Below are 67,279 nucleotides of genomic sequence, written 5' to 3' on the forward strand. Positions count from 1 at the left end.
TCCAGCCCTGGCCCCTGTCCGGCGGCGGCCGGAGGACGAGGAGGAATGACTCCATCCGCCAGGAGCCCGGCTTTGATCTTGGTTTTGGAAGAAACAGGGGAGGAGCGTGCACAGCAGCCTCAGGCTCTGCGAGTGACCTTGTGAATGACCTTGCACCAGACAACCCCGCCCCAGCCTCAGTTTCTGAATCTTCCCCGCTCTCTGGCGCTCCTGGGGTCTGGGCGCCTGGGGACATGGGCACCCACCTAAGTGGAAGGATGGTGCCAGAGCCCGGGGCAATGGGCTCGCCGGGGTTGAGGAGTGGGGACCCGCCCACCCCAGGGAGCAAATTCCCTAGCAAGGAGCAGCGGGCTGGCTGGGCTGCCGGGGTCTCTGGGCGGAAGAAGGGGTGCCTCCCCCCCCCCACCTCACAAGCCCCGAGTCTGGAAGTCCTGGGGGCCTCGAAGGAGGAGCTGAGCAGGATGGGGACTGGGGAGACCGCACGGCCACCCCAGAAAATGGTGTGGAGTTCCCCGAGTGCGGCAGATGCCGGCAGCCAGGGGGGCCTCGAGGCGCCGGCGCTGCGGGTTCTTTAGGGTCCTCCGTGAGGCTGGCACCCCCCGGGGCGGTGGGGGCTCCGGGACCATGACCCCAGCCCACCCGCTCGGAGCTGAAAGAGTGCCCAGCCGTCCTCACCGCTGCCGCCTGTGGGGGACCCCCTCCCCGCAAACAGGGTGGGCTGCAGCGAGGGTCCCCCCAGCAACCGCGTGGAAGCCAGCGGGGTCCCGGCTGACCCTCCCGGGCTGAGCGAGTGGCGTCGCCGCGCGCGGGGCCCCCTTGGGGGGAGGGGCGGGCGAGGGCGCGGGGCCCCAGGCCGCGCTGCCCGGTGGGTGCAGGGGCCCCCGGGGCCGGCCGGCTTTGTCTGCCGAGCCCCGCGTTGGGAAGGCGCCAGGCGGGTACAAGATGGCGGAGAAAGGGGGGGATCGCGGCGCCCGCCACGCGGAGCTGCGCGCAGCGCCGGCACTGCGGCGGGGGAGGGGCGCGCGCGGGACACTGCGCCCCCCGCTCCGCTCCGCCGCCGCCCGGTCCCCCCGCCGGCGCCCCGCGCCCCTGCGTCCCCGCCGCCGCGGTCGGGCCGCCGCAGCCTCCGTCTCAGTCGGCGGAGCCCGGGCCGCGGCGGCTGCAGAAAATGGCTGCCATCGGCGCCGTCGCCACGCTGCCACGGCGGGGGGTGCGCGGCCCCGCAGCCCCGCAGCCCGCGCCCTTCCCCGCTCGGCTCCCGGCTCCCCGCGGGGCGCTCAGACCCTCGCGGGCGCCGGGGAGCGGGGGCCGCGGCGGGGCGCGCGGGGCGGGGGAGGGGCGGCTACCTGCGGGGGCGGGGGGGCTGGGGACAGTGCCGGGAGGGTGCGCGAGGTGGACCCCAACCGCAGACCCGACCCTTGCCCTCGCGAGGTCGCGGCGCCCGGGTGGGAAATGCTATGGGCTGTGGACCTCGGCGACCGGGTGCCCCCCTGTAGAGACCCCGGTCCCCACCCCCACCCCACCCCACCCCACCTCGGCGTGGGAGCGGGGCCGGCCAGTCCTGACGGCCCCACCGCACGAGGAAAACTAAGCAATAGATGAAAAGCTGTGTGCGTGCCGACTACCAATGACCCGAGCCCGGAACTGGCCGAGAAGATCCGGGTGGATCCCCGGCGCCAGGAAGCGCGGCGGCGGCCGAGGCAGCTCAGCAGGTGCCGCGCGCCCACCCTCCTCCAGGCGGGGAGCCGCTCCCGACCCCGACCCGGCCCGGCCCGCCGCCGCCCGCCCGCCCCGAGGAGGCACCCGCGGCCACCCTGCTGTTCCCGGGCACCCCGGCCCAAGACGCCTGTCTGGGCGCCAAGGGGAGCCCGGGGTTCTGGAGAGGGGCGCCCAGCGCGAGCTGGAGACCCCGCCCGGGGGCGCGAGCTCAGGACAGGGCCCGGGGCGCACCGGGATGGGGATAAAATTGCTCCCGAAGCCCCAGGCCAGGGTTGCGGAGGAATAAACGAAAAATGCGAATCGAGGGCTCCTGGGTGGGGTGGGGCTCTGGCGTCGGGTCCCCTGGGCGAAGTGGAGCGGGTCTGTAGCCCCCTCTTCCCCGGACCCCAGGAACCCAGGCCCAGGGCGCCCGCTGACCGGGGAGGGGTGCGTCTATGAGTTGGGGGCTTTATTTTTCCTCGCCGACAAGTGTCTCGCCCCTCCCGCCAACTGCGTTCCCGGCTCTGTGAACTCCACCAGGGGCTGGAAAGTTCACATTTAACAAGTCAGAGGGCAGGGACGAGGGGCCAATGGGCCGGAGGAGGGGCTTCCAGGCGCGCTCTGTGGGTTCCAGAGGAGAGGAGGCACCTAAGGCACAGTCCCTGTGCGGGGGGAAGGCGGAGGGCGTCGGCCGCATCTCCTCAGCCCCGGCCAGGCGAAGGCACCCGCGCACCTAAGCACACGGACGGGGATTTCACGTAAACGACCGGAGTCCCTGGGCGTGGGCATCCACGGGGGCAGGGAGGGCTGTGCGGGGGCACCGGGCATCCACGGGTTTTCCAGGGCGCGGGGGAGACTCCGTGCCAGAAGTCGGGCTCTGGGCGCAGACCCAGGGGAACTCTGTCCCGAGCGCATTCCCAGTCCCCGCGCAGGAGAAACACTGCGTTCTGCGAGGCGGACCCCGCCGCAGCACATCTCCGCCAAGGTCAGCGCGGGATCCGTGCTGGCACCCGGGCTGCGGCGGCCGCAGAGCTTCCTTCCGCGGAAACAGCCGGGAGGCGGCGGCGGCGGCGGCGGCGGCCGAAGCCAACTCGATCCGGCAGGCAGCGCCCTCCCAGACCTCGCACCCGCGGTCCCTGGCACTGCCCGCCTCCGCTACCTGCCGCCAGGAGGGGCCGGGGTGGGGAACTGGAGATTTGGAAGGGAAGAAAGGCCGGGGCGGGGGTAGGATACCGGAGTCCTCGCGCCCGGTTCCCCCTCCCTTCCCCTCCGGCCTCCGGGGCGACCCCCGCTCGCGCCGCGCTCCAGCGGCAGGCTTCCCGGTAGGGGGCATTGCTCCGCGCCTCCGCGAGGCGGCGGCCCTAGAGGCGAGCTCGGTCACAGGCTACGTCCCCAGGCGCTGGGGTACCCATTGTCTTAGCTGTCCCCTGTGGGGCCCCTGGGGACTGGAGCAGGTTCCTGAGGGGGTGGCTCGGGCCGCCGTGGCGTCGCCAGGAGAACTGGAGGTTCGGTTCGGAACTGGCGACAGCCTGGGAGGGGTCAGACGGACACCTGTGCGTACGTGCGCGTGCGCGCGCGCCCCCGAGCCTCTGCGTGTAAGAGAGGGGGCGAGGGGAGCCCCCCGAACCGCGGTGCCTTTGCGGCCTGGGTTTGAGGCTAACAGGAGCCCAATCCCCGGAGGAATCGCGCTGTCTCCTCCCTCCGCGGGTTCCCGTCGCGCGGGTGGGCCCAGCGCGGGGCACCTGACCTGCGCCCCGCGCCGCGCTCTGCTGCATTCCGCCTGCGAAACCGCGGTGGCTCTCCCAGGGCACTTTCCTCCCCGCACTCAGGGTTCCCCCCTCAACAATTGGCTGTTTTTTTTAAGTAACCTTTAAATGAGACATCGATTTATCATTATGATGATTGCATTCAGATTCCCAGCCCGAAGGGACACCTTGGGAAATGGTGATGTGCTGGTACCTAAGGCCGCCTGTGGTTCAGCACATCTCGGGCTCCGAAGGCCCGTTTCTCTGGCGGCTAATTGCTCTGATTACCTTGAGGGCGGGGAGGTGACGGAGGGGGCTCGGAGGGGGCACCCTCGGACTGTTCCCCCAGCCCGGTGCGTACACGCCTGGGACCTGGCGCTGCGGCGGCTACTGCGGCAGCGATGCACCACCCCCACCCACCCCACCCCGCCTCCCTCTCCCCTCCCGCATCCGGGCCTTCCCGCTCCTCCGCCGCGGTTCGCAGGGTTTGGGGAGGGGGTGCGTGGGGTGGAAGTGGGAGCGTGCGCGAAGGGATGGAAGACAGGCCGACCGGGAGGAATGACAGCGCGGGGGACGACCGCGGAGGGGGGGGGAGGGGGAGAAAACTTGGGGAGACGGTGCAAGCAAAAATGGGGGTAGGCAAGGAGGGGGGTGCCGCGGCTAGAGACTGGGACACCGCGGGAGAGAGAAAGGGAGGGGGCGGGGAGCGGGCGGGGGCGGCTGGCTGGTTTCCACTCGTGAGAGCCGGTTGCCGAGAGACGCGCGGACCAATGAGCGCGCACCAGCTCAGCCTGGCGCCCTCCGCGTGCCCTTATATGGTGCGGCCGCTCCGCGGGCGCCCGCGCTCCTCGCCATATAAGGGCAGGAACCTAAATACAGGCTATACCTTGTTCTCGGCGCGCGGCCGCGGCCCGCGATCGATGGGCGCGCCGCCGAGTGGGCTGCGGCGCGCGGGCCCGGGCGCGGCTGGGAGGGGGCGCGGCGGCCGCGCGGCCGGCCCAGATGTGGCCGCGCCACCGCAGCCCGCGCCAGCTGTGGCGCTCTGAGGTGTCACCCGCTGCTGCCAGGCTCCCCCCCCCCTTTTCCGTCCTGCTCCCCGCTACTGTTTCCGAGGTGACAATGCAAATGAGCCGGGATCGAAATCTAATTGCTTTTGTTTAAAAAAAATAATGTGTGCGAGGCTCGGCTGTGTCTGAGCCAAGGCCCAGGATGTGGAGAGACCGAGCCCAACGCCTGGGGCTGGGGAGGAGAGACCTGGCCTGGGACTTGGGGGTTCAGGGTCCCTCCAGGGCCTGACCATCCTGCCGCTCTGAGAGCCGGTGCCCCATTCCTCCGACCACCTCGGCGCCAGGCCTGGCCCTGGTCCCAGGCTGGGCTCACGGGGCAGCGAGGACCCGCGGGCACCGTGCCCGGTCGGGCGTCGGCAGCCTGGAGCCAGCCGGGCGGCAGAGGGAGAGGTGAGAAGCGTCGCCGCTGCCTCTCTCTGCCATCGCTGTCTTGTCAGGCGCCCCCGGATGTCAGGCAGTGACAGACAGGCCTGGCAGGCTTCAGCGCAGCTGCGGGATTCTGCCCGCAGGATCGGGCGCAGGAGGAGGGCCGCAGGGGTCTCTTGGAGAGGGCAGTTGGCACAGGGTGCAGCCCCAGGGCATCCCGGCAGTCAGCGCCCACCTGGGCTCCTGCTGGGCCTCACCTCCAAGTCCTGGATCCGCGGCTGCTGGGCTGCTGCTTGCTCCTCCCTCCCCACTTCTGGCCGACCCCTCACCCAGCAGGAGAGAGGTTTGGGCTCCTGCCATGGGGCTCTGGGCACGGAGTGGCCCCTGGCCAGGACCTGGGGTGGGGAGGAGCCTCGGGCTCTGTGCTGGCGCCGTGCCCAGCCCACTGGGTGGCACAGAATCGCTGTGCGGGGAACGTTGCTGCTGCTGCTGCCTGGCAGAGCCCACCCAGCACTCCCCACTGCCCTGCGCAGAGGCCATTTCCTCCACCGTGTGCGGGGGGGGGGGGGGAGGGGGGTGACTCCCAGAGACCCCGGCGCAGGCCCTGGAGAAGCCGGAGCCCCTGGCCCCGTGCCCCCTCCAATCTGGAGAACTGCTCCCCACTCCCCACGGGCACCCCCAGCGCCTTCTCTGGCCGGGGCTGTGCAGGCCCTGCCTGGGCTCCCCCGCGTCTGAAGATGCCGCCGCCGAGAGCGCCCCTCAGCAGCGCCATTTCCAGGAGCGCGATGCCACCTATGGAAAGTGCCGGGAAGTCCCGCTGCTCCGCCTCCAGCCTCCGCGGGAGCAGGACCCCTCACCCTCACCGTCCCGGCTGAGGGTGGGCCTGGGGAGGTCTGGGCACCCAGCGCTCCTCTGGGAGTCGCCCCTTGCCTTCCTGGGCGTCCTACGTGGGTGTTTGGTAGCTCCGTGCCTGCCTGGCTGGGACCGGAGTTCACTGTGCTCGCCAGGCGTCCCCATGCCACCCACCTGGGCTCTGTGTGCCGGCGGCGCTGCCCAGTGGTGACAAGTACTTCCTAACCCTGCCTGGATGCACCCAAGTGCACGGGTGTGGAGGCCAGGCAGGCTGCTCTGAGGCTGCCGCTCCAGATGATGGTTTTACAGGGAGAAGCTGGGGAGCGGGGAGGAGGAGATGACTTGTCCAAGGTAACTCAGCCAGCCAGGGCAGTCCCCACCCATCTCTCATTCCCAATCCACTGCTCCACATCTCCCCGCAGCCCGCCCGCTGTGGCCCCGCCCCTGGAGCTGGCTCAGGGCAGTGACCGCCACCCAGCCGGTCACTCTGCCCAGGCGGCCGGGAGGAGGCGGGAAGACTGTCCTCCGGCACTCTGGCCCCAGCTGCTGGGTTTCTGGTCTCACCAGAGTCGGGGAGTCCAAGAACCAGTGACCCCCCCCCCCCCCCGCCCGTGTCTCTCTCTCTCTCTCTCTCTCTCTCTCTCTCTCTCTCTCTCACACACACACACACACACACACACACACGCACATACACGCGGTGGCTCTCTCACACCAGAACCACCGTGGCGGGGCTGACTGGCTCCTGCTGACCCCGCTGCACACCTGCCAGAGCTGCCCGGCACCTCCCAGGCCCCTCAGCTCCTGGACGCAGACCTCGGGCGGGCACTCCCTGTCCTGCAGCTGGACTTGGTCTGGGGCGGGCGCGTTGCTTGGGCGCCTGAGTGCGTCCCCGCCTGTAAGGCGGTTAGTCAAGCCTCCTCCTCAGGCCGTGATGAGGATGGGGGAGAGCTCAGCAAGCAGCCAGCAGAGCGCAGTGGGACGACAGCGACATGTGTCCGCGCCCACCGCCGGCCCAGTGTCCTGCCAGGCGGGCACCTCACCCACACCTGAGCCAGGGCAGAAACCGCGCCCCCCAGCTCCCCAGCAGGCACCCTGGCCCCATCCTCCCCGCTGCCCCAGGAGGACCCAGGACCCAGCGGTCTATGGGGGAGGGGCCTCCAGGGTAGAAGCCCAGGGTCTCCCCCTCCTGAACCCACAGCGCCTAGAAGCACTGTCCCTCCCCAACACGGAGCCTGGACCCCGTTCTCGGATTTGGGGAAAAACGCGGGTAGCGGGGTGTGTGTGTGTGTGCCTGTGTGTGCCTGTGTGTGCCTGTGTGTGCCTGTGTGTGCCTGTGTGTGCCTGTGGGTGCCTGTGTGTGCCTGTGTGTGCCTGTGGGTGCCTGTGTGTGCCTGTGTGTGCCTGTGTGTGCCTGTGGGTGCCTGCGGGTGCCTGTGTGTGCCTGTGTGTGCCTGTGTGTGCCTGCGTGTGCCTGTGGGTGCCTGCGGGTGCCTGTGTGTGCCTGTGTGTGCCTGTGTGTGCCTGTGGGTGCCTGTGTGTGCCTGTGTGTGCCTGTGTGTGCCTGTGTGTGCCTGTGTGTGCCTGTGTGTGCCTGTCGGCCACAAAGTGGGACAGAAGCTGCCTGTGGCTTTCTGGGGGAGCCCGGCCCTGCAGTGCGGTGCTGAGGGTGCGTCCCCCGACTCCCCACGCAGCAACAGGGCTGAGCACAGCCCAGGGATGCGGGTGGGCTGGGTGCCCAACCCGGCGAAGGTGAGGGGGGGCGGAGGCTCTGCCCCAGGCCCAGGTCAGCCCGAGCCGCCTCTCCCCACCTGTCTGTCAGCCCTTCTCTTCCCTGCACTTACCCCACTGTACCCTCCCTCCCTCTCCCCTCCACACCCTCCACCCCTCCCCCTCCACGCCCTCCCCTCCCTGGATCTCTCACCTCAGGTCGCTGCCAGTTCCTCCGGCAGCAGAGAGGCGGTCCAGGTGCCTTTAAAGCCCAGCTGGACCCTGCGGCGCCCCCACCCCCTGCGCCCACCTTCTCCGTCTCCAATGGACACCACCCTCCCTCAGACCCCGAGCGGGATGGGTGCGGGGGAGGGGGGGACGGGTGCGGGGGGGGGGGGCTGTCCTCCGGCTGACTGGGCTTTCCCCGCTGAAGCTCACCCCCTACCACCACCCTGCACCAGGGCTGCGACTGAGCCTGGAGGCCAAAGCCCAGCACCTGAGCCCAGGGACACCCCCCCCCGCCCACAGGCGCCCCCCAAGGGGCCGCAGCTCCTCCTCCTCCCCCCGCTCTCCCCCCCCCCCCCCCGTGGGCTGCTCTGGGTTCCACTGGCGCCGGCCGGTTGCCTGGGCTCTGGGGCAAAGGCTGCCATTGCCGGCCCCTGCAAACTGGATGGCGCCCCCTCAGGGGGAGACGCGGTTGGGCCCCAGCGGTCTCACCCCTCTTCCCTGAGGGTGGGGAGGCAGCCCCTGGGCCCACGGCACGGGGGGGGGGGCAGGCTGAGGCTGGCAGGACCTTCCCTGCAGCCGGTGAGGTTTGGGACCGGCAGGGCTCGGGCGGGCCCCTCCTCCATTTATTCCTCACCCTCCCCGCTCCGATCGCTCAGGGGGAAACTGAGGCTGGAGCCTGGAGCTGGACTGTGAGGCCAAGAACCCCAACTCCCCCGCATGCGTTTCTAGCTGGGGTGTTCCAGGGGAGCCCTTCCGAGGAGCCCCCCAAAAGCTGTAATATCACAGCCGCCCCTAGAAATAAGGTGATGCCCCTGGGATGGGCTGCACCCCAGGGAGGGTGAGGGGGTGTGCAAGGAGACGGCCCCACAGGCGGGGGGCCCAGAGGGCAGAGGGAGGTGCAGCCAGGCCTCCCTGCCCCACCCAGCAGCCCCCACTCTCCAGACACCCTCTCCGCACCCCAGTCCCCAACCTCCTCCTCCCTGGAAACAGCCCTCCCCCGTCCCCCCCCCCCCGTCCCCTCTCCTGCCAACTGCAGGTGGCTCCGGGGGCAGCAATTTCCACAGGAACTGAAGATTATTTTACTGGACGGTGGCTTCCGATGCCCAGCCCAGCGCCCCGCTCCTTTCAGAAGAGATGGGGGTCTTGTCCGCCGCCCACCCTTTGCTCCCTGTCTGCACGGTTTCCTGGGGGGCAGTGGCTTTGAGGGGACCCGTTCGGCTGTGAAAACCCTCTGGAGCCCAGCGTCACCCCGCACGTGGCCCTCGATACAATCCTGGGCCACATTCACCCCCACATTTATCTGTGGGCGTCTCCCTCCCACTCCTCCCCATGTGAGAAAAGACCCAAAAGGTCCTTTAATGTGTGATGTTCGCTGCACAGCAGTGCCCTCACCGCCGCCCAGGCACCCAGCTTCCGGCTTCACACCCCAAAACTCCTGCTGCCCCGTCGGGCGAGGCGAGGGCCAGGGAAGGGCTCCCCGCCATCTGCCGGAGGATGGGGCTCGGAGCCCTGGAGGGGCCAAGCGGGGACCCAGCGCGGCGGGCGGGCGCCCCCTAATCCACAGTGGGTCCCAGCTGGACCCTCCCCGCCCCGTGCCACCTGCAGAGTTTGCCTCCCAAACCCCCAGACCCAGTCCGCGCTGTCCCTGCTTTTGGGGTCACCAACCCTCCCCCGACGGAAGGGGTGACAAATGGGGTGTCCGTGGGGCGCCCTCAGGGCGGCTCCGCCCTTCACCCGTTTGGCCCAAAAGTAGCTCAACTCCAAGGCTGAGACTGGAAAACAGAAACTCCGCGTGAACGTCCCATTCCCGCGGCTCTAAGCGTCTCTCCCTGGCCCCGGGCAGGAGCCCCCCTGCGGCTCCCGCGTTTGCTGCGGGCGCCCCGCGTCAGGGCTCCGGGGCCGGGAGACCTGAACCCCCCCCCCCCCCGGCGGTCAGGCCGGATGCCAGCACCACGCAAACGAGAGCACTGAGCGGTGCGGGGGAGCGGAGCTGGACACCCCGTGTTTGCTCGGTGCCTTGGGCCGCGCCCCGCGTGCAGGCGGCGGGAGGAGGCCGAGCGGGTACATACGGCGCCGCGCGCCCCGGATTTGGGTTCCCGGCGAAGGGCCGGGAGGCCGGTGCGAGGCTGCCCTCCGCTGGAGACGAGGCTCCCGGCCCTCCGGAGAGGGCGTCCCGGCCCGCGTGGCCCGCCTGCTCCGCCCCCCCGGGTCTGAGCCTCCCCGCGCGCGAGGGGCCGGGCGGCCCCCGGATCGGCGGGGGCAGCGAGGCGCTTGCGCGCGGACGGAGCCTCCGCCGGCCACGCGCTTCCCGGCAGCCCCGGTCCCGGCGACGCGGCTTCTGGGCGTGCGCGGAGCTGGCGCGCTTTGGCCGCGCAGCCTCGACGCCGACCGGGCCTGGTCGGACCCCAGACAGCGCCCCGACCTGGGACCAAGGCTGGGGCGCGCCGTGGACGCACCGCGTGTGTGTGTGTGTGGGGGGGGGGGCGGGGTGGACGGAAAGGCACTGAGCCGCCGCGGTTCCCGAAGTCCACCGGCCGCCAGGAGGCCGGACCCTGCCGGGCGCCGTCGCCGTTTCTCCGTGGACTCCCGCACGTCTGCCCCAGGGTCGGCCGCCCGCCCAGCGGCCCCGCTTTGCCCTCTCCCGCGCGGGGGGGGGGGGGGAGCGCACGGGCCGGCGGACACCTCTGCTCCCCGACTCCTCCCGGCGCCCCCAGGCTCGCCTTCCCCAAGGACCAGGCAGGCGCTCGGCTCTGGCCTCTCCCAGGAGACACGGGGCTCGGCTCTCCCCAGCGGAGCACCGGGCGAGGAGCGGCACCGGCCGGCCGGGGCCTGCGGCTCAGAACCTGCTGGGGTCCCTGCGGTCCCAGCAGAGCCACTGCCATTCCTTCCGCTTGGGGGCGGCGGCCAGGGAGACGGAGCCGAGGCTTCCCGGCAGCTTCCCGGCGGGAGAGCCTGTGGGAGGTGCACGGGGAGGCGGCCAGCGGACCGGCCAGGCTGGCGGAGCTGGGGCTCGAGGGAGCCAGGCGCCCCCGCTGAGCAGGGGCTCTGGGTCCACCCTTCCACGCCGCACTTGCTCAGCCTCCCTCGGCGTCTTCCCCTGGGAGGGTGCCCGCTCCCCGCCTCCCCCGAGGGTAAGGCGAGAGGAGGGGAGGGAGGGGAGGGCGCAGCGGGCTGTGCGGAATGACCGCGAGGAGGCCAAGGGTCTGTCGGTGCAGACAGGATGGGGGCCAAGTTCTCCCCCCGGGCCTCTTGAAGCGCAGGCTGCCGTCATGGGCTGATGACAGCCGAGAGCATCCCCGGCCCCCGGGTTTCTGATAGCGCCCTGTCTCTGATGGAGGCCAAGACTTTGACCCCTAGGCCACCCACGTGTCCCTGCCACACACCCACCTCCCTGGTCTCTGCAGTCCCTCCCCCCTATGTCTAGGCGGTGGGGTCTGAGTCCATCTCCAGGGGCGACAGAAATGGAGCGCCCACCCACGCCGGGACCCCATTCACTCGGCGGAAGTCACGGGGTGCAGTCCTGCACTGGTTCTCCTGTCTGGTTCTTCCATGGCCAAGGGTGCCTCCCCGCATTCCATAAGCAACTCCAGGCGGCCTCCTGGGAGAGCTGTGGATGGGCGCAGGCACACAGCTGCAGGCCCCCGCAGTGCGCCCCCGGGGCTGCGAGGTCCGCGGGTGCCTGTCTGTGGGACCTTCCGGGGGGGGGGACGCCCTAAGGGGCCAGTCTAGACTGTGTCCGAGGAGCACACGGTCCTTCCCCCCCCCCCCTGCAGGGCGGTCGGCACCGGCTCCCTCTTCGTGGGCGCCCCCCATGGGCAGTAGGGACAGGCTGACACTGGGTTCCCCGGGACTCCCCCCAAACCAGACCCCCTAACCTGGTCCCAGATCACGGCTGCTGGCGACACGGTGAGGAATAATGTGTGCCTGCGGTGTGGCTGCGCTTACACACCTCAGAGCCCTCCATCGAGGACCGCGGGCAAGCACAGTCACCCTTCCTTTTGAAAAGCATCATCAGGGGACGGGGCAGCGAGTGGTTCAGTGACTCGCACAAGGGCACGCGGCTATGGAGTGGATTGGAGCCCCGCCGGTCCTAGAGCCCACACTTAGCCACTGAGCGCTCTGAGGGAGGGAAACAAAGACGTTCTCCCGCCTCCCGCAGGGGGTGAATGGCTCCTGGAATCCCGCCCCCACCGTTGTTCCAGCCTCGTCCTTGTTGCCAACAGCACCCCTGCTGAGCAGGACCCGGCTGCTGGTTCTGGCAATGACCTCGGCCTGCTTCAGGGCCGCCCGGGATTCTTCCCTGGAAGTCCTCCTGTAAGCCTGGCGGGACCGGGAGTGCCTGCTGGGTGCAGAGCCGCGGTGGGGGTAGAGGCCAGGCTCCGGCTCCCGGCAGAAGCCCTGCTCTGTGCCCTTGGCTGGGCCACTTCGTCTCACTGAAAAGTTTGCTCACCAACGCAATGGGGAGGACGGACCGGATCGCACCTGGTTGGTGCGGCTCTTGCGTGGGGAAATGCAGGGAAAGGCGGGCGCCACACAGCTGCTCGGGAAAGGCTGTCTGCCTGGGAGGGGCCGCCATGCCTCCTGCGGACGCCCAGAGGGGCTTGGTCTGGGTCCCGGGATTTCAGGGGCTGGCGTGGAAGGTTCCGCGCCCTGTGCAGTGAGTGCGGGCTTGTGGGAAGTTCCTGCCACCCGCCAGCCCTTCTTCTACCCGCGGAGTCCCAGCGTCTCTAACCAGGATGGCCGAATGCCTGCTGGGGAGGAGGAAGTGGCCGGGAGAGGTGGCACATCTTGCTCGGGGACCAAGTAGAAGCTGGAGCCCAGACCAGAGCTCGGCAGCCTCCGGGGCAGTCGCTGGCCAGCCTGCCCAGGCCGGGTCTCTGCAGGGTGCTGGGTCACCCCTGTGCCCCCCCAGCTGTGGGCGATCAGCCCCCGTGGGTGTCCGGCTGGGGTGGGAGAATGCCAGGCCGGCTCCAGAGCTGCTCCGAGTCAGCCACGGGCCCAGCAGCTGCGCCGAGGCCACCGCCCCACGGCCACGCCTTGGAGCCACGGGTGCTCACTTCACAGCCGCCTGCCCACACGCCTGAGGCACGTGGTTGGGTTCCAGATCTGCCCGCGTCTGTGGCCAAGACCAAGCAGGTCCGACGCCCGCCAAGCCGCGGAGTTGAAACGCTCCCAAAGAACGAGCCGAGGCCTGACCTCCCCCTGGGGCAACAGGATGCGCTGGGGCTTGCTGGTCTGGCGGGCGACCCAGGAGCCCCGCGCCTCACCGGGGCCGCCCCGTCCCGCCTGCCCCTCTGATGAGGCCAACCTTCGGCCTTGCTCCCCCCGGGCTGGGTGCCCTGGCAGCGGGTACCCCGAGGCCTAAGATGGCCCCTGGTGCGAATGAGGCCGGAGCACGGAGCACAGAGTCTGGGCACCTTCCAGGGTCTGGCGATGGCTCGGGCAGGCTCCCCGGCGTCGGGAGCAGGTTGGAGGTCCTTGGTCGGGAAAGGAAGTCGAAGGTGTGTGCCCAAGTCACCAACATGAGTGCAGGATCAGAGAGGAGACCCCGGGGTTCAGGAGACAGATGCCCCAGGTGGGCCAGCGCCTGCATTTCCGTGTACAGAGGAACCGGGCTCCTTCCCAGAACCAGGGGGTGGAGGGAGGCTGCTGAGAGAATCGCCGACAATTTCCTTCCTAAAAATGCGATCTGAGAGCTTTTGATTTCCACTTTCACTTCCCCCGGCCCCTGCCCCAACACACGCACTGTCTCCCCCAAAGACGCTCAAATTGCAGCCATCTGGGGCCCAGCCTGGAGCAGTTACCTTATTTCCCGCAGAGGCGGCGCAGGGGAACCTGGCTAGGAGCGGGGCTTCTGTTCGCGGAAACTTTGTTTTTACTCCAGAAGGTGCCCCTGGAGGTCGCGGGTCTAGCTCTGAGGGAGGAAAGCGGGTGCGCGGGAAAGAGAAGGGAGGTGTGGAGAACTGCTGACGGAGGAAGAGAGGTTCAGTGAGAAAAGTGGGGAGTCCCACGCTGGCGCCCTCTCCTGGCACGGACAGGCACCCTTCCGCACCCCCGGGGCGGCCGGGCTCCGGTGCTCGGTTCCAAATCCATTTCTCAGATTGCTACCTCTCAGTCGCTGAACGGGGAGGGAGCCCAGGCCACCTCGGGCCTGTGTGCTCCGTCTCTGCGGCCCCGCTCTCCCAGGACGGCTGGGGGCGAGGGAGGGGGGGCGTGGGGCGGGGGCGGGGAGAGGGAGGGACGTCCCGCCACCGGCCAGCGGTCGCTTCCCGGAAGGACAGGGTTGGCTGCGACAAGGACCGGCCCGGTCTGTCGCTCTCTCTCGGGTTCTGCTCTGCCCCTGGGTCCTTCTGGATCCAGTTCCGCCCGGGCGACGGGCTCCGCAGGAATCCCCGACGTCTGCAAACGGAAACGCCTCCGAGCGATGATCTGGTTCAGAACCAGCGCGTTCGCCCCCCGGCGGCAAGGGCGGCGGGGAAGCGGGGAAAAGGGACTGCAGACCCCCCGGAGGACGGAGCCCGGCGAGGAGCGCCAGCGCCGGGGTTTTCATGTCCCCACGGGAAGCTTCCAAGGCCTTTAGGTGGAGAGAGAGAGAGAGAGAGAGAGAGAGAGAGAGAGAGAGAGAGAGAGAGAGAGAGAGAGAAGGGAGGGAGGAGAGAGGTAGGGAGGAAGGAAGGGAGAGAAAAACGGAAAGAAGAGAAACGCGGGGAGGGAGCAGGGGAGCGAACTTTCTCTGCGTGAAACTGAAACCGGCGACCTCTGCGCGCCCGGGGCGCGCCCGGGGCGGTACCGGCACCGCACGCACTCCGGGGACCGGGCTCCAGAAACCCTGTCCGCAGGGAAGCCCAGGGGCTGGGGGAGGGCGGGAGGCGCAGCGGGTCTGGTCCTCAGCCGGTTCGGGTGGCGCCCAACCTCCGGCCTCCGAGGGGCCCGGGAGGAGCCCGAGGAGCTGGGGCGGCCCGCGCGGCGCTGGCGGGCGGAGGACTCCGGGAGGGGGCGCGCGGCGCGCGCAGACGGCTCGGCCCGGGCGGAGGGTGGGCTTTCTCGGGGCGGGGAAACCAGACACTTCGAGGCGGCGGAGACCGACTTTATTTTTACTGCCCAAACTGTTGGAAAGTATTTAAGCTTAAACAGAAACAGCTGTATCGCTGGCACCGGCCAACGAAACTATTTGTTACCGGGAATGACTTTTTAGGATGAAGGACACGGCCGTCGGCGGCCTCTCGCGGGCGCCCCGCGCGGGTCGCCGGGGCGGTCTGGGCGTCGCCAGCTCGCCGTCGCTTAGACGGAGTGGCCCGGGGGAGGAGGCTGCGGACCCGGCTCCCGCCTGGGGAAGTCTGGGAACAAGACCAAAACCTGGAACCCCGCGTCTGCAGGGCGGGGGCGGGGAGGGAGCGGGAAGGTGGGCTCAGAGCCGGTTGTCCCCGGGGCCAGGGCCGCGCTGCGCCCGCCGCCCGCGCGCACCTCACTCGGGACGGGGCGCCGGTGTCCCGCTCCTCGGAGCCCGGCTTTGGCTTGCTTTTGCGCTCTCTGTCTCTCTCCCCCGCCTCATCGCTCTCCAAAGGAAACCGCTCTCACTCCAGTTGACCGTCGATGTTCTAACTAAGTCGTGGGTTCCCGGGAGCGAGAGCTGTGCCTGGCCGTTGGGGCGGTGAGAGAAAAGGGTCGGGGAGAGCTGAGCCCAGACTTGGGCCGCTGTCCCCGCCGCCGCCCCAGCCACGGTCACCGCAGGCTGAGCAAGAGCTCGTGTGCACACGCGAGCCACCCGCGGCCCGGCCCCGGCCCCCCAGCCGAGACCCCGCCATCTCCGCCCCAGAGCCCCTCTCCTTTCACTCGCACTGGACCCGCCACTCCCCGCTTCGCCTTTTCTCGCCAAGTGAATTCGCGCGCGTCGGGAAGAGCCGTGGACAGGAAGTGCGTGACTCAGCCCTCGCAGGTCGCCCGGGTCCAGGGGGACCGGGACGCACCCCCGGCCCCACGCTCCAATCCTCGCCAAGCTCTGGGCTCTGCCCTGGTGGTCGAGGCCCTCCCCCAGCACATCCAGGCTCGGGGCCGGGGGCGGCTGAGCTGAGGCTGGCGACACTAGGACCGGAGGCTGGCGGCAGGGGCAGGTGGCTGCGGGCGTGGGGACGGGTCGGGACGCAGGGAGAAGGCGCGCGACGTCCCTCCGCGGGGTCCCGGGGCGCGGGAAGGCTCGGGCTGCAACAGCGGGTCCCTCCTGGGTCTGCATTCGGCCTCCGAGCTGGGGGCGAGCTCTGGAGCCCAGCCCGGCTCGCAGGGCCCGGAGGGTGGCCGCGGGCAGGGCTGCGCGACCGGAGACGGAGACACAGGCACATTGATTTGTTAGCAGGACGGGGCCGGCGGCGGCGGGGGAGGCCGTTGCTATGGAGACCGAAGGTCGGGTGGGCGCTCACGGGGAGGGGGCGGAGAGGAGAAGCGGGCGAGGGGCGCGTCGCCGGCTCCCGGGGTTCGGGCGCGGCCCGGGGCGCCCCGGCACCTGTGCATTGTGCATTGTGCGGCGCGAGCGACGGGGGGAGGGGAGGGCGCGAGCCTGGGCCGTGGGGGTGGGGCGGGGCGGGGGTCTGCCGAGAGGGCGGGGCCTCGCTGACACGGCCGCGGGGGTCCCAGCGAGAGCTGTGGGGAACCCGGAGCACCGGAGGGACCTCCTGGCGGAGGGGGAAGGGGCCCAGGCGGAGACACAGGGCGGACGGCCCCTCTAGCCAGCCCGGCAGACTGACAGCAGCCGGGCCGCTCTCCCCGCGACGTCACTTCCGGCGGCGGCCCCCACCCCCGTGCGCTCAGTCCCTGGAGTTGCCTCGGACTCCGCCCCCTGGCGATTGGAACGCGGGTCACGTAGCAACGCGGGCAGAAAGGGAGAGGGGCGTGGTCCGGCGCTCGCCCAATCAGCGCGCGGGGGAGCAGGCCCCGGTCCGCTCGGCTTTAGCAACGTCGTTAGCAACACGTGGGGCGGGAGGAAGCGCTGGGCGGCCCGGGAGGGGGGAGCGGCGAGCCGGCGGGAGGCGGGGAGGGAGCGAGCGCGCAGGAGGGGGAGGAGAACTGACGTCAGCGGGAGAGTATTATGGTCTGTCGTGCGCTGGCTGCTGCTTTTCTGCTCCTGGAAGCAGCCAAGGGGGGAAGCGGCGAGTCAACATGGAGCTTTCAGCGGTTGGGGAGCGGGTGTTCGCGGCCGAAGCCCTACTGAAACGGCGCATACGGAAAGTAGGTGCCCCTGGGCCTGGAGCCGAGGCCGGCGAGCCCTCCCCTCCCGGCCCAGGTTCCCTCCCCCTGCTGCAGCCCAGCTTCCCTTCCCCCAGGTCCCAGCAGCGGCCGCGGCCGTGGCGGCGGCGGCGGCGGCGGCTCTGAGCCCAAGCGCTTTCCTTAGACTTGCAGCGATGCACAGATTGCATGAGTGGGGGGCGGGGTGGGGGTGAATGCCGGTGCATGCACTTTGTGCAGCGTTTCGTGCAGGGGGCGATGCAGTGGACGCGTGTCTTTTGCGACAGGATTTCACGCATTCATTCGGTGCATGCATTTTTTGCATGTATTCCTTGTGTCCTCGTCATGCATCGCTCCCGTGCACACACACATTCCCCCCTTTGCATCCACAGGGACGCATGGAATACCTCGTGAAATGGAAGGGCTGGTCGCAGAAGTAAGTAGGTTATATGCAATGCTCAACCCCAGGCTGTTATTCAGGAGGTTTCTTTCTTCCTCTTTTTTCCCTTTATGTTGAAATACAACACAATGCAAGGAGAAAAGTTACAGACAGACACACACCCCCGCTGCTCTCTCCCTGTCCGGGGACTCACGCCCCTTCCCCCTGCCTCCCTCCAGGTACAGCACATGGGAGCCCGAAGAAAACATCCTGGATGCCCGCCTGCTCGCCGCCTTTGAGGAGAGGTACAGGCCCTTCCAAGCCTCCGCTTCTCCCTCAGAAACAAGGAGGCGGCTTCTCTCCAGCCTGGACCAGCGGAGCCTCATCCTGTCTCATCACTTACACTCACCTTTCCCCCTCCTTTCTCCAGGGAACGAGAGATGGAGCTCTACGGCCCCAAAAAGCGAGGACCCAAACCCAAAACCTTCCTCCTCAAGGTAGGATGGCCTGGTCCAGTGGTGGACAGCAGTGTTGACCCTGAGGGCTGGTGAACCAACGGGGTGTCCACACACTTTGTCTATTTGTAATCTAGGAGGGAACCCCCAGACAGGCCGTGGACCAGGTCAGTGGCTGTGCCAAGGGGTGCCTTGCGGGAGGGCCTTAGCCATTCTAGAGTTCCTACCCCCCAGCCATCCCCAATAGAGACATAGTCAACTACAGGAGGTGTGCTTGCTGCGAATGGCTGGTCCCAGATGACTCCCTACCCCTTCCCCCAGACTGCCACCCCTAAGCCCCACCCCCACCCTCACCCCACCCCCACCCATACAGAAATTCTGAGGGGGAAACCCAGAGGCTGTCTGGAGGAGGGGTCCTGGGGAGGTGTGTGGGCAGGGCCCTGCTCCACTCTGACACAGCCTTTCTCGGTAGGCCCAGGCCAAGGCCAAGGCCAAGACTTACGAGTTCCGAAGCGACTCTGCCCGGGGCCTCCGGATCCCTTACCCTGGCCGCTCGCCCCAGGACCTGGCTTCTACTTCCCGAGCCCGAGAGGGCCTTCGGAACATGGGTCTGTCCCCGCCCGGGAGCAGCAGCAGCACCAGCAGTACCTGCCGCGTGGAGCCCCCTCGGGACCGTGACAGGGACCGGGATCGAGAGAGGGAGAGGGAACGTGAGAGGGATCGTGAGCGTGACCGGGGCGCCAGCCGCGTGGATGACAAGCCCAGCTCGCCAGGGGACAGTTCCAAGAAGAGAGGCCCCAAGCCCCGGAAGGAGCTCCTGGACCCCTCGCAGAGGCCCTTGGGGGAAGCGGGCGACGGCCTGGGAGATTACCTCAAGAACAGGAAGCTGGAGGACGCCTCCTCGGGGGCCGGAAAGTTCCCGGCGGGCCACAGTGTGATCCAGCTGGCCCGGAGGCAGGACTCCGACCTGGCCCAGTGCGGGGTGGCCAGCCCCGGCCCTGCCGAGGCCACGGGCAAACTGGCCGCGGACACCTTTCCCGCCAGGGTCATCAAGCACAGGGCCGCCTTCCTGGAGGCCAAAGGCCAGAGTGCCCTGGACCCTGGGGGCCCCCGGGTCCGGCATGGCTCAGGCACCCCCGGCGCTGTGGGAGGCTTGTACCGGGACATGGGGGCTCAGGGGGGACGGCCCTCTCTCATCGCCAGGATCCCCGTGGCCAGAATCCTGGGGGACCCCGAGGAAGAGTCCTGGAGTCCTTCTCTGACCAACCTGGAGAAGGTGGTTGTCACCGACGTGACCTCAAACTTTTTGACCGTCACCATCAAGGAAAGTAACACGGACCAAGGCTTTTTTAAAGAGAAAAGATGAATTGCTGGGTGGGTGATCCCCGGATCGGAGAGCAGGAGAGAGAGTGAGAGCGCAAGCTTGGCGTAAATGCTTTTTATTTCTGGGTGGGAGGCAGCCTGTGGGCTCCCCCCCCCCCCCGCCCCAACTTCACACAGCCCACCCCTTCATTCCTCCTTCCTCCCTATCAGTTTTGGTTGGAAGATTATTTCTAGAGTTATATTTTCTATTAGATGTAAATATGTTATTTAAGAAAAAATATCTAAATATATATATTTCAACTCTCGAAGTTGTTTTATTTAACAAGGAGAGAGAGACAGACTCCGTGTGGGTAGCTGGGGCGGGCAGGCTGCCTTGGGGCAGGAGGGGCTCCTCAGCTGCCCAAGGGACTAGGGAGGCTGGGGACCTGGGGGCTGGGCCTCCGGTGGTGTCTGAGGGACTCAGCTGGCCCGCCTCGCCCCTCCTCCCTTTTCCCACAGCCCCACGGCAGACCCCCGGAACCCAGGCAGGACCCAGGTTTTCTCTCTCTCCCCATTGGCCGGGCCAGGCCAGCAAAAGATTGGCTCCCCAATCAGAAAATAGGGGGTGGGGTCAGTCTGTGTTTCCAATTTTTTTTTTTTTTTTTAGATTAAGAAGTGGGGGGTGGGGGGAGTATTAACGTGGATCACTTTGTTCATGTGTGATTTTGAAGGTGAAAAGTCGCGGGTGGGTGGGGAGCCGCCGACGTGCCCCCAGGGCCACACCAGGAAATGCACTTTACGGGGGATGTGTGTGTTCTTCACGCAGATCGGATCGTGTGTATGTGTGTGTCAGCGGATAAAACCGCCCCGTTCCCTCCCTCCCTCTCCTTACTCCGCAGAGAGAACAAACCCAGCGAATCTGTTTACATTCCCGAAATGCCAGGACGGACGGGGAGGATGCGTGTCCGTGCCCAGAGATGGAGACAGTTTCACCAGCACGGGGTTTGGGGTTGGACTTTCCCTTTCGCGTCCGCTAGCTTCTCGGGAGCAGAGCCGGGCCCCCCAGTTCCCGGGAGGAGTTGGACGCGCCTCCCTCGCGGAGGGCGGGCCGCCAGCCCTGGGACGGACAGACGCTCGGCCAGACGGGCCCACCCTGCGGACCCACGGAGGGAGGCGCGGCTGGAGCGGGGCTTCGCGCCCCGGCCCCGGCCCCGGCCTGGCTGCGGGCGCGGTGGCGGGTCCGGGCCCTGGCTGGGCGCCGGGCAGGACTCCCAACCGGCGGCTCCGGCGGCGGGGCCCCGGGAAGGAGGGGCGCGGCGAGGTTTCCATCCAAGAATGCGCATCGGAACTTTACTTTTACCTCCCCGCCTCCTTAAAAGCAAAAGCTATAATTTATAGTCCTTTTCGATTCGCGGCGTTCTCTGTTTGAACTCAACATTCAGACTCCGCCGAAGGGGAGGGAGGAGCGGGAGCTGGGGGAGAGGCGGCCCCGGCGGGGGAGGCCGTGCGCGGCGGCGGGTCCCGGACGCCCCCGCCCCGCCGGCTCGTGAGCACGCTGCGCTCCACGGACGCAGAACGCGAGCCCCAACCCTGCAGAACTCGACTCAAAAGCACAAATCTGCCCCCTCTCCCCCTCCACAGACTGACCCTGCGGCCTCCCCGCCTCCCCCGCCCTTAAAGGGCCAGCGGGGACCCAACTTCTCAGCGCTCCTCGAGGGAGGGGCGCGCTGGAGGAAGCACAGACTCGGGGCGAGCGAGGCGGGGAGCCGGGGCTGAGGGGGGGCTTCTCACTGGGGGGACAGGGCGGGAACCCCAGCCTCGCGGCCCTCCGCACTGGGTAGTCCCACCTCCTGCGCCGCAGCCTCTCTCCGCTCCGGACTTCCTCGCCGTCAGAGAGGAGGTGGAAAGAGTGGAACAGCGTCTGACATGATTTTGTTTGTTTCTGGATATTACGTTGCGCCTATAAAGAAGCCCCGAGGATGGGGTTTTATCTGCTCACGTTTGTAAACGGGCATTTCAGACTTTGTATACGCAGCGCCCTGCGTGGACTGAGTGTATCTGTTCTCAGACGGGACTTCGCTGGAGGGACTGTCTGTACCCGAGTGGACAGGAGCTGGGGACACGGGTCTTACCTGGCTGCCGCCGTCCGCCCTCCCTCTCCCTCCTCCCTCCCGGCTGCCTGCGCTCCGTCCTGCCCCCTCCCCAGGCTACCCTGGCTCTGCCCCCGCGCCTTTGTCCCTCCGTCTGTCCGTGGCCGTGTGTCTCCCTCGCTTGCTCTGGCGACGCTGACGTGGGGACGGGGCAGGGCCGGGCCGGGCACGTGGCTGGTGGCCTGCAACCGCCCGGGACTGGTGCGGGTCGGGTTTATGGAATTCTGAGGTTCGTGCAAATCTTGGACGGACCTCGGCCTCCGCTCCAGAGTGAAGCTTCCGTACCTACCTTCTGCCCCTCTGCGGTCGCGAGTGTCTGTCTGTATCCAATGCCGCTTTTTACGTGATTAAATATATACTTTGTAAATAGAGATGTCTCCGCTTTATTCCTCTCCCCCTCCCCCCACCCGCTGGAGCAGACGCACCCGGACCCGCCCCTCCTCTCAGTCCTCCCCCCACTCTCGCCCCCAGCAGCTCAGGGGGACCCCACCTCCACCTGGGGGACTCCAACTACGGGGAGAGAGGTGGGCTTGGGAGGGAGCGGGAGGAGGAGGCTCGGCTTCCCTCGCCTACTTGGTGCACTTCTCTGGGACCCAGCAGAACTCGGGGACCCCGGGAGGGTCCCCCTTTCCTGTGTCGGGTCTCCCCCACCGAGTTCCACCCCCAGGCCCCATGTGGCCGGTCCCCCCGCCCCCAGGCCTGAGTTCCCTGCCGCCGTGGTCGGGGCGCACTCCGGCCTGCTCCCAGGCCTGTGGTGGGACCTGCCCCCCCATCCTCCCAGCCTCGACTGCTCTCCCCGAAATGCAGGCCTCTCGCCTATTGATTGAGGAATTGAATTCGCGGGTATTGCTAGGCAACTGGCTGCTCGGAGCGGCGCAGAGCGAACTGATGTGATTAGTGAACCCGGAGCTGCCGCGCGCTCCCCGCCCCGGCCTTCTTGGGGGGCGGAACCGGGAGGGACCGGACCGCGGGGTGGGGGTGGGGGTTCCGGGCCTTCCTGGCCGCAGTGGGGGCGGGGTCGTGAAACCCGCACAGGACAGCCGCTCTCGGGATCCCCAAAGCGGCCGTCGCATGGAACCCAATCCACCCCGAGCCCCGCAGACGGCGCCCCGAGAACGAGCGCGGATCCAGGAGCCCTGGCCGAGCGCGAAGGGAGGGGCGTGTCTCCTCCGATCTCCTCTCGGCCAGCAAGTCGGGGAGCTCTCCTCCCCTCCTGCCCCAGTTCTGTGACCTGCGTGGGAGGCCCGGGAGGCGGGGAGCGGCGGGCTGGGGGCTGCGGGGCGCGGAGCGGCGAGTGCCCTTGGGCTGTGCCGGCCGCGCCCGCGGGGTAGTCAGCGGGCGGCTCCGGGAAGGTCGCCCCCAAGCCACGGCCCCGCTGCTGCGCCAAAACTCCCTCCCGCGTGGCTGCCGGGTGTTGGGGCGGCGCGGTGGGCGCCCCTCTGCCCCCTTCCCCGGCTGGTTGGCCACCACCGACCTTCGCTGGGACCGGGAGCGCCTCCCTCGGGTTTCGTTCCCCGGGCGGAATCTCCGGGAAGGCGCCCGGGTGTGGAGGCCCCGCCGCGGGGCCGCCTCCCACCCGACGCTCCCCTGCGCCCCGAGGGCAGGGCCGGCCCGGGCCACACCGGCTGAACTGGACTGCGGGCGGCTTTTCCGTTTTTCTGCTCCTTGGATGCTCGGATCCCCATCGAGGCCCTGTGCTGTGCAAAGGAAGACCCCACGGCCCGCAGTCCTGCCCAGCACTTTGGGGGCCCGCACCCCGATTTCTCCTTCTCACCGAGAAGTTCCCCCGCCCAGGGGGGGCCCTGGACGGGGCTGGAGTGCGAGACGGAGGCGCAGGCTCCTCGGTGCTCCACAGCGGCGCCCAGCCTCGGGGCCTGGACCCCGGGGAGGGGGCCGAGACTTGGAAAACAGGGGCAGCTGGGGGCGCGCTCGGGCGGTCGGGGCGCGGGCCGTGCCATTCGGCTCCCGCGGGCAGCTCGGAGCCGGGAGCTGGGAACTTGCCCCGCGCGCCCGGAGCGCCGGCGGCCTCCTCTTGGCGGGACGCGCGCGCCCTCTAGAGGCGATGGCCTTCGCCCCCTCTCCGGGGCGGCCCCTGCCTCTCGGGGTCGCGAAGGGAGCTGGGACCGCCGCCTCCCCCCCCCCCCCCCCACCCCAGGGGACAGCGCGCGCCCCCTCTGCAGCCAGGTCTCCGAGCGCGAGGATGGAGGGAACGCGGCGTCCAGCCGCCGGTCCCCGTCCAGGAGCCTGGATGTGCGGATGTGCGCCTTCGGACCTGGGGGCTCCGGGCCCAGCCCTCAGGCCAGGGGGGCCCCTTGGCGACCCAGCCCATTCCCCTGGGAAGGCGGCGGATTAGGCCGTAAACTCGGCAGCGCATACAAGTAACGAAGGCGGGGGTGGACCTTGGCCCGCACGGAGGGTCCGTCCGAGGCTCCGTATAAATTACTCCCAGGAAAGCCCGGCTCGGCACCGGGGTGTGTGTGTGTGTGTGACACCGGCTCACCCCCCCCCCCCCCCCGCCCCCCGTCCCCCTCTGCAGCTCGCCCCGCCCCAGGACAGGACGCTAGGGTGGCCCAGCCCACCGCCCCCAACACAAACCTGCTCCAGCCTCAGGAGGCGGAACAAAAGCCAGCCAGCCGCCTCCTGGGCAGAATCTGGTTTCAAATTCGCGGGCTGGGGTGCCCTTCTAGCTGCAGGGGGGACCCCCTGAACGAAAGCATCCAGGCCTCTGCCCCAAACCAGGGCGCCCACAGGCAGGCTCCCCGGAGGCAGAGAGGCGTGCATGAACTCAGGCCGCGGTGCCCCGGCAGGTTCCGTAGGAAGCAAACCCTCTGCCGGGAGCCTGGGTCAGGCCTCCACAGCCCGGCTCCCCCGGCATCGGATCGCTGTCCCTTTAAAGTGGTACCACGTGTGGCGGTTCCCCACGGCAGCATCTCTGGATGCTGGGGGGCGGGGCGGCGTGGGGCTGTTTCTGGGAGGTCTGAGTGAGTTTATGGAGCGATCACAGCGCCAGGCCTCCAGCACCCCGGGTTGTGCTCCGCATCCCCGTCCCCTGGGCTGCCAAACGGCGCTCTGTGAAACGCTGGCACAGGGACTCACTGGTGTAATCGAGCCCACACCTTTGCTTAGAAAAAACCTTTTTCTGCACCCCAGAAAGGTGGCCACGCCTTCCCGAGCCCCGGATCCCCCTCCTTCTATTCCGTCCTGTTGGAGGATTTTGCCTCAAGAAGGGGCAAGTGAAGACACTGGTGTTCCCAGGCACCGCTCAGGACACACAACAGGGTAATAAGTAAAAAAAAAAAAAATTGTTTATTGATATACCAAGTGAAAAGGCAAAGGTCGGACACATTGGCGAATGTCTTCCCCCCTGCAAAATAAATTAACATCCGTCTAAAAAAACAAAACCATGCAACCTATTGCTAGTGTTGTTTTCCAAAATTACTAGAAAATGCACAGAATTTTTAGATGCATGTGAGCAAAAACCTGGCCATCGAGGCACTACCTTTCCCTGGCGCTCACCCCGCCCTCCAAACCCTGGTGGGCTTCCTGGGGGAGGCATTCCCTTCAGCTGGTCGGTCCTGTTTGCATTTGGGGACTGGGCTGCTGTCCTGTTTCAATAAAGACCTAGGTTTCCCAGGGAAGTAACATACCCACTTTTGTTCTCTTTTAAGAAAGCAAACGGCCATGTGTAAAGCAATTAGAAGTGGTATACACAAATAATTTGGCTTTTTCTTTTAATTAATTAAAAAACACAAATCAAGCCAGTGATTGGCACTGGCCCATAGCGCTGGTCTTTCCCCCCAATGGAAACTCTAGTGAGGCCCAAGCCCTCTGAAGTCAGGTCTGAGTTTCGAGTGTAACCAAAACAGGAGCCTTCTTTTTGGTACCAAAAATATACATATAAAAATATGCCAGCCCCCCTGGAGGAGGGCCGGCCGGCTCCTTCTTCCCATCCCCTCACAGAAGCCAAGACAGGACAGGACGGAAACACCCATTGAATGCACAGTGTGGCAGGAGCCGCTGCGGAACAAGGAAATCTCACGTTGGACGTGTGGCCGATGCCTAGACGCGCGCACACACACAGCAGCAAATAAAACAGGACGGCCTTTATTAATTGGTAAACATGGCGACCAGCTCAGAGCACCTGGGCCCACTCACACACACACTGCTTGGGGTCACAGCACCCAGACACACACACACCACACAGCAAGGCAAAGTGGCCGGGGGCAAGGCGTTTACAGGTTCAAACTTTGGGATTGAAATAGCTGGTAAACAGAAAGGCACCACGTCGGGTCTGGAGAGCTGGCTGCTGGGGCTGCAGGCGCCCCCGGGCTCAGAGGGGCTGCGGCCGGCCTGGCTCTGCAGCCTCTGAGGCAGCGGCTCCTCTGTGGGGGGGAACCCTGTGACCACACCCGGGGACAGCAGGGGAGGCTGGAGCCAGAGGCCCAGTCTGCTGGGACGGCTTCCTCCCCGGCCCGGGCAGGTCTCCCTTCACTGCCCAATCCCTGGTGGTCGGGGACTCAATGGGGTCCTGGACACAGGTTGTCCCCAAAGGCACTCAGTTCAAACAGATTTGGCTACAAAGAAGCCCCATTTCCTATTTGGCATGGAGGGCGGGGTCTGGGAGTGGGGAAGGGGGTGGAGGTGTGGCGCCCCCCCCCTGCAGTCAGGGCCCGCTGGCTGACTTAACCAATCACGGAAATAAAAACCGGAGCCCCCCAAAGCCCACTTTTTTTGGCATTACAGACCCGGTGACGCCCCAGCTGGCCCACCTCTCCCCCGCGCCCAGGACAGCAATTGCATGGCGGGTGGGAACCCACACAGGGCAGCCCCCCCGGGCCGCCTGGCGGGCCACTCTGATTTTGTCCCGCTTCCCAAACGCACCGGTGGGCAGCCAGCGTCTCCGCTGGGAAGGACACAGGGCCCCCAGAGGTGGGGGGATTGTCAGGGATGGTGGGCCTCTCCGTGGGCGGGACCGCGGCGAGGCTCCCGCACAACCAGCAGGCCCGGGCAGTCCGTGGGGCTGAGAGGAGGACTGGGTGGTCCTGGCACAGATGGCAGGAAGGCAGGCAGCCGGAGCGACACCCTCTCCTCCTGCCCCTGGAACCCGGAGAACCCGGAGGCTGGCTCTTCAGGGGCAGCAGCTCAGGGACTGGCCCAGCGCGGCCGGCCCCCAGGTTAGATGGCACCAAACCAGCCTCCCTAGGGCCCCTGCCTCCCCCACCTCACACCCCCTCCAAGACCTGCCCCTCAGCTATCGGGGGAGGGGACAGTGACAGGGAGATGAAGTCCCCTCACCTCTAACAGCTCAGGCACAGTTCTGGGGGCGGGGGGGGGGGTTCTGGCAGCAAGGCCCCTGCCCCCCCCATCTTGGTCTGCCTGTCCTGGTGTGGTCCTCCAGGCCCTGCCTCCCCCGCCCCCCCCAACAGCCACGCTGGCCCAGAAGTTCCCTCCTGGAACAACCGTGCCCCTGGGAACCGGGAGCCGTCACCACAGCCAGGAGGGCGGTTCCGAGATTTGGCTCGAGCTGCAGGTATGCCCAGACTTCCTGAGGCCAAAGGGAAGCGAAGGCCGAGGTAGGAACGGGGCGGCCGGGCCCCAGCAAGGCATCGAGGTACGACCCGGCCCGTTTGCCTGCTCCGGAGTGGCCTGGCGTGTGGGTCACGTCCTGGAGCCAAGCCAGAGGCCGGGCCGGGGCGGGCGGCGGGCGGCGCCCCGGGTCAGTAGTGCCGCAGGCTGAAGAAGCCCACGCTGGTGGGGGACTCCTTCACGGTGACCGTGACGAGGTTGGCGGTGACGTCCGTGACGAAGACGTGCTCGATGAGGCTGCGGGTGGGCTTCCAGTCCTGGCTGGTCTGCACCGACACGGACAGGTTTTGCTTGGCGCCGGGCAGCGAGGCCGAGTCCGGGTCCGAGTCGGAGCTGCTGTTCTCCTCGCCGGTGCTCACCTCGGACAGCGCGGCCGCTTTGCCCAGGGCCCCCGGCCCCTCCTGCCCCCCGGGGGCCGCGCTGCCCTTGCCGCAGTCCCTCTTCGCCGCAGGGGCGGGCAGAGCGGCAGCCCGCGGGGCCAGCTTCTCACTCTTGCTGGTGTCGGCCAGCATGCCGGCCCCGTTGCCCCCGGTGGGGCCGGCCCCGGCGCCCTTCCCGGTGCCGGACACCGTGGCAGGGACACCCTTGGCGGCCGTGGCGTGGCGGGCGACCATGCCCACCCCCGGCATGCCGTTCTTGACGCTCTGTAAGTCCAAGACCTGGAGGCTCAGCTCCTGGGTGGGCGCAGGCTGAGGGCCCAGGCAACCGGCAGGGACCTTGCTGCCACTGTGGGCGTGGGGGGCCCCCCCGGCCCCCCCTTTCGGCTCCATCACCCCACTGCCGGGGGCCTTTGGGAGTTTGCTGCCTGGGGGACTGAACCCCAGCTCGCCCTTCTGCGTCCTCACCTTGAGGTCCAGCCCGAGGCCGCACTTGCCGGCGGCCTGGGCCTTGAGCGCCAGCCGGCTGGCGGCCTGGGCCTGGCTCTGGCTCACGCGGTTCATGTAGTGCACGATGGAGCTCTGCCAGCTGATGCCGCCGCGGCTGGGGCTGCCGGCCATGCCCTTCATCAGGCTGGCCAGGCTCTCGGGGGTGGCCAGGCTGCTGGGGCCGCTGCAGGCCTCCTTGGCGTGGGCCTTCAGGGCCGCCAGGCCGGCCACGGGGGCACTGAGCGGAGGGGGCAGTTTGCCGGCCGGCGCCCCCAGGTCCTTCCTGGCGGTCTTCAGCACCCGGGCCAGGTTCACGGGCCTCCGGGCTGCCTTCTGCTCCGGGGGCAGCGGCTTGCGGCCGCGCTTCTTCCGGATGGGGTCCTTCAGCTCGGGCTTGGCCACCAGGATCTGCGCCTTCTTCTGAGGCACCGGGTGGGTCTCCCGGCCGCGGGGGCCCCTCTTGGCGTCTAGGTCGCTGTCCCCCTCTTCATCAGAGGACGAGGAGGAGGACGTGGAGGACGAGGAGGAGCTGCTGGACTTGCACTTGGAGGAGGTGTCCGGCTCCTGCAGAGACCCATGGGAGGTGTCACCCTTTGGGGCCCGGTCCCGGGTTTCAGAACACACACTCCCCCCAGGGGTCTCAGACACACTGAAGCCAGCACCTCCTGTCGCTTCCAGACTAGAGGGGATCGGGGGGAGCGAGTTAAAAGCAGGAAAAAGGCGCTGGCTGGCCTGGCTCAGAGGACAGAGCGTTGGCCTAAGGACTGAAGGGCCCTGGGTTCGATTCTGGTCAAGGGCCTGTACCTGGTTGTGACTCGATCCCTGGCCCCCGTCGGGGCCTGTGCAGGAGGGAACCAATCGATACGTCTCTCTCTCTCTCAAATCAATGGAAAAAAATAAAGCCCAGGAGCCTGCGCTTGCTGTGACCCCACAGAAGCCGGGAGGCGGCGGGAGGCCAGGGACACCCCCCTCCGCCCTCCTGCCCGCACTGCACTCCAGCCCAGCGGGAGGCGAGCAGCCAGAGCAGCCTGGGCCACCCACCTTGAGCTTGGCGTGCCGGCCGCAGGAGGACATCACCGTGAGCTTCCGCGGCCTGCCCCGGGGCCGCTTGCCTTTCTTCCGGTTCTGAACCTCCTTCTCCTGTTCCCTGGAGAGAATCACCCATCAGGGTCCCGGAACCGCCCACCACACGGAGCCGCACGGCTTCAAACACCCCCGCCACTCCAGCCCGGCCGCGGCGGCTCAGCAGTGTCAGGGGGGTGGGGGGTCCGGCCCAGCCCCCTGCAGCACCGTGACGCCTGCACGTCCCTCCACTTCGCCGGCGTCGGGCAAAGCCAAGTGAGAGCGCCAAGCAAACCTGGCACGCGAGCAGGTTTGGTCTCTCCGACTCCACTTACAACACGCCTGACGCAGCCTCTCTGCAGGCAGAATGTTCCGGAGAATTCCAGAATGCCACGAGGAGCCGCTGTGGTCACATGGTCCAATCCCCTCATTTCAAACCGGAGTCCAGGCCGAGTGCGGGCCTGCCCCCAGTACCCCCACCCTCACCCACCCCACCCCCCCTCACAAAACCTCCAGGTCTGAGGGGCACAGAGCCACGGCTCTGGTCTGGCTCCGCACCCGGTCTCCCGGGGCCAGTGCCCTGGCGCAGTCCCGCTGCCTCCCCTTCCTAAGACCCGCGGTTCCTGGATTCCACAGGCCGAGCTCCAAGACGCGGGGCGCCTTCAACAACCAGCCCCCTCCCCGCCCGACTCAGGGCCACGGGACAGATGCCTCCCAGCCCCTCGAGAGAGAGCTTGTGTTTCAGGCCCCCCCCCCCCCAAGAGGCTCTATCTGGAGGGCTTCCTGGTAACTGAAACGGGCCGACGGCACCTCACCGGGGCCTGGCAGGTGACCCTTCCAGAATCCAGTGAGCACCAGACAAGCGGGCACTCCGACGGTCTCCTATGTCCGGCGCGCTCCCGCCTCCAGCGGAACCTCCCCCCATTTCCGGGAGGAAGAGCACCCACCGTCCCAGGATGTAGCCCAGACCACCCCGCTTTACCTCTCGGGCCTCTTGGGTATCCGACAGCCCCATCTCCTAGGGACCCTGCCCGCCGACCCGGTTCCTCCGGCTGGAGCACAAGGCGAAGGGCAGCCAGGGCCGCGGGCTCTCTGGTCGGTGGACGCTCCCTCTCGGCTCTGGGGCCCGAGTCACGGCTCCCCAAAGGCAGGCAGGCCAGCCTCCGCTCACCTGTTTCTCCTCCTGCCTCCATCGACAGCCCCCCCCCGCCCCCCGGGCCCACACCTTCCCTGTCCAGTGTGCTCCTCACAGCACCTCTGGGCTCTCCTGCCGGGTGGGGGTGGCCACCCATCGCCGGCCTCTCCCTCCTCTCCCCTCAGCAGCTCAAGGCCTCTCTAACCCAAGGCTCCCACCCAAACATAGAAATGGCACCTAGAACCACAGAAGCGAATTCGGCCCAGACTGGCCAGGCGGCTGCCGCCAGCACGCTCGCTCGGTACCACGCGCTCCGTACCACGCGCTCGGTAGTGCGCTCTGCAGCCCGAGAAAAGGAAACGTTCTGGGCAGATGCACCAGCGCAGGCCCCACGGCAGGCCCGCCCCCCGCCACGGCGCCGTGTGCTCCGCTCCCCCTCTGACCTACTCCTGCTCAATGGCACCCTCGTGGGGGGGGGGAGGCCGGGTCTGTATTGTTACAGCAAGCCCCCGTCCTAGCCTTCATCACCCCTGTTTGCAAATTTCTCAACAGAAAAGGCAATACTTTTCCTGAAGGAATCGAGACAGTTCCTCCCGGCAGGTCTGGCTCTCAGCAGCCCGACAGCAGCCCTGACTGGGCTGGGCTCCTTAGGGGCAGAGCCGGCACTGGCCGGTGGACAGTTTGCTCCCCGTGTCCAGCCAGCCATGGGGATGGCAGCAGGGAGCCTGGGACAGCGGCTGGGGGACCCCTGGAGGGCCAGCAACGCCCAGGAGGCCTGTGTGGCAGGCCCCCCCCCCCCCCACTCCTCACTTCTTCTGGAAGGCCAGCAGCAGCCGCGGGTCCAGGATGTTCTCCTCGGGCTCCCAGCTGTTGTGCCTGGAAAAGCAGAGAGCAGGTCGTAGTAACGCAGCAGCCCCTTCAGAAAGCAGGGTCCCGGAGGACCCCAAGAAAGGTCCCACTCGTGTCCAGGGTGCGCTCCTGGAAACTGGGGTTCCGAGGCGAGCAGCTCACCTTTAAGCTCCAGGGGAAACTGCTACTCCAACCCCCCAATGAACACGCGCCTCCAGAGGACCGGGTCTCCCCACGGGAGGAAATCAAATGCTGGAGAAAGCCCCCCAAACCCTGGCCCGCAGCCCGAGCGGGGAGGGAAGGCTGTCCAGAGGCGGGGGGCGGGGGGCGGGAGGCGCAGCCCCAAGATTAAAAACAACGTGGCTGGCGCCCAAGCAAGCGCGGGCCAGGCACCGGGAGAGGGAAGCAGAGAAACGTGGGGTCCGGGGATGAAGGGGAAATGAGCGACTGTAAACAGAGCCCCCTCAGGGAATGCCGAGTCCCCTCCCTTCCAAGAAAAAAAAAAAAAAAAGGAAGCCCTACATTCATCAATAGGCAGCTCAGGTTACAGCGGGGAGACGGACAGGGGCGGGGGGCTCACGTCCACGGGGGGGCGGAGGCGGGCAGGGGGCGCAAGCAACAAATGGGCGCGGGAGGCCCGCGCGGCGCGGGAGGAAGCGGGCCGGGCTCCGGGGAAGGCGGCCGGGGGCGCAGGGAGCGGGGCCGGGCCGCGACCCGAGGGGAAGCCGCCAGCTCCGCGCACTCCGGGTTTGTAAACAAAGGGCTACCCCTGGCAGCCGGGGCGCCCCCTCCCCGCAGGCTGGAGGAGCCCGCGGGACCCCGCGAACTTCCCGCGCTGTGCGCAGACCCTCCCCCCGGGGCCGAGGGGCCCGGGCGGGAAGGCGGCCTCGCATTGTTGGGGACTCACTTGGAAGACCAGCCGCGCCACTTGACCAGGTACTCCAGCTTGCCCTGCAGGGAGAAAGGGGCGCGTGAGCGGGCGGGCGGGCGGGCGCGCGGGAGGGAGGGAGGGGGCGCGGGCCGAGCAGGGCCGGCCGGGCCGCACGCACCTTGCGGAGCCGCTTGCTCAGGATGCACTCGGCGGCGAAGACCTGCTCGCCCACGCTGCTCAGCTCCTCCATGCTGCCGCGCCCGCGCGTCCCCCTCCGCGGCGCCCGCCGCTCCCGCACCGCCGCTCCGCCGCGCGCCCGCCGCCGCCGCACACAAAGCGCCGCCCCCGCCCACGCAGGGCCCGCCCCGCGCACGCGCAGCGCCGCCGCGCCCCCCACGGCGCCGCGCCCCGCCCCGCCCCGCGGGCCGGCCAATCCGGCGCCGGCCAATGAGCGCGCGCGGGCGGGGCGGGGGCGGGGCGCGCATTGTTCGCGGCGAGCTCGGCCTCGTGCCCGCGGCTGGGGTCCGCGCGGGCGCCGGGGCCGGGGCTGGGCTGGCCGGACCCCCTCGCGCGGGAATCCCTGGGCGCGGCCGGGGCACCGCGCTCGGGTGGGGGCGGGGGAGGGGTGCGCCGCGGGGCTTCGGACCCGGGAAGTCGCCTGCTGAGTCCTGCTTGGCCCCCGGGACGCGCCCGACCGCCTCCTAACGGGGTTTTCCAGGAAAAAAGCCATTGTTCTGGCCCGAAGGGGGAAGTGCGGACGGAGCGCGGGGGCCGCTTCCTGCCCCCGCCTGCGAGGGGCGCTGCTGCGGGCGCGCCGAGCTCCACGGGACCTCCGCCTTTGGGAACTAGGACTCCAGGTCTCGGCACTCGTCCTGCTTTGCGCGGGAGCGAAAGGCCGCAGGGGGTGGTGCGGGGGGGGGGGAGCGGGAAGGAATGGGAGCAGAAGTGCTGGCGGGAGCAGGGGGAGCTGCAAAAGCGGAGCCGCCCCCTCCCCCCAAAGGCGAGAGAGGAAAATGCATCCACGGAGAGCGCGAGCTGCCGTGTTCTTACTCTAAGCCTCGCGGAGTGGAGCCAAGCCCCGCGTTTTGGGGCGCGCGTAGGAGGACGGGAGGGGCACCTTAATTTGATTCACGATTTTGAGGTGGATGTGGGGACTGGGAGCGAGGTTTCGGGCGGTGGCTGTAACCGAGGACTGAGTCATGGTCGGGCCCGCCAGGATTTGGAAATGTGTACCTTTTGGATCAGTTGCCCGCGGCAGAAAGAAGATTGGACCGCGTTTCAGAAGTGGGGTGGCCTGGAGTCCCTTTTGGGGTCCTCGGTGGAGGCGACCCTTTTCTTTCCTGCTGTTAAGATCCGTGTTCCATGAGCAATCCCCCCTGAGGTCATGTAGCTCTTGCATCAGAGGAAGTCAGACGCCGAATGGAGCAGATAAACGCCAGCCGAACCCCCGCCCCCGCCCCCGCATCCATACCGTGTAACTCGGTGAAAATTCACTTTCTGGTTTTGTGTCTTCCTCGAGCGCAGCTGCAAAGTCCTCTCTCTGTTGAGCAAATGAAAATCTCGTTTCTCGTTGCAGGAGGCTGCGTCCCGATAGGGTTTGGTCATTAGGGCCGTGTTTGTAAAGGGTCCTGCAGGAGATGTGTTTTGCTTTAACCGAAAGGCCTGTGGGACATGGGGCGCGGCAGGAGGCCCTGTTCTATTCCGGCATGTTTTCCAGTTTATTTGGCTAAATAGGTTCCCCTCAGCTGATGTCCTGGAAAGACCTGGGGTCACCTTTGCAAACTCCGGTGTGGCTTGGGGAGGAGGTGGGGAGAAGGAAGGTCCGCTTGGGGTGGGGCTGGGGGGAAGGATTGCTCACTGGTGAGGGACCCTGGTTTTGGGGGTGAAACCTGCCCCCCGGGGTGGAGGGAGCTGCCTGCAGCCTCTCCCCAGCTCCACTCCTGGCTGGGGGAGGACTGATGAGGCTTTGCCTGGCAGTTTCCTCTTGGGGACACATCGTATCCTGGACAATCGTCTTTTTTAAAGAAAATAAAGCTTTGTAAAGGGAATTCTCTTTCCCCCTAAGAAAGCGGTTTTTCTAGAAGTTGGTCCTAACCCATTTGGGGAGAGGGGTCAGTTTCTTGGGAGGCGTAGCCGCAAGCTGAGACCTCGTGCAAGCTCCTCACTGCTTCCTGTTCCTCGGGTTCGGACACCTGAGCACTGCGGGCCCGTGGGGTGATGTTTCCCCGTGACACACAGAACCTGCGGCACGGACCGCACCGGCCAGCCTGCCCTTCACCTGCCATTCGCGGCATCGGGCCAGCTATGAGACTCACTTGGGCTAAAAGAACGTTTAGGTAATTTCTTTGGAGAAACAAATGCGGCCGATTTCAGTGGAATGAAATGATCCGATAAAGAGGGGGATTCGTGCCTTAAAAACAAACCTGGAGCCCAAAGTGGCTGTTTGATTCTGGGTCAGGGCGCTTCCCCGGGTTCCGTGTAATCCCGGGGCGGGTGTGTGGGAGGCAGCCCACTGATGTTTCTCTTTCACATCAATGTCTCTCTATCTCTTCCCCCTTCTCCCCCCCACCCCCTCTCAAGTCAGTTCACCTTTAAATAGCCACATGTAGCTGGTGGTCACATACCAGACAGGACCGGTTTATAGGAACGCAAGGGATACACCCTAAACATATTGTAAGCAACAGGAATGCAGTCACTAAGTGACCCTGGAACAGGAATAGCCCGCCCGCACGTCCACTCGTGCTCTGTCACATGTGCCAGCATTTTAAAATGCACAGAGACGATTCCGAGTCCGGGCAAACGGGGTACGTTCAGGCTAAATGCTCCACTCGACGCCGCTTTCCATGCAAATGGTAGGTCATCGCTGTCTGAAGTAAACATGTTCATGCTGCTCGAGTCGACTGAAAATCGAACATACGACCAAGGTAAAAAAAAAATTAATTAAAAAAAAAAAAGGACTGGACGGCGTCCCTCCCGAGTCAGCGGAAGAGCCAGGAGCCGCGATGAAGCCGGCCCTGCCTTCGGTCTGGAGCCTCTAAGCAGCTCCAGCCCCTCTCCCAGCGCAGCGGGCGGCGTGTCCCTGCAAACACCGCCCCGTCGCAGGGCGTCCCCAGGCCGGCCCGGGATGAAGGCAGGATGAGCAGCACGTCGCAGTCTTTAGTCTGTGATGTGTTGACGTGTCCCCGCCAGGTGCCTGCAGGTCGGCAGGAGGGAGGTGTGCTCTGTGCCGCCGGTTCTGTGCGTGTCACGGGGAATACTACCCGTGGGACCCGCAGTGGGTAACTAACGGTAAGCACACGGAGGTGCTTGCACGAGGTCTCAGCTCCCGGTTTGCCTGAGACCTCCCGGGGCACATAGACCCCCCGGATGCCGACCCTGGACCCGCGCCGGAGCCTGACCCAGGAGCCCGGGGGCTGGGTGCAGCCGGCACGGCTTGGGCCATTCTGACGAGGGGCAGCCTGTCCCAGCCTCGGTGTACGGAGGAGGCGGAGGAGCACTGCGTGGCCTCCGGCCACGGAGCGTGTTCCTGGCGGTTCCCACGGGTGGCTGGTGGGGTGGGGCTGGGCGCTCGGTAGGCTCAGGGGGGAAGGAGGCAGCCAGAGCCTCAGCGCCTGAGGCAGCTCGGCCCTAAAGACCTGCACACCTTGGAGGCCCTCGGGTCCTGGGGGCAGGGGAGGGCAAGGAGTGTTGCTGGTCGGAGGCGGAAACCAAGTCGGCCAGCCACGCTCTTCATGTTGTGGAGACCAGTCCACAGCTCCCACGGGAGGCCTGCATCACAAGCTTTATTTCAGAGGTGGCGTTGGCCACATTGGTAATCGGATCAGTCCCCGGGTGCAGTTTTTTTTAAAAAATGTATTTTTTATTGACTTCAGAGAGGAAGGGAGAGGGAGAGAGAGAGTTAGAAATATCACTGATGAGAGAGTCACTGATTGGCTGCCTCCTGGGGATCCAGCCCGCAACCCTGCCTGTGCCCTGACCGGGAACCAAACCGTGGCCCCTAGTTCATAGGTCGACGCTCAGCCACTGAGCCGCTCCGGCCGGGCCCTGGTGGCAGTTTTTTTCACCAAAAGCAGCTCGGGGACAGATGTCTCCCTTTGCACCTGCGCCGGGCCCGCACCGGGGGGCAGCACTGGGTGCCTGTTAAAGGGTACGGGTCTCCTCTTGCTGTGACTGGTTGCCAGCCTCCCCCCCCCCCCCCAGGGGCTGCACCAATCTCCTCTCCCCCCTCCCCCCACCCCCGGTCAGCAGGGTTGACTCTGCCCCCACTTTCTTGCCGCGGGGAGTGAGGAGTGGAGAGCGGTGCCCGACGTGCTGGGCGCGGGGCGGGTTTCGGTGATCCTGCGTCACGCAGGTGAGTCCTGCCCGCTCCGCGTCCCACAGCTGTGTGGCTCCAGGCCTCTGGCTGCAGGGGGTGAGGGCCTTTCAGTGTGGAATGCGTTATTTCCACAAACGTAGGAATAACTCACACTTCACCACGTTCTGAAATCGGAGCGAAGCCGTTCCTCCAAGTGGCCATCGGGCCCACGCTCACAGGCGTGCCGGCTGTGCCTCGGGCCACAGGCGATGGCGCGGCCTCCGTGGCCCTGGCCCCGTGGGTGAGCCTGTGGCTGCAGCAGGGAGGCCTGGCTCTCGGCTCTCGGCTCCGCGGCGAGTCCCCTCGGAGCCAAACGCCAGCGCTGTGCACGCCTTCCTCAGCGGCTGCTCCTGAGGCCGGGGAGCCGGCAGAGAGCCGCCCAGCGCACGGACGGCGGGTCTGCTTCCCACCCAGCCTGCCGCTTTTGGCTGAGCCACAGTCCGGAGGATGCACATCCTTTTCCTTTTAAATGTGTATTTTTTATTGATTTCAGAGAGGAAGGGAGAGGGAGAGAGAGAGAGAGAAACAGCAATGATGAGAGAGCATCATGGATCCGCTGCCTCCTGCACACCCCCCACTGGGGATCGAGCCACAACCCGGGCCTGTGCCCTGACCGGGAATGGAACTGTGACCTCCTGGCTCAGAGGTCGATGCCCAACCCCTGAGCCCCGCCGGCCGGCGATAGATGCTTCCGTTTCTGAGGAATTCTAGGAAAGCGCAGACCCAGGGAGCAGGCCCGGCTGCCTGAGTGGGGGGCGGGGGCGGGGGGGGGCGGGGGGGGCTGAGGAAGGTGGCCTGGACCTGTGGGCAGGACACGCCCGGCCTGCGCTGCCCAGTTCCCTCGCCACCGGGGCTTCCCTTCGCGTCCGCAGGGGCGGCCAGGCAGCAGCTTGCTTTCTGGCCGCGGCAGACAGACAGGTGCCGTTCAAGACAGGTTCCACAGCGACACACACAAAAGGACGCTGCGCTTGCCAACACCGATGCCTGGAAGCAGGTCTGGGAACGCGCGGTCTAGCACTGGCTGCTGTTTAAAGGCGCGTGTGCTCGGCGACCGGGGGCCGGTCACGGGAGGGGACCGACAGGCTGTGGGAACGGCCGGGCCCTCCGCCGTCCCCTCACCGTCTCCCGCCTTCTCACACTTCATGGCGGGGCCGAGGGGCCGCATGCGCTTACCAAACCGGGGACCAGCGTTTGAAACGGTGTGTTTTATTGTGGAAAGCTATCACCCCCCCCAAAAAAAAAATAAAAAAATAAAAAAACAAACAAAACAAGAGAAGCAGAGCTGGAGGACGGGGACGGCCGCGTGGGCTGCCCCACGTAGCTGCCGTCACGGTGGCCTCGCCCTGTTGTCCCGGGGGGCGGGCTTTGGGGCGGCGGAGGAAGGCCGCCGGTGGGTGCTCGGAGGGAGCACGGCCGCCCACACCCGCTGTCAGGCTTCTGGCCTGGAGCGTGAGAACCGGTTTCTGCGAGGGGAGCCGTCCACTGTGGATCGGGGCTGGCATGCTTGGGGCCGACACCCCGGACGAGGGATTTCGCGGCGACATCCGGGCAACCGGGACGGGCCCCCCGGGCTGTGGGAGCCACCTTGGCTTCCGAACCGAGTCCGCGCTTTGAGGCTCTCGTGGCCACTTCTGTATCCATTCCCTTCCTGCCCTCTGTGTCCAGCTTCCTTTCTTTAAATATATTTTTATTGCTTTCCGAGAGGAAGGGAGAGGGAGAGAGAGAGACATCAATGTGAGAGAGACTCACTGATGGGCTGCCTCCTGCACGCCCCCTCCTCTCCCCCGTGGCCCCCCCCGCCCCCCCCAGGGCACTCCTGCGCCTTCCCCCCCTCCTCACCCGGGCGGTGCCTCTCTCTCCTGAGCGTCAAGGGCCCGTCTTCGCTTTGGTGCCTTGTTCCCGGAGCCCCTCTCCCCGATGGCTCGCTTGTACCTCAGTAACGTTCTCAATAGACTTTTATAATTTGAAAGAAAAACAATCAGGTGGCGAGGTCTCCGTGTGGCAGGGAGAGGGGACCGGGGCTTGAGGACCGTGGGGGGGACCGGTGGTCTGTGGGCGGCAGGAAGGACCCGCCCGGCACCAGGTCTGCTTCCCGCCCGGCTGCCGCCTGCCTGCGGGGCTTTCGTCCTCGGCTCGGGGACGGGGTCCCCAGTGGTTAAACCGCCTCGCAGGCCCTCATCGCCCGCGGCCAGGTTGCTGGCCTGTGAAGGGAGGTCGCGGAAGGTGTTGGAGCCTGACCTTCGGGGCCTTTTCTGGAGAGAGGGTGTGTGCAGACGTGATTAAGGATCCGGAGGGAGCACCCGGATTAGCCGGGGAGCCCGGAGTCCAGTGACCCGTGTCCTCACAGGACAGGGGGGCGGACAGGGAGCAGAAGGGGCCTGCAGCGGCCACCTCCCCCGGCCTCCGAGGGAGCCGCCTGCCCACACCGGACTCCGGGCCGGGGGAGGGTCAGTCCGGGTGGTTCTGAGCCATCCGGCTGGGGGCACTCTGCCGGAGCCGCCGGGAGCTGGGCCTGGCGTGGTGCGCGGTGGGGGAGGGAGCGTGGCGTTGTGCCTTGAAGGCACGACTTCAGTTGACACGGGATCCGAGGAAGGGGGTCCCTGCTCAGTCTGCGTGAGAGGCTCGCACTCCCTAAAGGCGCCAGACCGCACGCAGCCCCGTTACCGGAGAGGAAGCCGGGCGGGGACCGCGGCAACACTGTACGAGGAGCGGGAGAAAGAGCAGATGCGGCGGCGAGGACGAATGCCTCCCCTTCGAGCGAGGGCGGCAGGGCCCCGGCTTTGCGTCTCATGTTCGAGAACAGCTGTTCGGTCCAAACAGCACCCTTTGCCGATGGAGCTGTGGTTCCTGGGTGAGCAGCCTCCGGGGCCGAGCGCTTTGCAGAACGGACTTAGCCATGTTTCCTAAGGAAGGCGCAAACTGCTTGTGAAAATGACCTAAACAGGAAGCACGAATTCTGTAGGAAAGTCCGAAGAGCAGCCACATTAAGGACCAGATGACACCCTGGCCGGTGAGGCTCAGCGGATAGAGCGTTGGCCTGCGGCTGAAGGGTCCCAGGTTCGATTCCGGTCAAGGGCACACGCCTGGGTTGCGGGCTCGATTCCCAGTGGGGGGTGTGCAGGAGGCAGCCAGCCAATCCATGATTCTTATCATTGATGTTTCTCTTTCTCTCACCCTCTCCTGGAATCAATCTATCTATCTATCTACACACACACACACACACACACATATACTAGAGGCCTGGTGCATGAATTTGTGCACAGGTGGGGTCCCTCAGGGTGGCCTGTGGGGATCGGGCCCCAGCTCATGCCCTCAGCCTTGTAGCCCCACAGCCCCACCTGGTCTCCTGCCATGGCCTGGCCCTGCCCCCTCACCTGCTCCACCATCCTGCCTGTGGGGCAATTGATCAGGGCCACCCCCCGCCCACCCATTCCCTCAGCGCCTGGGAGCCAGGCAGCAGCCCCACCCCCCATTGCTGCCACTGGTTGCCATCTGTGGGGCGATCGGCAGGGCAATCAGGTCCCCGCTCCCACCCACCTTGGCCTGGCACTGCCCGCTCACCTGCTCCACCATCCCGCTGTGGTCCCACTCTCACTGGGGCCCATCGGGGCCAGCAGCGCCTCCCCTGCTGCCCTCTGGTGGTCAGCGCACGTCATAAGCGGTTGAACTCCCAGTCGAACAATTTGCATATTAGGCTTTTATTATATAGGATTTTTAAAAAGTGGTTCTAGTCCTGCTTCGGGGTGTGGCATCTCCCAGGGGTTTGGGTGTGGGTTTCCTGGGTGACGAAGGATGCTCAGCATCTGTCCTGGGCCTGGGTAAGTGTCCTCCTCGAAGCCTCAGTTTCCCCACCTGTCCCCAGGGACTTGAACGAGGTCAAAGAATTGGGGGAATCACGCCCCCTTTGGCACCTTCTCAGGTTGGGAGCTACTGTTTTCATCACTGAGTTCACAAGGTCTCGAAGGGTGCGACTTCCAGGCTGCTGTAAAACTTGCCGCTGGAAAAAAACAGCGGTTCCTCCCTCTCGGAGCAAATCCTGACATTTTGTCCCGTTTCCAGGGTCTTCGGACACCTCACGTTCCTTGGTCAACACGAGCCCAGCCACAGCCCACGCAGCGCCCTGAAAACAGCGGCCCACGGAGCCCCACACAGCGCGAGCCTGCTCTTTCCCGCGACCCCTGACCCGTCCCACAACCAAACACGGACCCGGCCTTTGCTCTTCCTGCTCTGCCCGACCTCTCGGACCCGGGACACATGAGTGGGAGGTGGGGCGCTGGTCTCTGGTGACGTTCTCTCCCTTTAGCTGCTGGATGGCTCGGTGCAACTGCGGCCTGCCCTGGGTCCGCCCTCCGCTCCACACGAAACCGCGCTCGTTCTAAACGCATGTCTCCAGGTTTCCCGGGGAAGTCTTTTTTTTAAAAAATATATTTCTATTGATTTCAGAGAGGAAGGGAGGAGAGAGAGAGAGAGAGAGAGAGAGAGAGAGAGAGAGAGAACATCACTGATGAGAGAGAATCATTTATCGGCTGCCTCCTGCACACTCCACACTGGGAACTGAGCCCGCATCCAAGGCATATGCCCTTGACCGGAATCGAACCAGGGACCCTTCAATCTGCAGGCTGATGCTCTATCCACTGAGCAAACTGGCCAGGGCCCGGGCAATTCTTTTAAAGCTCCCAAACGGAATGTAAGTCATGTAGCCACATGGTCCCTCCCCGCCAAGGCCCACGACCTGGACAAAGTCTTCTTGGTTCTTTTCTCCTCCGCCCAGGGGTCCTGCTCCATTTCTTGCACTGAATTTTATTTTAATAAAAACATTTTTTTATCTGTGAAAGTAATTCACTGGTCACTCCAGCTCAGGTTTAAAGTGTTTTATCCCTTTGCACTCGTTTGCTTTTTTCTCGATTCCTTTATTCTAATGCTAACCGTGTCGAGTCACACTCGACATCCAAGTGCAAAAGGTTATTCCCTGTGGCTCTAAGAGTCTTCGTGTTAAAAAACTATTCTGCATCGGATGATTTATACAATTAACTGATCAAGTCAGCATACATACATTAAAGGTGTGGTATGTAGGGATGTCATGTATGTTTAAAAGTTAAATTGGCCCGGCCAGTGTGGCTCAGTGGTTGAACATGGACCCATGAAGCAGGAGGTCAGGTTTGGATTGGGGCACACGCCGGGTTGCAGGGGCGTGCAGGAGGCAGGGGGCCACGAGTCTCTCTCATCACGGACGTTTCTCTCTCTCCCTCTCTCTGAAGTGGATAAAAGCGTATACACTTTAAAAAGTTGCCCTAGCTGGTTTGGCTCAGTGGATAGAGCATCCGCCTGAGAACTGAAAGGTCCCAGGTTCGATTCCAGTCAAGGGCACATGCCCAGGTTGTGGGTTCGATCCCCAGTGGGGGGCGTGCAGGAGGCAGCCGATCCATGATTCTCTCATCATGGATGTTTCTCTCTCTCTCTCCCTCCCTCTTCCTTCTTCTCTGAAATCAATAAAAATATATTTAAAAAAATAAATAAAAAGTTGAACGGTGGTTGGGCGGCATCGCACTGTGGGTCGGGCTGTCCGCCCTCAGACGGTTCACGTGTCCTTGAGCGCAGAGCAGTTCCTTTCCGAGCCGGTTCGGGGTGATCCTCCGCTTTTCCTCTGGGGGGGGGGGGGTAGCCTGGGAGAAAACCTGCTTGTTTCAGTCCACACACGGCCACGGGGCGTGTTGTCAGAGCTGTGCCGCTCCCCGTGTGCACTTCTTCGGAGATTTAAGCCAAAAGCCACTCAGCGACTTACCACCAAGAACAAAACCAGAAAAAGGAGCGGGTTAGCCCTAATCAGTTTGGCTCAGTGGATAGAGCGTCGGCCTGCGGACAAGGGTCCCGGGTTCGATTCCGGTCAAGGGCATGTACCTTGGTTGCGGGCACATCCCCAGTAGGGGGTGTGCAGGAGGCAGCTGATCGATGTTTCTCTCTCGTTGATGTTTCTAACTCTCTATCCCTCACCCTTCCTCTCTGTAAAAAAGAAATAAAATATATTATTAAAAAAAAAAGAATAAAAAAAAAGGAGCAGGTTAGGCTCTCCTCGGGGGCGGGAAGGATTCCGCTCCGTGCCCGCCGTCTCCACACTCGGGTACAGGAGGGGCCAGTCCTCCCTGCGCCCCGAGGTCCCCACCTCTACCATTTCCTGCAGCGGGGGGTGGAGGGGCGACCTCGCGAGGCGCCAGCCTGGTTAGCGGGCGGGGGCGGGTCTGAGGTCCAGCCCCGCGCCAGCGCCCCCCAGCGGACACACAAGCACCCGGCCCGCTGCGCCTCGGGAGGTGGGCGCAGGCCGACCCGGCGGGATGAGAGGTGGGGGCCCCGCGTGGCCACGCCGGACCATCCAGTCCTGGGGTGCGCGTCCCAGGGGGCCGCCCCGCCCTTGAGGCACCTCCACCGGGTCAGGCTGCAGAGAGGGCGAAGGGGAAGGAGGCGCACCAGCTGCTGCGCGTGCGCGGGCCGGGGTGCGACCCCGCTACGGGGGCTTGTTCCACGCGCGCATCCTCGCGCGTCGGGGTCCCGGGGGACTGTGGGGCGTGCGTGTGCGGCCGGGACGGGAGTGGCGGGCACAGTGGGGGTGGATGCGGGTGGGCAACGTGTGCGGTGCGAGGCGCGCGTGTTCTGCGAGGGCCCGTGTCTTGTGTGTAGACGGCGTGTGGGGGGTGAGATCGGCGTGCGCCCCGCCCCCCCTCCCCGCCCCCAGCTCAGGGCTCCGAGGTCCGCGGTGCGGCGGTAACCACGGCAACGAGAGCCGGGGTGCACGGGTGGGGTGTGCGCTGCGCACCCGGGACCGCGGGCCTGGGGGAGGGAGGCGCCCGAGGAGCTGCCCAGGCGGGTCCCTGCCCCGCTCCACTCGGGGGGCTGCGAGGGGCGCTGGGGGCCCGGGGCGCCGCCTCCCGGTGCCGGCTGCGGGGCCTCCTGACAAAGGGGTCCCAGCCCGGGCACCCCGCCTCGCAGGAGGTGCGGGTGTTTCACCCTCTGTCGCCCGCACCTGGGCCAGCGAGGGGGGCTGCGGCTCTCCAGACCCCGCTGTCCGGGCGGGAGCGGGCGACCTTCGGACCGGACCGGACCGGACGGGGCCTTGCAGCAGCGCCGCCCTCCCTGAGCGCCCCTGACCCGGCTGGGAAGGGTGCCGGGCTGGGGACCACAGGGTCAGCCCCAGGGGGAGTCTGCACGCGGGCCCTGGGCGGCCGAGGGTGCCTTCCAGAAGGTTCCGGGCCCACCGCCGGGAGGGAGAGGAGGCAGCCAGGCCTGTGGGCAGCAGCCACCGGTTCCTGCCCAGCCTCCTGGGTCCGTTCTGTCAGGCGCTCAGACACCCGCTCGGTTCTTCCCTCACCGTTTTTCTTCAACGAAACTTGTTTTTGTAAATACGTTTTTATTGATCTCAGAGAGGAAGGAGAGGGAGAGAGAGAGAGAGAGAGAAGTCATTGATCGGTTGCCTCCTGCACGCCCCACACTGGGATCGAACTCGCAACCCGGGCCTGTGCCCTGACGGGGATGGAACCGTGACCTCCTGGTTCAGAGGTCAACACTCAACCACGGAGCCACAGTGGCCAGGCTTTGACCTGAGTTAATTTTGAAATAACAGAAGGAAGTGGACAGTCCTCGCACTTGCCCAGACCTAAGGGTGCTGATGGACGCGGACGCAATGCAGAGGACACCTCGCGTCCCGGCAGCCGCCCAAGGGCTCTGGGCCTGGGCCTGGGCCTGGGGCTGCACCAGGGCGGCGCTCAAGGCCTAGGATCTCGGACCAGAGACTCTGCTGGAGAAACGGGCTGGGGGGGGGGGGGGCGGGGAGGAGAGGGAGGGGTGTGGCTTCCTCACCAGGACCCATCTCCGTGTGGCTCCCCAACAGAGCAGAGGGCCTCCCCGCCCCGGGCTCAGGGCTGAGGCTGTTCACCGCTCTCCTCCCGGCCCAGGTGGGAGGCAGGTGCCGCTAGCCCGATGCTCAGGTGAGGGGGCCCAGAGCCGTCAGCAGCCTGCCGGGCCCGCAGGCCCTGAGCCACGGAGCGCTGGAGGGGGGCTCAGGGGGCGGCCCGCGTGCCTGCTGCCCTCACAGCCACGCAGCCCGAAGCCGCTCAGGCCCCTCGTCCCGCCCGGGCGTCAGCCACCCCATGGCACTTTAGGGGTCACTGTGAGGTGTGGGACGGACCAGGTTCTCTCTCTTTCTGTTTGAAAAGCCAATCAAGAGGGAGGCCAAGCAGACCCGGCCGTGTGGGCTCCTGGCGGCGGACGGCTGGGTGCCGTGTGGGGACCTGGGGCCGTTTTGGCTGCTCCGGCACCGGTGAGGGCTCACCGCACCTGGGAGGTGGGTGACAGAGACATCGCCTGCCCCGCCACCAGGTAAGGACAGGAGGCGGCCCTCAGGCAGGAGCCGGCGGGCGGGGGGCCTGGGCGCCGGGGTTTGGCTGCAGGCGGTGGGCGTGGGGCGGCGCTTCCAGCAAACCTCGGGTGAGGGCCCAGGAGCTGCGGCTGCTGGTTAGGCCGCTGTGCGGGGAGGGTGGGTGGATCCAGAGACCGGATGGAGCTCCCAGAGGCCCAGGCGGGAGGAGGGAGTCACAGGTGAGCAGGCAGGTCCTGGGGAGCCCATTGTGGGGGGACAGGCGGGGCAGGAGCTGGTCTGACTCAGAGCCCAGGGCTTGCAGTGGCTCAGCGTCCGTGGTCTGGGTGACTCGGGGCTGGACAGTGTCCCTTCGGGTCCTGGCCTGGCCACCCGCCCCCCTGGGAGACAGGCAGTGCCCCACCCTTCCTGAGAGTCCCCAGGGCTGTGTCCAGTCCTCGTCGCCCCCCACACTCACACAGGCGCTCACACGCACGTCTCCCCTCCCTGCCAACAGGGCGCTACTACTGGCCGTGTTTTAATGGAACGACGTGGCTTGGAGGTTCTCGCTCCCCATCTTGTCACAGGAGCCCTCTCGCCACCCCCCCAACCCTTTTCTTTTCAGTGTGAGGCCCACACCGTGACCACCTGTCCCGGAGGGCCCCCCAGGCCCCCTCCCCAGCCAGAATGAATGGGTCCCCGCGTTTGTGATCGTCCCAAGGAGTTGGCAGTTTATTCCACACGGGGCGCCGGCAAGGCTGAGAACCCGGCAGGCTTCGGGGAGGAGTCGCACCCACGCTGGCCCGGTGACTTCTAAGGCCCTGGCGTGTCCTTTGTCCCGTGGGCACAGTGCCCTCGCGTGACCGCGCCCGGAGCAGCAGCCGGCCAGCCCCGATGGGGACCCGAGCTCGAGGGGCAACGCCTCCCCCTGCCTGCCTGGCCCCCTCGGGGCTGGAGGCTGCGGCCCGCGGTCCAGGACAGGGTCTCAGCGCACAGCCGTCTGAGCGGGGCTCCCGCGCGCCCCCACGTGGCCGCAGACAGAGGCACCGCTCTGGGAAGGGTTCTGCGGAGGGAGGAGGGAGGGGGGGAGGAGGAAGGAGGGAGGGGGAGAGGGGGAGGAGGGAGGGGGAGGGGGAGGGGGGAGGAGGAAGGGGGGAGGGGGGAGGGGGGAGGTGACCGTCTGGGCCGTGGACCTAGCGGGCCTGGGCCTGTGCATTCGCAGAACGCCAGCCTGGGCAGGGGCCGGTCTGAGCACGGGCCGGGCTGTGGGGACACTGAGGCACGCGGTGCGCCGTCTCTGGTCAGCCGGGGAGACAGGTGCGTGGTGCCCGTCCTCACCGCGAGGGGCAGCCGAGGAGGCTTCCTGGCAGAGATGGTGGGAGGGGTGGGTGAGGACGGGTCGCTGAGGAGATGGAGGCATTTGGGGCGGGGGGGGGGGGGGGGGGGGGAATCAGGCGTGTGGGCCCAGCCCTCTGTCTCTGTCCCCGACTCCGCACGGCTGTCAGATGCCCCGCCCTTCAGGGGCTCAGGCACCGCCCCCCCCGCCCCCAGCCTTCAGGCACATTTCCTTTGTCCTCCACTCCACCCACCTCGCACCTCGAAGGCCGCCCCTAACGCCATCGGAATCGGTTCATCTGCCCCTTCCCCTGCCACCCAGGTGTGCCGCCCGACCTCGGGGCGACCTCCGAACTGGCAGTAGCTGTCCCTGCCCGCGCTCCTGCCCCGTGTATGGGCCCATTTAGTCACCACGTCAGACCCTGGCGCGGCCCTGTGCCCCCCCCCATGCCCAGTCCTCTCGGCCACTGTTCCCTTTGTCTTCTCGCCCTCCTGGCTCCCCAGGGCGGATGCCGGGCTCGGGGCCTGGCTGCCTGGCTCACTGGGCATCCACAGAGCCAGACGGAGCCCGACACCCAGCGGCCCCACTGGTTCTCAGAATGAATGACTTGCGTCGCTCTGGCCAGAAGGCTGTGACATCACAGGGCAGACACGGGGGCTGTGACATCACAGGGCAGACACAGGGGCTGTGACATCACAGGGCAGACACGGGGGCTGTGACATCACAGGGCAGACACGGGGGCTGTGACATCACAGGGCAGACACGGGGGCTGTGACATCACAGGACAGACAGAGGGGCTGTGACATCACAGGGCAGACACGGGGGCTGTGACATTACAGGGCAGACACGGGGGCTGTGACATCACAGGACAGACAGAAGGGCTGTGACATCACAGGGCAGACACGGGGGCTGTGGCATCACAGGGCAGACACGGGGGCTGTGACATCACAGGGCAGACACAGGGGCTGTGACATCACAGGGCAGACAGGGGCTGTGACATCACAGGGCAGACAGGGGCTGTGACATCACAGGGCAGACAGGGGCTGTGACATCACAGCGCAGACGCAGGTGCTGTTACATCACAGGGCAGACGCAGGGGCTGTGACATCACAGGGCAGACAGGGGCTGTGACATCACAGGGCAGACACAGGGACTGTGACATCAGAGGGCAGACAGGGGCTGTGACATCACAGGGCAGACACAGGGGCTGTGACATCACAGGGCAGACACGGGGCTGTGGCATCACAGGGCAGACACGGGGGCTGTCCTTCTGAGCTGGCTCCCTGGCGTTCCAGGCCCCCCCCCCTGCACCCCCTGCTGCAGTTTCTAGTCTTTCCCTGCTTGTCCCCGAGCACAGAGCCCGCAGCAGAGGGGGCGGCTGGGCTGTCTGCTTCGAAAGAGCGGCTCCAGGCCCGGGGCCGAGGACTGACCCCTCTCTGGTGGGACAGGGCCCAGGTCTACGGGGGGCCAGGGTCCCACCCTCCCTCCACCTCCCGGGCCCTGACCTTGAGCGATGGGCACTATGCGACCTTGGCCAGGAGAACTGCAGCCACCAGCAGGCCTGTCGTCAGGGGGGGGCCGCCGCCAAGCAGGGGGGCAGACCCTGTGGAGAGTCGGAGGGCCCCGATGAGGGACGCGGGGGCGTGTCACCACCCCAGCTCCTCCCGAAGCTGCCCACGAGCCCCTGAGTCACCTCTCGGCACCCCTCTTTGTTCCTCTCCCCAGCGCCCCGGCTTCCCCCTCATCTAGCCAGCCTCCCCCCCCCCTCCCCGCCTGTGGTCCAGCTCCCAGGTGACCTTTGCACTGGGACGGGTCAGGGGGGCTGGGGGTGGGAGCTGGCAGAGGGTGACTCCAGGAAGGAGCCTGGGCTCCCTGGGACCAGGAGCCTGGAGGGCCTTCACCCCAAAAGGCCTGTCCCTGGGCCGACACCCCCTGGTCCTCCGTCTTGCATCTTGAACTCGCTCCTGCCCCTGTTCCCCCTCCCATGCTGCCGAGGTGCGGAGGACGCTGTGGGGGGAATGCCAGGCGCAGGGAAGGAGGCGGCGCCCACGTGGCTGGGGCACCTGTTCCGGGGCAGGCACCCCGTCTGCGGCTCCTGGGGCCAACGGGGCAGACGGAGGGGGCCTCACCTGAGTGGGTTGTGGGCGGTGGGGTGCTGGGACCCGCGACGGCCTCGGACGTGAGCATGGGCAGCAGGACGCTGGGGTCCCCGTCGTTGGCCTCGGGCACGATGCGCAGCAGCTTGCACAGGAGCTCGTACACGTGGACGCTCTCGAAGGGCTCCACCTCCAGGCCCCGCCGGAAGCTGGGGCCCACGGCCCGGAAGATGGTCTTCATGTCCAGCACCCCGTTGTCGAAGCCGTGCTCCCCGTTGTTGAACTGCACGTTCAGCCTCTGCGGGGGGAGGGGGCCCTGAGTGCTGGTGGGACTCCCGGCCCTCCGCCCCCTCCGCCAGCCCCCCCTCCCCCAACACCCCTGCAGCATGGGCAGGGGAGCCCCAAAGCGTTCGGACGTGGGGGCGGGGGGTTCTGAGCCTTAAACGATCAGTGGCCCAAAGCCAGCGCCTCTGCAAGGACCCTGTGACATAAACGGGGCCCCAGCAAGCAGGCGGGGCTGCCCGGCCGCACGGCTCCACCAGCACTCCCCCCCCTCCTTCCCCCCCTCCTCCCCCCCCTCCTCCCCCCCTCCGCCCGCATCTCGCTTCCCTGAGCACCGCCCTGGCCTCTCTGAGGGCGTCGGGCGCGGATCCGCGCTCGGCCTAGTCCCTGTCACTCTTATGGCTGATCTCCCTACATGTTACCCTACATGCAGGTGTACACAAGCACACACATGTACACAAAACACACAGACACATAAGCACATGCACACACGCAGGTACATGCGAACACAAACACACGTATACAAACACATACATGTATGCACACACGTGTACAACACGTACACAGGCACTCGTGCACACATAAGCACACAGTGCACCAACACACATGCACATGTGACATTACACAGACACAGGGCGTGCGCACACATGCACGCCCATGCCCATGCACGCACACCTATTGCCGTGATGACAGCGTCCCTTTGGTGGCCAATGGGCCTCAGACTGGGGACTAGCTGGACACGGGGTGCTCTCCACGGGGCTGGGAAGAGACCAGCAGCCCCGCCCCCGCCCCGCCCCGCCCCGCCGTGCACGCGGGCGCTCACCCCGTGGATGACGTAGCCCGGGTCGCTGTACATGAGCAGGGGCGTGATCCGGGGGTGGTTGGCGTAGCGGAAGGCCTTGGGGAAGGCCTCCTTCTTGTAGACGTGCAGCCTGGGGTGCGCGTCCTTGAGCGCCTCGTACACCTGCTCGAGCCGCCCCTCCTTGGGGAGCAGCATCCCGTTGGGCCCGTAGTCCAGCAGCTCGAACTCGACGTCCTTGAAGGTGAAGTTGGGGAACCGGTGCAGCTCCACCAGGTCGCCGGCCTTGCGCACCGTGCTCATGCCGTGGTCCGACGTGACGACGAGGTTGAGGCTGCGCTCCAGGCCGCTGCGCCGGATGCTGTCGCGCAGGTAGCCCACCGTCCTGTCCACCTGCCGCACCATGGCCCTCCTCTCCGGGGACTCGGGCCCGAACTTGTGGCCTGTGGAGTCGGGCTCCCCGAAGTAGAGCGTGACCAGGTCCAGGCCCTCCTGCGTGAGCCAGCGCATCACCGTGTCCACGTTGGCCCTCCACTCCGCCTCGTCCTTGTAGTTGTGCAGGGCGCCCTCCTTGCGGCTCAGCGTCACGGCCGTGCCTTGGTAGGTGACGTTGCCGCCGGGGAAGAAGAAGGAGCCGGCCTTCAGGCCCTGCGGGAAGGCAGCCATGACGCACAGCCCCGCCGGCTCCCCCTCGCGTCCCCCGCCCCTGGCACGGGGCGCCCCTGCCCGGCGTGCGTCTGCCCACTCGCCCCTCCCCGCGCCTACTGCTGTCCAGCCTTGTCATCTTTTTATTTAAACTGATTGGTTGTATATTGACTTTGTATCCTGCAACCCTGAACTTATTCTTTTTTTAAAAATATATATATTTTATTGATTTTTTTACAGAGAGGAAGGGAGAGGGATAGAGAGTTAGAAACATCGATCAGCTGCCTCCTGCACACTCCCTAGTGGGTATGTGCCTGCAACCAAGGTTCATGCCCTTGACTGGAATTGAACCCGGGACCTTTCAGTCCGCAGGCCGACGCTCTATCCACTGAGCCACACCGGTTAGGGCTGAACTTCTTTTAAAAAACGTATGTTTTTATTAATTTTTAGAGAGAGCGGAGGGGAGAGGGATAGATGGAAACATCAATGAGAGAAACATCATCGAATGGCGCCTCCTGCACACTCCCCACAGGGGGTCGCGCCCATAACCCGGGCACGTGCCCCGACCAGGAATCCAGGAATCGAACCAGCGACCTCCTGGTTCCTGGGTCGCCGCTCACCCGCTGCGCCCACGCCAGCCGGGCGCACAGCCTCATTGTCTGAAAGGCCTCCTTATCGGCGGGCAGAGACTCTGGAGGCGGAGCCGGTGCGCGCTGGACTCCGCTCTCATGAGATAGCGACAGACCCTGTGCCCCGACATGCGAGTCCTCGCTGCCAGGGGCCCGGGGCGCTCCGGAGGCTCAGGTGCCGCCCGAGAGCCCTCCTTCCGGCCTGCGGCCCGGCCGCTCCCTGCCACGTTCACGCCCGGGAGTGTCGGCCCCTCCTCCGTGCCCCACTCTGTCCTTCCAGCCTTCACCCTCTCGTCCGTCTGTCCGTCTGTCCGTCAACCACCTGCTGCTTTGTTGACACAGACCCACCTTCCCCCTGGCCGCCTGCCCCGTGTGGCCGCTGCCCGTGCAGCCCCCCAGGCCAAGTTCTCAGCCTCGGGGCTGGGCCAGGGCGGGTGGGGGCGCGGGGCCGGGGCGTGGGGCCCGATGGCCATGGGGGCTCCGACTTGGGGGGTGCCCTCCACTGGACATCATTGACAAGGAGCTGCACCCCAGGAAGCCCCCCGGACATTTTGGGGCGATGGGACTCCTGGGCTGACACGACAGCTCCTCTTTTTTCCCTTCGCCCCTCGGATCTAGCTGCCCCGCCTGCGAGGGGTGCGGGCGGGGGAGGGGACAAAGCCGTTTTGTGGTCACACGCCTTTGTGTCGAGTGGGGTCCTTTCCCCGTGCAACCCCCTCCCCAAATGCCACAGGGTCCACGGGGTGGCTTCTGTCTGACTGGGAGGGTGCAGCGCCCCTCGGGGTCCCACACGGCGCGCCCTTCTGTGCCGGGGCCTGGCCCCCGGGCGCCGTGGGGCGGCCCGCGCTGGGCGCCGCGGCGCGTGGGCATTACCTGCCTCTGGGCCGTGATCCAGATGGGCACGCTGCCGTTGTCCCACCAGCGCTGCACGCCCAGCGTGGCGTGGTAGGGCAGCTTGAGCTTGCTGCTGGTGTTGTAGAACATGTTGTGCACCACGCCGTGGTTCTCGATGTACTTGCCTGCGGGGAGGCGGAGGGAACGGGGTGGGGCTCCGTCACCTCGGTCACAGTCACGGGCACGCGCTCCGACCCGGTGGCCCAGCTCACCCTGCCCCACCCCACGCCCCCGCAGGACCCAATGGGAGGCATCGCTTGCAGCCTCATCGGTTTTAGCAAAAGATCAGTGTGACCCTAGCCAGTGTGGCTCAGTGGATAGGGCGTTGGCCTGCAGACTGAAGGGTCCCGGGTTCGATTCCTGTCCAGGGCACAGGCCGGGGTTTCGGGCTCGATCCCCAGTAGGGGGCGTGCAGGAGGCAGCCGATCCATGATTCTCTCTCATCATGGATGTTTCTCTCCCTCTCCCTTCCTCTCTAAAATCAATAATTAAAATTTAAAAAAAAGATTGGTTGCACCTGCGTGGCTCTCGGGAGGGGACTGATGACATAGATGGGGTCCAGCCTTAGCAGAGAGCCAGGCAGGTGTGTGGATGAGCCGATGCGGGTCCCTGAGGAGCCTGTCAGTGCGTGTTGCGTGGGGAATGCACACGGGAGCTCGGGCCCAGGAGGCGGGCCGTGAGGGGCGTGCGCGGCTCTCCCTCGCACCCGGACACGTGAAGCGGGAAGGGGGCGGGCGGGGGGACAGCGGGTGCTGACGGTGTGTGCCGGGGGCCGTGGTCACAGAAACGCTGGCGTGAGGACGAGCCGTGTGCCCGGAATAGTGTCCCCCAAAGTCGTGCCACCAGCGTCTCAGGTGGTCCTGTTTGCACACGGGGTCACGGCAGATGCATGCGTTAGGTTAAGATGAAAGGGAGCCCCGGCCGGTGTGGCTCAGTGGCTAGAGCGTCGGCCTGCGGACCAACGGGTCCCGGGTTCGATTCCGGTCAGGGGCACGTACCTCGGTTGCAGGCTCCTCCCTGGCCTGGGCCCTGGTCAGGGCTCATGCAGGAGGCAACCAATCGATGTGTTTCTCTCTCTTTCCCTCTTTCTCCCACTCTCCCTAAAAATCAATGGAAAAATACCCTTGTCCGTGTCCCGTGTCCCCTGCCTTGAGTGAGGATTTAAAATAAAAAAGAAAAGATGAAGCTGGAGCCCCAGACTCATCTCTGAGTCCCGGCCACACTCACCTCCTCCTGGAAGGCCTCCTGGGTTGCCCCCCGGGCTGTGGTCACCGTTGCCAGAGAGACCCCTGCCGGGTTTATTCACCGCCAGTTGCCGCCAATGCTGAGGGCTGCTGGCCACGCTGTCTCCCCAGCGAGTGTCCCCTCCTGGCTCCCCTCCGTCCCCGCACGGTGCCCCTGGGGCAGGGCTGTGTGCATACCCTGCTCCCCGGTTTCTCAGCTCCTGCCGCCCCCAGGCCCCCCCCGCAGGCGGCACTCACCGGTGACCAGGGTGAAGTGGCAGGGGCTGGTCAGGGTGACGAAGGGGGGGGTCATGTAGCGCGCCTTCACGCCGTCCAGCGCCATGGCGTCCAGGTTGGGGGTGTCCACGTCCTGGTCATAGTCCCAGCGGAAGCCGTCGAAGGACACCAGGAGCAGCTTGTGCCGGGAGCCCTGCCGGGCGACGGGCCTCCCCGCCCCCGGAGCGAGGAGGGCGGCCAGGGCCACGGCCACGGCCAGGAGGGCGGCCGGGTGGCTCATGGCGGGTTGTCTGATGCGCCGGTGCCGGGCGTGTTCCTGCCGCGGACGGAGCAGAGCAAAGTCCCAGGGTCACCGGCGTCTGATCCGTGTGCCTTTGAGAACGAGACTGCTCTCCGTGGCTCGGGAAGAGGCCCGGGTGGCCCGTGGCCCGCGGCCCCTGCCTTTATTGCCCACGCTCCGCCCCCCGTGGGCGTGTGTCCTCACGGGAGGGGCGGGGGCCAGGCCCGCAGGATCAGAGAGCGGAAGGGGCCCCTCCACGGGTGGCCTGGCCCCCGCCCGCCCTCTCCGTCCCTGGGCCCTGCTCACTCTGAGCTACAGCCTGGAATTCGGGGAGGCCTTTGGGGTATGTGGGCCTCGGGCCTGCCTGGGCCCGCGCCAGGCGGAGGGGGGAGCTTCCCAGGGTCAGGGGGCCGAGGGCCACGGGGAGCCCAGCCTGGGGAGGGCCTCCTCCCCTCGCTGCTGCCCGGGTGAGGGGTCTCCTGGGACGGGGCGGGCGGAGCCACCCTGTGGATCCTCAGGGAGGCGCAGGCACGGGCAGCCCCGTCAGCAAGGTGGTCAGAAGAGGGGTTCCCTGTCACCTGTGCTCATGGGTGGGGGGAGGGGGAGAGGAGCCCTGGTCGGGGCACAGTTCAGCGACTATCTCGTCTCTGTCTCTCTGTCTTTATCTCTCTGTATCTTTATCTCTCTCTATCTCTCTCTCTATCTTTATCTCTCTCTCTCTATCTTTATGTCCCTTCTCTCCCTATCTTGCCATCTGTCTCTCTCTCCCTACCAACCTTTTTTTATTTTTTTAACTAGAGGCCCAGTGCATGATTTAATCATGCACCTGGTGCACCAGCGGGCTGGCTGTCTGCCGGTGCCCCAGGCCTTCCGAAAGCCTCCGGCAGCCATGGCTCAGCGTCCTGCTGGCCCAATCAGCTACCCCAGCCACCCTGAGTCCCGCCCCCTGCGCCTCCTGCTGGCCCAATCGTGGGCGTAGCGGAGTGATGGTAATTTACATATTACCATTTTATTATGTAGGATGCCCTTGACTGGAATCAAACCTGGGACCCTTTGGTCCGCAGGCTGATGCTCTATTCACTGAGCCACACTGGCGAGGACTTACCACCCTTTTTAAAAAATTGAATTTATTGGGGTGACACTGGTTACTCACCCCTCCCGACCTGACGGAGCTGCTCTGGGTTCTGGGGGCCCCGCAGTGAGGGAGGCAGGCGTGCTCCGGACTCCGTCCACCTGGGGGGGACACACAATGGGAGGAGGACACGAGCAGGACAGGAAGCAGGAGACCAGGTGGGGTGTCCGCAGGCAGCACCTGGTGGGCGGTGGGCAGGGCCTCCTGGAGGGTGATTGGGGGGGGAGGGCGGGGCGCAGGGCCGGCGGGGCCGAGGCCACGTGTGCAATCCGCGTCCGTAGCCTGGAGCGGGTCAGCAGGCCCTGGCGCCGCGGGTCTCGGTGAGAGGGCAGCCGGGCAGGTGAGGAGGTGGGCGGGAGGCGGGAAGGGGAGCTGGGTGCTGGGCGGCGAGTGGGTGTGCCGTCCTCAGGCCGTGGCCGTGGCCGTGGCTCAGACACGGTGGTGCCGTGGGAGCGAAGGGAAGGGAGCAACTCGGGGGACGTCCAGTCCCCCCCCACCCCCCGGGCGGCTGGGGTGACGGGGTCAGAGGGGAGGTCACGGGAGGAGCAGGGCCATGGACGAGGGGCAGGAGGGCGCGCTCGGGCTGAAGCCGGGAGGCAGGCCACAGGGGAGCCTGGATTTTATGCGAATACAATCTAATACCTAATATAAAATGTAACGTAAAACCCACCATCTTCACAAGGAGATGGCCACCAATGAGAAAGACTACATTTCCCAGCATTCTCTGCAGCGTGCCCCCCTGGGCCTCTGCCACACCCCAGGTTTGCTGCACCTCTTTGGGATTCTCGCTCCCCTGGTGCCCTGAGCTCAGGCCGCCCCGGGCCAGCGAAGATGGGGGTGCTGCCTGGGGCGGGACCGCGGCCCCACGGAGAGCATTGGGCTTGTGTCACTCTCAGCAGGACCCGACCCAAGGCCATGTGGGACGATGGCTGCTGGTGCCCGTGGTGACTTACCTGCTGGCTGCTGCCAGGGCAGGAGGACACGGGCATGCGCGAGGGGCTGCCCCACGTCACAGGCCGAGGCCGGGCTGGGCACCCACTTGGGTGGTCTTTTTGGAAAGATATGTTTTTGTTGATGTCAGAGAGGCAGGGAGAGGGGAAGGGAGAGAGCCATGGACCGGCTGCCTCCTGCACGCCCCCACTGGGGATGGAGCCCGCACCCAGGCCTGTGCCCTGACCGGGAATCGAACCGTGACCTGGTTCCTAGGTCCACGCTCAGCCCCCACGTGGGTCGGGCTGGTCCCGCAGAGGTGGGTGGCGTGAAGCCTGGAGACAGGGCCGATGGGCTCCCCGAGGGCAGGTAGGTTTGCCACGTACACAGGTGCAGTGCGCCCCGTGCCGTGAGCCACGCGGGGGGCCGGGCCGGGAAGAACCAGCTGCCCGGCTCTGGGCCCGGGCTCCGCTGGGCAGAGGCACGTGCGGGCTGGTCCCCCGAGGCCGGCGCCGGGTCCCGGCCCCCTGTCCTCCTCCCCAATCTGGGGCCAATGGGCCGCCGCACAGCGCCCGGCGCACAGGAGGCGTGTCGTGGCCTCAGATGCGTGAAGGAAGGAACGCGGGGGGATGACAGGTCCCACCCAGGGCCACGCCCCGACGGGCCCTGCTTGTCCTCGGCCCGCGCAGCAGTGCGTCCTCCGAACAGGACGCGCTCGGGCTGGCCGGCCACCGCGCGGCCCTGGGCGGGTGGGGGAGCAGTGGGCTGGGGGGCTCCAGCCTGGGAGAGATTAGGAGCCCCCTCCCCCCCCCCCCCCCCCCGCGGAGGCTGGGACCGCCTGCTGTCCCGATGGCTGGGGCCCGACCCGACCTTTGCCGGCAGGTTTATCAGCGCGAAGGTCCCTGTGTCAGCGCCCGGACTTTCATCACTTCTCAGGGGCTTTATCTCAGCCGCCGCCTCGCCCGCCTCGGCTGAATGAGGATTAATATTTTAACAGGATGGTGTGCTCTCACAGTGCTCCCTGGGGACTGGGGCACTCCCCCCCCCAAGCCTGTCCCCCCCTCACAGCCTCTCCCCTCACAGCCTCTCCCCTCCCTCAGCCTCTCCCCCTCACAGCCTCTCCCCTCCCTCAGCCTCTCCCCCTCACAGCCTCTCCCCCTCACAGCCTCTCCCCTCCCTCAGCCTCTCCCCCTCACAGCCTCTCCCCCCTCAGCCTCTCCCCTCCCTCAGCCTGTCCCCCCCTCAGCCTCTCCCCTCCCTCAGCCTCTCCCCTCCCTCAGCCTCTCCCCTCCCTCAGCCTGGGGGGTGCAGGGAGGGGGGGATCTCTGGCTGGGCCACCTTTTCCAGACTCTGGGGTGGGGTGGGGGGGCTGGGGTTCTGGGGGGGTTGGTTTATCTCAAAAAGCAGGTGTGTCCTGCAGGTGGGGGGGCGGCCTGGCAGCGAGGTCCCCATGGACACTGCCGACTGTGTCCTGGGTCAGCAGCTGGACCGCCGTGGGAAGGACGGGGGAGGGAACCAGGGAGAGAGAGAGAGAGAGAGAGAGAGAGAGAGAGAGAGAGAGAGAGAGAGAGAACAGAGAGCCTGCTTTCGGCCACCCCCTTGGCCCAGCCCCCCAGCCCCTGAGCGACGCGGCCTCTCAATCTCCCAGCGTCACACTTTGATCTTTCACCTCAAAAAAGATTTCAGTTTGCACCAAAGTTTTTTATTTTTAATGTATTTTTATTGGTTTCAGAGAGGAAGGGAGAGTGAGAGAGAGAGAAACATCGATGATGAGAGGGAATCATAGATCGGCTGCCTCCTGCACGCCCCCCACTGGGGATGGAGCCCACAACCCGGGCCTGTGCCCTGACCGGGAATCGAACCCTGACCTCCTGGCTCAGAGGTTGACGCTCAACCGCTGAGCCTCCCGGCCGGGCCCGAACCAAAGTTTTAGAGCCGAGCTGGCCCTGCCCTCTCCGCCTTCACCTGGAAGCTGGGGTTCAGTGCTCTCACCCTCGGGAGGCCCCTCCGTGCAGGGCCGCCTCTCGGAGCCGCTGGCCCTGGAGACAGGCAGGGTGCGGAGGGGGCGGGGCCGCAGTGCCCATGCCTGCTGCCACCCCCTCTGCAAGTGGGGCCCCCGCGGACCCCGGGCCCCCACCCAGCGAGTCCGTCAGGTCCCTCAGCCTGCGCCGCCGCGGTCCGCCTGCTCCCGGGGCTGCAGCTGGCCGGGGCGCCGGGGGCCGGACTCAGGCCTGGGCCTTCCGGGGAGTTTCTCCTGCGTGAGGGGCTGTCAGTGTTTCTCCCGTGGCCCCAGCTGCGGAGCTCTGACGGGCAGGGGAGGGGGCCGAGCCCGGGCCTGGCCAGCTCGGGGTGGGGTGGGGGCCACGGCTCTAGGAGGTTCGAAGGTGGGGTGGGTGGGTGCTGACTGTGCCAGGTGCCAGGTGACATCTGTTTATCTGTTTATGGGGTGTTACCCCGGTCCCCCCCCCCTTCCCGAGGCTGGAGGACAGCTAGCCAGGACGGTCTGTTTACAGCCACTTGATAGTGAGGCCATCGAGGCCGATAAGGGCCTACCTTTGGCCACGATGGGCAGATAAGGGCGGCCAGGATGTTCCTGCCAGGCCCGCTCCTCCTGCTCATCACCCCGTCCGGCACCGGGGCGCGGGCGGCCTGCAGGGCAGGTCCTGGGCAGGTGTCACCTGCAGGTGGCCCCGGTCACCCGCACCGGCCCTGCACCGGCACGGCGTGGGTGGCATTGCGGGCGTGTGGGGCGGAGCTGGGCTGCACTTGCCGGCCACCGGGACCCGCGGGTCTGTCGGGCACTGGGGAGCAAGAGCGTGGGGCCCTCCTCGTGCCCCAGCCCCCGGGATCCCCACGAGGAGTTGTGTCCACTCAGCTCAGCCGCCCGGACCGGCCACCGCGGCCCTGCGGGTCAGCGTGCGCCCGAGACCCTCCTGTCGCAGCCGCGCTTCCCGGGCACTTGCGTGTGACGGCCGATGGCACAGAAGCTGCCGTCTAAAGGACCGGGTGCGGCAGAAACCTGTCACGCCACCCCTCCCATGGAGCCGGGGCCCAGGATCCGGGGGGTGGCGGTCGGGGGGGACGCTGAGGGCTGCGCACGGCACTCAGGCCGGCACCCACCGGGCCCTGGAGAGAGAGGGGTCGTGGCCGCCAGGGATGGGCCTTCGGGGCCGGAGGAAGCGCTTTGTGACTGGGACGATGCCGCGAGCACAGGCGGCTGGCGACCGGGATCAGAGGAAGCCAGGCCGCCCAGGCCCCGTCCGGAGCCCCGTGGGGGGCGTGCGGGAGGCAGCGGATCCCTGATTCTCGCTCGTCATTGGTGTTTCTATCGCTCCCTCCCCTTCCTCGCTGGGATGGGAATGGAAACCTGGCCTGGCCTGTGGTCTCCCACATGACCACCAGGTGGCGCTGTCCAGCCACGGATGCAGCCGCTTCGGGCTCAGTGGCCGCTGGGGCTGGGGTGGCGGAGGGGGGCTCGGTGCCATCCCCAACGCCCACAAGCTCGTGCCCGCGCCTGCGCCAGCTAAAGCCCAAGGCCCCCCCCTCCCCCCCGCCTCCCGCCGACCCGGGACAGGTCCTGGGCTCTGTCCACCCGGAGCTCCTGCAAGGAAGACAGACGTTTGCTGGGTGCCTGCGCCCTCCCTGACCTCAATGTGGGCCCGAGGCTGGGGCGACAGTGGGTGTCACTGGAGTGGGGGGCCGAGTTGGTGGGGGTGCTGGGCATTCGAGGCTCTGGGCCCTGCTCCTGCTCAGGGTGCATGGAGGGGAGGGGACCCCAGGCTCAGCAGGAGGTCACCCTCTCTTCCTGGGGGTCCAGAGGAGGGTCCTTCTGCGTGGGGGCGGGCAAGGCTCTGATTGGCGGCTTGCTGGGGGGCTCCTGTCCTCTGGCCGCCTGGGCACCCTCTTTGTTGGGTGCCGTCCTGGGGGCTCAGAGCAGGTGGAGGCGGGGGCCTGTGGGACCAGGCCGGCCGGCAGCCTCCAGTGGGTTCCTGAGGGTGGGGGGCGCCTCCTCCCTGTGCCCCCAGCACCTCTCACGGGTAGGACCCCGCCCTGACTTTTCGGCTCTGAGGGGCGATCTTGCTGTGTAGAAGGGGGGGGGCAGGGAGGAGAGGTGGGGGGTGTTTCCATAAGTGAGGGGGGGCCTGAGGCAGAGGAGGGGCTGGGGCCCCCCGACACCCCAGCTGCCATGCAGGGCTCAGCCGTCTCCCGAGGGCCCTCTGCGTTGTGCCTGAGGTGGGCTCCCCAAGGCAGGCCGGGCCCCTCAGCGCCAGTTCCCACTGAGCAAGTGGCGGGGGGACTTGGGGTGCGGCTCGGGCGCCTGGACCCGGCTGCTGGGCCCCGAGGCAGAGCCGGGCTCCAGGTGTCCTGCTCCCTCACCAGCCGCCCTGGGCCCGGGGGGTGTGTGGGGGGGAAGGACAGCTCTCTCCTCTCAGCCCTGGGCCCCTGTTGGGGGGCAGACCAGCACCCGGGACCCCAGGGGCTGCCGGCCGGGGAGGAGGAGCTGGGTCCCAGCAGGGCCTGTCCAGCCGGGCTGCCCGACAAGGGGGGACCCTCCCCCCTGCCCGTCTCCCCCTGCCCTTCTCCCTCCCAGGCCTCCTCCCTCTGCTCTCCCTGCAAGTGGGGGTGCTCTGTCCAGTCTCCTGCCCCCTTCCCGGCAGGGGTGCCAGATGGGGCCGGCCCGAGGCAGCAGGCCTGGCTCTGGCTGGCACCCTCCCCTTCCCGGGGCCCTGGCGGAGCTGGGAGGAGGGCCAGGCCTGTGGCAGATGGTGGCCCGAGGAGGGGCTGCCGGGCAGACGGCTGACTGTCAGGACAGATGGCGGGCGCGCGGGGGTCCGGAGCGGCCCCATCTGCTCCCCGCCCTGGGGGCCTTCTCTCATCCACCTGGGGCTGCACTGGGATGAGGCGAGGGGTGGCGTGGGCCCGGGCCTGCTCCTGTCCTGCGGGGCCTCTGTCCCCGGGGCTCGGGGCCTGGCCCTGGTCTGGGGTCTGCCGCCCCCTCTTGGCAGCCTGCGCGAGGCCCACACTCACGAAGCTGGAGGGGTCCCCGAAGTCCCAGGTGCCCGGGCAGGGCGTGTGCACCCCAGGCACAGAGCCCCACCAGCAGATGGGGCGACAGGGAGGCTCCGGGGACAGGCGGCATGAGTGGGTGCCAAACGCCAAACTTGGGGAACGTGCGTCGGGGACGGTTAACCAAGACCTTCACGTCCCTCCTCCTGCCCCTCGGAGCTGACAGGCACTTTCACGGTCACTTTCTGGGGTTTTTGACCCTCACCCGAGGGTAACCTCCCCTGATTCTTAGAGCGGAAGGGAGCGGGAGAGAGAGAGACATTGATGTGAGAGACACACATCCATTGGCTGCCTCCCGCATGCACCCTGACAGGGGCCGGCATCGAGCCTGCAATGTGCCCTTGACTGGAATCGAACCCGGGACCCTTCAGTTCCCGGGCTGACGCTCTATCCACTGAGCCACACCGGCCGGGGGCCACAGGTTCGCTTGCAGCGCTGTGTGCTGAGCTGGGCCCAGGGCAGACCCTCGCGCCCAGGGAGGCCGGGTCCTGTGCTGGGAGCGGCGCGGCGCATGGTGCTCTGTGTTCAGAAGGAAGCGGACGCTGCCCAGGCCATGTCCCCGGGGACTTGATCGCCCTCAGCCCAAAGGGACAGCTTCATGCTGGAAGCCACCGCCTGGAGGGAGGGAGGGAGAAACCGCGCCCCTCCCACCTCCTCCAGGGGCCCTGACAGCCCCCCCCCCCCCCCAGACTCCTCATTAGACGATGAGCAGCTGATCGATGTTCAGTTAGACCCGGCGCTCACCACAGGAAGTGCCTGGCGCCTGGGGAAGCCACGGGGCTGCAGGTCCCATTTCCTGGGCGTGGCCGTGGCCCCAGCCGGAGCCTGCCTTCCCGGCACTGTCTCTCCTTCTCCCACTTTGGCTCGGGGAGGGGAGAGGGGGTGCAGAGCGGGAGATATTTCTCTGGGCACCCTGGCTTCTGGCCTGCCCCCCAATCTCCCACCCCCTTCTCGGGAGCTCCCTGCATGGTTCGGGCATCACGCGCCCCACGTCCCAAACTTAACCTGCGTCTCCTCTGAGGACCCTCGATGGGCACCTACACGCTGACACTGAGCCTGACGCCCACCCTGTTAGCCTGAGCTGCGGGGTTCAGTGGTTCCCAACCACGTTTGAATCCCAAAGAGCCGCTCGGAAATGTTCCAACAGAAGGACAGACACATGGAGCGGCGAGCAGCGCGGAGCCCAGAGCGGGCCCAGCGTGGGCGTGTGATGTGGGCGGGCAGGCACCGTGGAGGGCGGCCGGGGGGGGGGGGGTGTCTTTGCTCAGGTGGTGCTGGCCGCCTGGATGGCCATCGGAGGACGCGGGCAGCCGACCCCTTCCTCACGCCACTGCGAACATCAGCCTCTGCAGCCGGTTGTGTGGGAGGACGCTGGAGGGTCTTCGTGAGACAGGAGCAGGAGCCACGGAGGAGGCGGTGGCCACGCAGCTACAGGAAAGGAAGAGCCTTGCTCATCACGGCACCAGGAGGAGAGCCGGCCAGTGTGGCTCAGTGGTTGAGCATCGGCCTATGAACCAGGAGGTCACTGTTAGATTCAGGCTGGATCCCCAGTGGGGGGGCGTGCAGGAAGCAGCTGATCCATGATTCTCGCCATCATTGATGTTTCTCTCCCTCTCCCTCTCCCTTCCTCTCTGAAATAATATATATATACTAGAGGCCCTGTGCACGAAATTCATGCATGGTGTGGGGGGTCCCCTCAGCCCAACCTGCACCCTCTCCAATCTGGGACATCCCTCTCATTGCCCCCCCTGCCAGCCTAATCACCCCCAATTGCCCCCCCTGCCGGCCTGGTCACCCCCAACTGCCAGTGCACCAACTTAAAGGAACTGTGGGCTGCGAGGCTGCGGTGGGCACAGGGGTGGTGTCGGCCCATCCTCCACGCCCCCACTCGGCCCCTCCTGCCGCAGCCCCTGGTCCCCGCTCTGCCTGCAGCTCTGCTCCCGCCTCTGCTGCTCCCAGGTACTGACGGTGCCCGGCCCGCTCACACCCACTGGCGGTGCAGAGTGATTGGGGCCGGCACCAGCAGCACGTGTGAGCAGGGCCGGCTCCGTCAGTGGGTGCAAGCGGCAGCTGCTGCCCCGATCGCCCCTCAGGAGCAGGGGGAGGTGAAGAAGCCCTCAGGGGCGATCGGGGCCAGCAGCCACAGCTCACACCTGCTGATGGCGCCGAGCGATCTGGACCCGTCGCCCCGGTGTCAGCTGTCAGCAGCGGGTGTGAGCGGTGGCTCCGGCGCTGGCTGCGGGTGCGAGCGGTGCCGGCGCCGGCAGCAGATGCAGCACCAGGCGAGACCATGGTACGCGGGAGCAAAGAATTTTCAGTAAACGCCAGAGGCTCACCCCGATGACAGTGACCGGTGCCCCGCCTTGGTCTGGCGCCCCCACTCACATGCTCCACCATCCCGCTGTGTCCGATGCCCGCTATGTTCTGCACACGCCCCCTGGTGGTCAGCGCACGTCATAGCAACCGGTTGTTCAGTTGTTCCGCCGTTCGGTCTAGTTGCATAATAGCCTTTTATTATACAGGATATTCTGTGTTAATCCTCACCAGAGGATATTTTCCCATTGATTTTAGAGAGAGTGGAGGGGAGAGGAGAGACACATTGATGTGAGAAAGACACATCGATCAGTTGCCTCCTGCAGGGCCAGGGACCGAGCCTGCAACCTGGGTACGTGCCCTTGGCCAGAAGCAAACCCAGGACCCTGCAGTCCGCAGGCTGACGCTCTATCCACTGAGCCAAACCAGCCAGCGAGCATGTTTATGTCCCAAGGGGGATGACAGAGGGTGTGCCCAACAGCACGTGCTCGCAAAAGACACCCCCACGTGTCCGTCCACACCACGTACGGACACGCGTCAGCCACGTTGGGGGATAAAACCCCCGGTGTGAGTCGCGGCTACATTTTCATGACGGGATTAGGAAGGTTTTTAGAATTTTTGTCTCGATTTGAAAAATCTGTGCTTTCTACTTTTTCCGCTACAATAAGCTCTATGACATTAACATAAAAGACCGGAGCGGGAGAGATAATTAAATCACCGAGGAAACCAGAGGTGTGGGTTTCTCATCTCTTTCAAAGCCGGTTTTCTATGAAAAAGGGAGGCTCGCTCGTGGCAAAAACATTAAAACCGTGAAGAAAAGTTCAAAAGTGGAAACTAAGAGCTCGCGGCCGACACCCCACCTTTAGCGCTCCGTCCCCACAGCCCAGGGGCGTGGCAGGCTCATTTCCCCAGAAAACGTCTTACATAGAAAACACCGTTTCTCCTACGCGAATGGGATCTGATGTTCTGGAACCTTCCTTTTTGGTGACACTATTTCTGGGACATGGCGACCCATGAGCACAGGCAGCTCTCCCTTGTTTAACAAGAAGGTGTTGCCCTGCCCGGCGTGGCTCAGCGGTTGAGCGTCGTCCCAGGCACCAGGGGGGCGCTGGTTCGATTCTGGGTCAGGGCACAGGCCCGGGTTGCGGGCTCGATCCCCAGTGGGGGCCGTGGAGGAGGCAGCCGATGGATGTTTCTCGTCTGTGATGTTTCTCTCTCTCTCTCTCTAAAATAAATAAAAACATATTATAAATAAATAAAAATGTAAAGGAAGGTTGACGATGCCATCATATGGGTGTCCCATAATTTATTTCCTAGGGAAACCCCACGTGTATTTCCTGCTACTGTAACAATATTGCCTTAGTATATTGTACGTACATGTTGGCTGGCTTAGAGGGTAAACCAGTCAGATAGGGTCCTGGAAGTGGGATTGTTCGATCAAAGGCACGTGGGTCAAAAATTAATACATATCGTCAGACAGCCCTTCCCAAAGGGTTACCAATTTATCCCCATCTGCTGCCCATGAGGGTGTCTGCTCACTCACTCCTAGTCAGCACCGAGCACTCGAAGTGTTTCGTGGCCTCTTATCAGTTGGATTTTTAAAAAATATATATTTTATTGATTTTTTACAGAGAGCAAGGGAGAGGGATAGAGAGTTAGAAACATCGATGAGAGAGAAACATCGATCAGCTGCCTCCTGCACGCCTCCTACTGGGGATGTGCCCACAACCAAGGTACATGCCCTTGACCGGAATCGAACCTGGGACCCTTCAGTCCGCAGGCAGATGCTCTATCCACTGAGCCACACCGGCCAGGGCTTATTAGTTGGATTTTTGAAGTTCTGAGTGGGCCGGAGCATGTCCCCGCCCGTGTTTAATGCCGTTTCTATTTTCCAGTGAACGTGTGTCCCTATTGGTTGTTTGTCCTTTATCATTAATTTGCCAATGCTTTTTATTTATGAAGGATCAATCTTTAGTTATACATGCTACAAACCTCTTTCTCACTGTGTAATTTTTCTTTTAACATTGATAGTATTTATTTTTCTATAGAGAAATTGTTTTTTTAGTCAAAAATCTTTTCCTTTTTTTTTTTTGGCTTCTAAGTTTTATGTGGTATTTAATCCTTCTCCACTCCAGGGATTAAAATATAATTCATCGTGTCATTCTCTAGTGAAAGTGACTTTTGGTCTCCCTAGCTTCATGCTCTCCGGGGGAGTTTGGGAGGGGCAGGGAGGCAATGAGCCCTCTCCTGGGTGTGCCCTCACCTGGGTGAATGGGTGTGCCCTCACCTGGGTGAATGGGTGTGCCCCCACCTGGGTGAGTGGGTGTGCCCTCTCCTGGGTGTGCCCCCACCTGGGTGAATGGGTGTGCCCTCACCTGGGTGAATGGGTGTGCCCCCACCTGGGTGAGTGGGTGTGCCCTCTCCTGGGTGTGCCCCCACCTGGGTGAATGGGTGTGCCCTCACCTGGGTGAATGGGTGTGCCCCCACCTGGGTGAGTGGGTGTGCCCTCTCCTGGGTGTGCCCCCACCTGGGTGAATGGGTGTGCCCTCACCTGGGTGAATGGGTGTGCCCTCACCTGGGTGAATGGGTGTGCCCTCACCTGGGTGAATGGGTGTGCCCTCACCTGGGTGTGCCCCCACCTGGGTGAATGGGTGTGCCCTCACCTGGGTGAATGGGTGTGCCCCCACCTGGGTGAATGGGTGTGCCCCCACCTGGGTGAATGGGTGTGCCCTCACCTGGGTGAATGGGTGTGCCCTCACCTGGGTGAATGGGTGTGCCCTCACCTGGGTGTGCCCCCACCTGGGTGAATGGGTGTGCCCTCACCTGGGTGAATGGGTGTGCCCTCACCTGGGTGTGCCCCCACCTGGGTGAATGGGTGTGCCCTCACCTGGGTGAATGGGTGTGCCCTCACCTGGGTGTGCCCTCACCTGGGTGAATGGGTGTGCCCTCACCTGGGTGTGCCCCCACCTGGGTGAATGGGTGTGCCCTCACCTGGGTGAATGGGTGTGCCCTCACCTGGGTGAATGGGTGTGCTCTCACCTGGGTGAATGGGTGTGCCCTCACCTGGGTGAATGGGTGTGCCCTCACCTGGGTGAATGGGTGTGCCCTCACCTGGGTGAATGGGTGTGCCCTCACCTGGGTGAATGGGTGTGCCCTCACCTGGGTGAATGGGTGTGCCCTCACCTGGGTGAATGGGTGTGCCCTCACCTGGGTGAATGGGTGTGCTCTCACCTGGGTGAATGGGTGTGCCCTCACCTGGGTGAATGGGTGTGCCCTCACCTGGGTGAATGGGTGTGCCCTCACCTGGGTGAATGGGTGTGCTCTCACCTGGGTGAATGGGTGTGCCCTCACCTGGGTGAATGGGTGTGCCCTCACCTGGGTGAATGGGTGTGCTCTCACCTGGGTGAATGGGTGTGCCCTCACCTGGGTGAATGGGTGTGCCCTCACCTGGGTGAATGGGTGTGCTCTCACCTGGGTGAATGGGTGTGCTCTCACCTGGGTGAATGGGTGTGCCCCCACCTGGGTGAATGGGTGTGCCCTCACCTGGGTGAATGGGTGTGCCCTCACCTGGGTGTGCCCTCACCTGGGTGAATGGGTGTGCTCTCACCTGGGTGAATGGGTGTGCCCCCACCTGGGTGAATGGGTGTGCCCTCACCTGGGTGAATGGGTGTGCCCCCACCTGGGTGAATGGGTGTGCCCTCACCTGGGTGAATGGGTGTGCCCTCACCTGGGTGAATGGGTGTGCCCTCACCTGGGTGAATGGGTGTGCCCCCACCTGGGTGAATGGGTGTGCCCTCACCTGGGTGAATGGGTGTGCCCTCACCTGGGTGAATGGGTGTGCCCTCACCTGGGCCCCTGCCGACCAGGCCCCGGGCGCCCAGGACTCCTTCACAGCCGCACTCTCCAGCCTCCAAAGGGGCAGCGCAGTCAGGTGCCACGTGGCCCTCGTGCCAGCCTGTGTGCAGGCCGCCTCGGGAATGCCAGGAAGCCCTCCGGGGACCCTCCAACCCCGGGCCACGCCCCGGGCTCTGGGCCTGTCGCATCCCCGCCCCACACCTCAGGCCGGAATTACAAAGGCGAGGACTGTGCAGTCGGGGAACCCTAGGCCACCGACGCCATTCCGTTTTCTGGGTGAGGAAGTCAGGCCGCGCAGTCGGTGACGGGCCGTCGGGAGGCCTGGACGCCAGGCCCCGCCCCCAGGGCTGGCCCCTCGCAGCTCACGTCCCCTCTCAGCCTGTTTCCCAGGTGGCTCCCCGAGGACGGTCTGGACCTGCTGCTCCTTGTCACCCGACTGATGAGACTGAGCTGAGCACACAGTGGGTGCTTTATGAACCCCTGTGGATGGTCATTGGCATTGCAGGCTGGCACTGCGCCCCGAAGATCCGCTTTGGATGTGGGTTTGAGTCTGCCTCGGGGAACCGCTGGGACAGGCCTCCAGGTCCCCTGGCATGGGAGCCAGGGGTACGGGGTGGGGGTGGGTTCGCGCGGTGACGGGCTCGTGAGGACCTGCAGGGAGGGGAGGGGCGTTCGCAGCTGTGCTCGGAGGCGCCCGTGCAGGTGGGCAGGGCTGACCCATGTCAAGGGCAGCATCCGGGAAATCACCACAGGCTCCGGGCTGTGCCGGGCTCCGGGCTGCGGCTCCTCCCCGCCCCCGAGGGGACGCCTGGCCCAGCGTGTGTGCGGATCCCCCAGTGCGACCCCGGATGGCAGAGAGCCATCGGCGCCGAGCCCAGGCCGCCATGCTTCACGTATTAAATCTGTTCAGAATATTAAACAATCCCCTTCAGCGATCCCGGTAAATTTAATTAGCGCTGGGTCTCCCGACGGACTGCGCCGCCGGTTCGGAGATGTGTGCGAGGGAGGAGGCCCGGGCCGCGGGGTCCCTGCTCCCACTCAGCGCTCCGCCTCCCGCGAGCGCTTACGCTGGGGTCCCAGACGGATCGGGGTCCCTCCGGCCCTCAAGGCTGGGAGGTTACAAAGGCCATGCCCTCTGGGGTCGCTGGCCCTGACCCTGAGCCGGCCCTGCCGGTCGGTGCGGGCAGCAACGCTGGCCTCCCGCCTTGTTCTTTTTTAAAATGTGTTTTTATTGATTTCGGAGAAGAGGGGAGAGGGAGGGAGAGATAGAAACGTCCACGGTGAGAGAATCATGGCTCGGCCGCCTCCTGCACGCCCCCTCCTAGGATA

At 66.0% G+C, this 67,279-nt stretch overlaps 3 protein-coding genes across 5 annotated transcripts; 1 reads left to right on the plus strand and 2 right to left on the minus strand.

Annotated features, from left to right (window-relative positions):
• Nucleotides 1-16,686: 16,686 nt before the first annotated feature.
• CBX8 (chromobox 8) lies at nucleotides 16,687-20,758 on the plus strand. 3 transcript variants are annotated; one of them, XM_079798979.1, is made up of 6 exons: nucleotides 16,687-16,882; nucleotides 17,272-17,315; nucleotides 17,498-17,563; nucleotides 17,689-17,755; nucleotides 17,851-17,880; nucleotides 18,186-19,644. In XM_079798979.1, the coding sequence occupies exons 1-6, from the start codon at nucleotides 16,814-16,816 to the stop codon at nucleotides 19,077-19,079; spliced, it is 1,170 nt and encodes a 389-aa protein (XP_079655105.1). In that variant the 5' UTR covers nucleotides 16,687-16,813; the 3' UTR covers nucleotides 19,080-19,644. The 3 variants fall into 3 exon arrangements, with proteins under 3 accessions (XP_079655105.1, XP_079655107.1, XP_079655106.1); XM_079798981.1 differs by having other exon boundaries at nucleotides 16,687-17,315; nucleotides 18,186-20,758; XM_079798980.1 differs by lacking the exon at nucleotides 17,851-17,880 and having other exon boundaries at nucleotides 18,186-20,758.
• A 5,756-nt stretch (nucleotides 20,759-26,514) lies between these two features.
• CBX2 (chromobox 2) lies at nucleotides 26,515-31,847 on the minus strand. Its single transcript, XM_079798937.1, has 5 exons — nucleotides 31,713-31,847; nucleotides 31,571-31,614; nucleotides 30,625-30,690; nucleotides 28,659-28,764; nucleotides 26,515-28,181 (listed from the first exon to the last, which is right to left on the minus strand). The coding sequence occupies exons 1-5, from the start codon at nucleotides 31,782-31,784 to the stop codon at nucleotides 26,883-26,885; spliced, it is 1,587 nt and encodes a 528-aa protein (XP_079655063.1). The 5' UTR covers nucleotides 31,785-31,847; the 3' UTR covers nucleotides 26,515-26,882.
• Nucleotides 31,848-47,088: 15,241 nt separating this feature from the next.
• ENPP7 (ectonucleotide pyrophosphatase/phosphodiesterase 7) lies at nucleotides 47,089-52,653 on the minus strand (the record flags this gene model as incomplete). Its single annotated transcript, XM_079798610.1, has 5 exons — nucleotides 47,089-47,171; nucleotides 47,698-47,962; nucleotides 48,770-49,393; nucleotides 50,893-51,038; nucleotides 52,395-52,653. 5 exons carry the CDS (start codon nucleotides 52,651-52,653, stop codon nucleotides 47,089-47,091), a joined length of 1,377 nt encoding a protein of 458 aa, XP_079654736.1.
• Between the last annotated feature and the right edge of the window lie 14,626 nt (nucleotides 52,654-67,279).

Source organism: Cnephaeus nilssonii, assembly GCF_951640355.1.
Source record: "Cnephaeus nilssonii genome assembly, chromosome: 19".
Lineage (NCBI taxonomy): Eukaryota > Metazoa > Chordata > Mammalia > Chiroptera > Vespertilionidae > Cnephaeus > Cnephaeus nilssonii.

Bases quoted from the DNA above. Each gene is read 5' to 3' on its own strand.
- CBX8 (XM_079798981.1), top strand. From the start codon at position 17,095: ATGCCGGTGCATGCACTTTGTGCAGCGTTTCGTGCAGGGGGCGATGCA. The intron at 17,316-17,497 runs GTAAGTAGGTTA...GCCTCCCTCCAG, and splicing joins TGGAAGGGCTGGTCGCAGAA to GTACAGCACATGGGAGCCCG. The intron at 17,564-17,688 runs GTACAGGCCCTT...TCCTTTCTCCAG, and splicing joins CTCGCCGCCTTTGAGGAGAG to GGAACGAGAGATGGAGCTCT.
- CBX2 (XM_079798937.1), bottom strand. From the start codon at position 31,784: ATGGAGGAGCTGAGCAGCGTGGGCGAGCAGGTCTTCGCCGCCGAGTGC. The intron at 28,765-30,624 runs GTGAGGAGTGGG...GATTCTCTCCAG, and splicing joins CTGCTGGCCTTCCAGAAGAA to GGAACAGGAGAAGGAGGTTC. The intron at 28,182-28,658 runs GTGGGTGGCCCA...GGGTCTCTGCAG, and splicing joins GCCGGCACGCCAAGCTCAAG to GAGCCGGACACCTCCTCCAA.